This window comes from Triticum urartu, chromosome 7A (assembly GCF_056163025.1).
Source record: "Triticum urartu cultivar PI428250 chromosome 7A, HENAU_Tu73, whole genome shotgun sequence".
Classification (NCBI taxonomy): Eukaryota; Viridiplantae; Streptophyta; class Magnoliopsida; order Poales; family Poaceae; genus Triticum; species Triticum urartu.
In genome coordinates, this window is record NC_141879.1 from 626,235,418 (window position 1) to 626,307,506 (window position 72,089).

The 72,089-nt window shown below is 43.9% G+C and overlaps 1 pseudogene; it reads right to left on the minus strand.

The window, feature by feature from the left end:
• Positions 1 to 30,264: 30,264 nt before the first annotated feature.
• Positions 30,265 to 31,399, minus strand: LOC147960774 (uncharacterized; annotated as a pseudogene).
• Between the last annotated feature and the right edge of the window lie 40,690 nt (positions 31,400 to 72,089).

Sequence of the window (72,089 nt, forward strand, 5' to 3'; positions counted from 1 at the left end):
GCCCATGAGGCATGGTTCGCAAGCATCAACTGATTCATAATCAAGTGATTCCAAAAGTCTCCTCTAAGTGATCATGTGATCCAAATCAACTAAACCATGTCCGATCATCACGTGAGATGGAGTAGTTTCAATGGTGAACATCACTATGTTGATCATATCTACTATATGATTCACGCTCGACCTTTCGGTCTCCGTGTTCCGAGGCCATATCTGTTATATGCTAGGCTCGTCAAGTTTAACCTGAGTATTCCGCGTGTGCAACTGTTTTGCGCCCGTTGTATTTGAACGTAGAGCCTATCACACCCGATCATCACGTGGTGTCTCAGCATGAAGAACTTTCGCAACGGTGCATACTCAGGGAGAACACTTATACTTTGATAATTTAGTGAGGGATCATCTTATAATGCTACCGTCAATCAAAGCAAGATAAGATGCGTAAAAGATAAACATCACATGCAATCAATATAAGTGATATGATATGGCCATCATCATCTTGTGCTTGTGATCTCCATCTCCAAAACATCGTCATGATTTCCATCGTCACCGGCATGACACCATGATCTCCATCATCTTGATCTATATCAATGTGTCGTCACATGGTCGTCTCACCAACTATTGCTCTTGCAACTATTGCTATCGCATAGCGATAATTGTAAAGTAATTATTTGGCGCTTGCATCTTATGCAATAAAGAGACAACCATAAGGCTTCTACCAGTTGCCGATAACTTCAACAAAACATGATCATATTATACAACAACTTATATCTCATCACGTCTTGACCATATCACATCACAACATGCCCTGCAAAAACAAGTTAGACGTCCTCTACTTTGTTGTTGCAAGTTTTACGTGGCTGCTACGGGCTGAGCAAGAACCGTTCTTACCTACGCATCGAAAACCACAACGATAGTTTGTCAAGTTAGTGCTGTTTTAACCTTCTCAAGGACCGGGCGTAGCCACACTCGGTTCAACTAAAGTTGGAGAAACTGACACCCGCTAGTCACCTGAGTGCATAGCACGGCGGTAAAACCAGCCTCGCGTAAGCGTACGCGTAATGTCGGTCCGGGCCGCTTCATCCAACAATACCGCTGAACCAAAGTGTGACATGCTGGTAAGTAGTATGACTTATATCGCCCACAACTCACTTGTGTTCTACTCGTGCATATGACATCTACGCATAAAACCTAGGCTCGGATGTCACTGTTGGGGAACGTAGTAATTTCAAAAATTTCCTACGCACACGCAAGATCATGGTGATGCATAGCAACGAGAGAGGAGAGTGTTGTCTACATACCCTCGTAGACCGAAATCGGAAGCATTAGCACAACGCGGTTGATGTAGTCGTACGTCTTCACGGCCCGACCGATCAAGCACCGAAACTACGGCACCTCCGAGTTCTAGCACACGTTCAGCTCGATGACGATCCCCGGACTCCGATCCAGCAGAATGTCAGGGAAGAGTTCCGTCAGCACGACGGCGTGGTGACGGTCTTGATGTTCTACCGTCGCAAGGCTTCGCCTAAGCACCGCTACAATATTATCGAGGATTATGGTGGAGAGGGGCACCGCACACGGCTAAGAGATCAATGATCAATTGTTGTGTCTATGGGGTGCCCCTGCCCCCGTATATAAAGGAGCAAGGGGGGAGGCGGCCGGCCTAGGAGGAGGGCGCGCCAAGGGGGGAGTCCTACTCCCACCGGGAGTAGGACTCCTCCTTCCCTTGTTGGAGTAGGAGAGAAGGAAAGAGGGGGAGGAACAAGGAAAAGGGGGTTGCACCCCTTGTCCAATTCGGACCAGAGGGGGGGCGCGTGCCTCCTTCCTTTTGGCCTCTCTCCTCTATTCCCGTATGGCCCAATAAGGCCCATATACTCCCCGGCGAATTCCCGTAACTCTCCGGTACTCCGAAAAATACCCGAATCACTCGGAACCTTTCCGATGTCCGAATATAGTCATCCAATGTATCGATCTTTACGTCTCGACCATTTCGAGACTCCTCGTCATGTCCCCGATCTCATCCGGGACTCCGAACTCCTTCGGTACATCAAAACTCATAAACTCATAATATAACTGTCATCGAAACCTTAAGCGTGCAGACCCTACGGGTTCGAGAACAATGTAGACATGACCGAGACACGTCTCCAGTCAATAACCAATAGCGGAACCTGGATGCTCATATTGGCTCCCACATATTCTACGAAGATCTTTATCGGTCAAACCGCATAACAACATACGTTGTTCCCTTTGCCATCGGTATGTTACTTGCCCGAGATTCGATCATTGGTATCTCAATACCTAGTTCAATCTCGTTACCGGCAAGTCTCTTTACTCGTTCCGTAACACATCATCCCGCAACTAACTCATTAGTTGTAATGCTTTCAAGGCTTATAGTGATGTGCATTACGGAGTGGGCCCAGAGATACCTCTCCGACAATCGGAGTGACAAATCCTAATCTCGAAATACGCCAACCCAACAAGTACCTTCGGAGACACCTGTAGAGCACCTTTATAATCACCCAGTTACGTTGTGATGTTTGGTAGCACACAAAGTGTTCCTCCGATAAACGGGAGTTGCATAATCTCATAGTCATAGGAACATGTATAAGTCATGAAGAAAGCAATAGCAACAAACTAAACGATCAAGTGCTATGCTAACGGAATGGGTCAAGTCAATCACATCATTCTCTAATGATGTGATCCCGTTAATCAAATGACAACTCATGTCTATGGTTAGGAAACATAACCATCTTTGATCAACGAGCTAGTCAAGTAGAGGCATACTAGTGACACTCTGTTTGTCTATGTATTCACACATGTATTATGTTTCTGGTTAATACAATTCTAGCATGAATAATAAACATTTATCATGATATAAGGAAATAAATAATAACTTTATCATTGCCTCTAGGGCATATTTCCTTCAGTGAGTAGATGAATTACAAGGACTAGCACATGGTAACATAGCATTGTGACTAGAAATAGTGCTAGTTCCACATGAGGCTCACTAGATGTTACCTTAGCAATCATGGCCTCGTGAGCTAACTTTAGCACATTATGGGATACTAGAAGATCATCATGAGAGCTTGTGAGCTTTACATGATTTTCTTCCAACATCCCATAATTGCTAGATAGCAACTCAAGTTGAGCCCTTAGCTCAACATTCCCCTTCAATATGGATGCTTCACAAGAGATAGAGTTAGTAGCACAAGCATCATCATTAGCAACAAGAGGAGAAGACAACTTGGCATGCTCCTTTGAATATGAAGCTTTAAGTTAAGCATGAGACTAGGTGAGTTTGATGAGCTCACTCTTAATGACCCTTGAGCTATTTTCGAGGTGCTCAAAGTCCTCAAGGAGTTTAGCATGCGCAACTTCAAGCTCGGCATTTTTAGTTTCAAAAGCATGGGCCACCTCAAGAGCTCTATCATGAGATTCCTTCACTCTAGATAATTCTAGAGCAAAAGTCTCCTCAAGAGATTCCTTGGTGGTTTGTTCAAGTTCAAGAGCTTGAGAGAGGTCTGCAATCTCATTAGCGTAATCACGCTCATGACCTTCCATTTTATCAATGGTGACCTCATGCTCCTCAAGATGAGATTCCAACTCATCAATATATTTCTTGCCCTCAATAGCAATAGACATGATTTCCATGAAGTTGGAACGAGCAATTTTATTCTTAAGAAGAGCTTTAAAAATCATTTCCCCCTTAATTTTTAAGGAGGCAACATCATCATTCTCTTCATCATAATCAACATCATCATCACTCTTGCAATCATCAATATCATCACAAGATATATTGGGATTCAACATGGGAGATACCTTTGAAGCCTTGGCCACGAGGCAAAATGCAATAGATGATGACGTAGGATCCCTTGAAGCACCATTCAAGACCACATCTTGTTCTATGGAGTGTTGGGTTTCCACTACATTGTTAGCACAACAATTCAAGGAAATATATGCATTTTTATCATGGCAACAAGACATAGTAAGCATATCATCATGATATTTAGTCAAGCAATTTCTACATGATATGAAAGGACTATCAACACAAGCATGTGAAACATTTGGAGTGCTAGAAGTGTTGGGGAACGTAGTAATTTCAAAATTTTCCTACGCACACGCAAGATCATGGTGATGCATAGCAACGAGGGGGGAGAGTATGATCTACGTACCCTTGTAGATCGCAACGGAAGCGTTGACACAACGTAGAGGAAGTAGTCGTACATCTTCTTCCCGATCCGACCGATCCAAGCACCGTTACTCCGGCACCTCCGAGTTCTTAGCACACGTATAGGTCGATGACGCTCCCCGGGCTCCGATCCAGCAAAGCTTCGGGGATGAGTTCCGTCAGCACAACGGCGTGGTGACGATGATGATGTTCTACCGACGCAGGGCTTCGCCTAAGCACTACAACGATATGACCGAGGTGGAATATGGTGGTAGGGGGCACCGCACACGACTAAGGAACGATCACGAGGATCAACTTGTGTGTTCTAGGGTGCCCCTTGCCTTAGTATATAAAGGAGCCAGGGAGAGGGGGCGGCCGGCCAAGGTGGGCGCGCCAAGGGGGTAGGACAAGGAGTAGGACTCCTAGTTGGACAAGGAGAGAGGGGAAAGAGGTGGAAGAGAGGAAGGAAAGGGGGGGGCGCCGCCCCCCTTCCCTTGTCCTATTCGGACTAGGAAGGGGAGGGGCGCGCGGCCACCTCTTGCCTCCTTCTCTCTTCTCCCTCAAGGCCCATGTAGGCCCAATAAACCCCCGGGGGGTTCCGGTAACCCCCGGTACTCCGGAAAAATGCCGATTTCACCCGGAATGATTCCGATGTCCAAATGTAGGTTTCCAATATATCAATCTTTACGTCTCGACCATTTTGAGACTCCTCGTCATGTCCGTGATCATATCCGAGACTCCGAACAAACTTCGGTACATCAAAAATGCATAAACTCATAATAACTGTCATCGTAACTTTAAGCGTGCGGACCCTACGGTTCGAGAACAATGTAGACATGACCGAGACACATCTCCGATCAATAACCAATAGCGGGACCTGGATGCCCATATTGGCTCCTACATATTCTACGAAGATCTTTATCGGTCAGACCGCATAACAACATACGTTGTTCCCTTTGTCATCGGTATGTTACTTGCCCGAGATTCGATCGTCGGTATCCAATACCTAGTTCAATCTCGTTACCGGCAAGTCTCTTTACTCGTTCCGTAATACATCATCTCACAACTAACATATTAGTTGTAATGCTTGCAAGGCTTATGTGATGTGCATTACCGAGAGGGCCCAGAGATACCTCTCCGACAATCGGAGTGACAAATCCTAATCTCGAAATACGCCAACCAACATCTACCTTTGGAGACACCTGTAGTACTCCTTTATAATCACCCAGTTACGTTGTGACGTTTGGTAGCACCCAAAGTGTTCCTCCGGTAAACGGGAGTTGCATAATCTCATAGTCATAGGAACATGTATAAGTCATGAAGAAAGCAATAGCAACATACTAAACGATCGGGTGCTAAGCTAATGGAATGGGTCATGTCAATCAGATCATTCAACTAATGATGTGATCCCATTAATCAAATAACAACTATTTTGTCTATGGTTAGGAAACATAACCATCTTTGATTAATGAGCTAGTCAAGCAGAGGCATACTAGTGACACTCTGTTTGTCTATGTATTCACACATGTATTATGTTTCCGGTTAATACAATTCTAGCATGAATAATAAACATTTATCATGATATAAGGAAATAAATAATAACTTTATTATTGCCTCTAGGGCATATTTCCTTCAGTCTCCCACTTGCACTAGAGTCAATAATCTAGATTACACAGTAATGATTCTAACACCCATGGAGCCTTGGTGCTGATCATGTTTTGCTCGTGGAAGAGGCTTAGTCAACGGGTCTGCAACATTCAGATCCGTATGTATCTTGCAAATCTCTATGTCTCCCACCTGGACTAGATCCCGGATGGAATTGAAGCGTCTCTTGATGTGCTTGGTTCTCTTGTGAAATCTGGATTCCTTTGCTAGGGCAATTGCACCAGTATTGTCACAAAAGATTTTCATTGGACCCAATGCACTAGGTATGACACCTAGATCGGATATGAACTCCTTCATCCAGACTCCTTCATTTGCTGCTTCCGAAGCAGCTATGTATTCTGCTTCACATGTAGATCCCGCTACGACGCTTTGTTTAGAACTGCACCAACTGACAGCTCCACCGTTTAATGTAAACACGTATCCGGTTTGCGATTTAGAATCGTCCGGATCAGTGTCAAAGCTTGCATCAACGTAACCTTTTACGATGAGCTCTTTGTCACCTCCATATATGAGAAACATATCCTTAGTCCTTTTCAGGTATTTCAGGATGTTCTTGACCGCTGTCCAGTGATCCATTCCTGGATTACTTTGGTACCTCCCTGCTAAACTTATAGCAAGGCACACATCAGGTCTGGTACACAGCATTGCATACATGATAGAGCCTATGGCTGAAGCATAGGGAACATCTTTCATTTTCTCTCTATCTTCTGCAGTGGTCGGGCTTTGAGTCTTACTCAATTTGACACCTTGTAACACAGGCAAGAACCCTTTCTTTGCTTGATCCATTTTGAACTTTTTCAAAACTTTGTCAAGGTATGTGCTTTGTGAAAGTCCAATTAGGCGTCTTGATCTATCTCTATAGATCTTAATGCCTAATATATAAGCAGCTTCACCGAGGTCTTTCATTGAAAAACTCTTGTTCAAGTATCCCTTTATGCTATCCAGAAATTCTATATCATTTCCAGTTAGTAATATGTCATCTACATATAATATCAGAAATGCTACAGAGCTCCCACTCACTTTCTTGTAAATACAGGCTTCTCCAAAAGTCTGTATAAAACCAAATGCTTTGATCACACTATCAAAGCATTTATTCCAACTCCGAGAGGCTTGCACCAGTCCATAAATGGATTGCTGGAGCTTGCACACTTTGTTAGCTCCCTTTGGATCGACAAAACCTTCCGGTTGCATCATATACAACTCTTCTTCCAGAAATCCATTCAGGAATGCAGTTTTTACATCCATCTGCCAAATTTCATAATTATAAAATGCGGCAATTGCTAACATGATTCGGACAGAGTTAAGCATCGCTACGGGTGAGAAGGTCTCATCGTAGTCAATCCCTTGAACTTGCCGAAAACCTTTTGCGACAAGTCGAGCTTTGTAGACAGTAATATTACCGTCGGCATCAGTCTTCTTCTTGAAGATCCATTTATTCTCAATTGCTTGCCAATCATCGGGCAAGTCAACCAAAGTCCAGACTTTGTTCTCATACATGGATCCCATCTCAGATTTCATGGCTTCAAGCCATTTTGCGGAATCTGGGCTCACCATCGCTTCTTCATAGTTCGTAGGTTCATCATGATCTAGTAGCATGACTTCCAGAACAGGATTACCGTACCACTCTGGTGCGGATCTTACTCTGGTTGATCTACGAGGTTCAGTAGTATCTTGTTCTGAAGTTTCATGATCATTATCATTAGCTTCCTCACTAATCGGTGTAGGTCTCGCAGAAACAGGTTTCTGTGATGTACTACTTTCCAATAAGGGAGCAGGTACAGTTACCTCGTCAAGTTCTACTTTCCTCCCACTCACTTCTTTCGAGAGAAACTCCTTCTCTAGAAAGGATCCATTCTTAGCAACGAATGTCTTGCCTTCGGATCTGTGATAGAAGGTGTACCCAACAGTTTCCTTTGGGTATCCTATGAAGACACATTTCTCCGATTTAGGTTCGAGCTTATCAAGTTGAAGCTTTTTCACATAAGAATCGCAGCCCCAAACTTTAAGAAACGACAACTTTGGTTTCTTGCCAAACCATAGTTCATAAGGCGTCGTCTCAACGGATTTTGATGGTGCCCTATTTAACGTGAATGCGGCCGTCTCTAAAGCATAACCCCAAAACGATAGCGGTAAATCAGTAAGAGACATCATAGATCTCACCATATCCAGTAAAGTACGATTACGACGTTCGGACACACCATTACGCTGTGGTGTTCCGGGTGGCGTGAGTTGCGAAACTATTCCACAATTTTTCAAATGTACACCAAACTCGTAACTCAAATATTCTCCTCCACGATCAGATCATAGAAACTTTATTTTCTTGTTACGATGATTTTCCACTTCACTCTGAAATTCTTTGAACTTTTCAAATGTTTCAGACTTATGTTTCATTAAGTAGATATACCCGTATCTGCTTAAATCATCTGTGAAGGTGAGAAAATAACAATATCCGCCACGAGCCTCAATATTCATCGGACCACGTACATCTGTATGTATGATTTCCAACAAATCTGTTGCTCTCTCCATAGTACCGGAGAACGGTGTTTTAGTCATCTTGCCCATGAGGCACGGTTCGCAAGTACCAAGTGATTCATAATCAAGAGGTTCCAAAAGCCCATCAGTATGGAGTTTCTTCATGCGCTTTACACCGATATGACCTAAACGGCAGTGCCACAAATAAGTTGCACTATCATTATCAACTCTGCATCTTTTGGTTTCAACACTATGAATATGTGTATTACTACTATCGAGATTCAATAAGAATAGACCATTCCGCAAGGGTGCATGACCATAAAGATATTACTCATATAAATAGAACAACCATTATTCTCTGATTTAAATGAATAACCGTCTCGCATTAAACAAGATCCAGATATAATGTTCATGCTCAACGCTGGCACCAAATAACAATTATTTAGGTCTAATACTAATCCCGAAGGTAGATGTAGAGGTAGCATGCCGACCGCGATCACATCGACTTTGGAACCGTTTCCTACGCGCATCGTCACCTCGTCCTTTGCCAGTGTTCGCTTAATCCGTAGTCCCTGTTTCGAGTTGCAAATATTAGCAACAGAACCAGTATCAAATACCCAAGTGCTACTGCGAGCTCTAGTAAGGTACACATCAATAACATGTATATCACATATACCTTTGTTCACCTTGCCATCCTTCTTATCCGCCAAATACTTGGGGCAGTTCCGCTTCCAATGACCAGTCTGCTTGCAGTAGAAGCACTCAGTTTCAGGCTTAGGTCCAGACTTGGGTTTCTTCTCTTGAGTAGCAACTTGCTTGCCGTTCTTTTTGAAGTTCCCCTTCTTCTTCCCTTTGCCCTTTTTCTTGAAACTAGTGGTCTTGTTGACCATCAACACTTGATGCTCCTTCTTGATTTCTACCTCCGCGGCTTTCAGCATTGCGAAGAGCTCGGGAATAGTCTTATTCATCCCTTGCATATTATAGTTCATCACGAAGCTCTTGTAGCTTGGTGGCAGTGATTGGAGAATTCTGTCAATGACGCAATCATCTGGAAGATTAACTCCCAATTGAATCAAGTGATTATTATACCCAGACATTTTGAGTATATGCTCACTGACAGAACTGTTCTCCTCCATCTTGCAGCTATAGAACTTATTGGAGACTTCATATCTCTCAATCCGGGCATTTGCTTGAAATATTAACTTCAACTCCTGGAACATCTCATATGCTCCATGACGTTCAAAACGTCGTTGAAGTCCCGATTCTAAGCCGTAAAGCATGGCACACTGAACTATCGAGTAGTCATCAGCTTTGCTCTGCCAGACGTTCATAACATCTGGTGTTGCTCCAGCAGCAGGCCTGGCACCCAGCGGTGCTTCCAGGACGTAATTCTTCTGTGCAGCAATGAGGATAATCCTCAAGTTACGGACCCAGTCCGTGTAATTGCTACCATCATCTTTCAACTTTGCTTTCTCAAGGAACGCATTAAAATTCAACGGAACAACAGCACGAGCCATCTATCTACAATCAACATAAACAAGCAAGATACTATCAGGGACTAAGTTCATGATAAATTTAAGTTCAATTAATCATATTACTTAAGAACTCCCACTTAGATAGACATCCCTCTAATCCTCTAAGTGATCACGTGATCCAAATCAACTAAACCATGTTCGATCATCACGTGAGATGGAGTAGTTTCATTGGTGAACATCGCTATGTTGATCATATCTACTATATGATTCACGCTCGACCTTTCGGTCTCCGTGTTCCGAGGCCATATCTGCATATGCTAGGCTCGTCAAGTATAACCCGAGTATTCTGCGTGTGCAAAACTGGCTTGCACCCGTTGTAGATGGACGTAGAGCTTATCACACCCGATCATCACGTGGTGTCTGGGCACGACAAACTTTGGCAACGGTGCATACTCAGGGAGAACACTTCTTGATAATTTAGTGAGAGATCATCTTATAATGCTACCGTCAATCAAAGCAAGATAAGATGCATAAAAGATAAACATCACATGCAATCAATATAAGTGATACGATATGGCCATCATCATCTTGTGCCTGTGATCTCCATCTCCGAAGCACCGTCATGATCACCATCGTCACCGGCGCGACACCTTGATCTCCATCGTAGCATCGTTGTCGTCTCGCCAATCTTATGCTTCCACGACTATCGCTACCGCTTAGTGATAAAGTAAAGCATTACATCGCGATTGCATTGCATACAATAAAGCGACAACCATATGGCTCCTGCCAGTTGCCGATAACTCGGTTACAAAACATGACCATCTCATACAATAAAATTTAGCATCATGCCTTGACCATATCACATCACAACATGCCCTGCAAAAACAAGTTAGACGTCCTCTACTTTGTTGTTGCAAGTTTTACGTGGCTGCTACGGGCTTAAGTAAGAACCAATCTCACCTACGCATCAAAACCACAACGATAGTTTGTCAATTTGACTCCGTTTTAACCTTCGCAAGGACCGGGCGTAGCCATACTCGGTTCAACTAAAGTTGGAGAGACTGTCGCCCGCAAGCCACCTATGTGCAAAGCACGTCGGGAGAACCGGTCTCGCGTAAGCGTACGCGTAATGTCGGTCCGGGTCGTCTCGTCCAACAATACCGCCGAACCAAAGTATGACATGCTGGTAGGCAGTATGACTTATATCGCCCACAACTCACTTGTGTTCTACTCGTGCATATAACATCAAACCATAAAACCTAGGCTCTGATACCACTGTTGGGGAACGTAGTAATTTCAAAATTTTCCTACGCACACGCAAGATCATGGTGATGCATAGCAACGAGAGGGGAGAGTATGATCTATGTACCCTTGTAGATCGCAATGGAAGCGTTGACACAACATAGAGGAAGTAGTCGTACGTCTTCTTCCCGATCCGACCGATCCAAGCACCGTTACTCCGGCACCTCCGAGTTCTTAGCACACGTACAGCTCGATGACGCTCCCCGGGCTCCGATCCAGCAAAGCTTCGGGGATGAGTTCCGTTAGAACAACGGCGTGGTGACGATGATGATGTTCTACCTATGCAGGGCTTCGCCTAAGCACTACAACGATATGACCGAGGTGGAATATGGTGGTAGGGGGCACCGCACACGGCTAAGGAACGATCACGAGGATCAACTTGTGTGTTCTAGGGTGCCCCTTGCCTCAGTATATAAAGGAGCCAGGGAGAGGGGGCGGCCGGCCAAGGTGGGCGCGCCAAGGGGGAGTCCTACTCCCACCGGGAGTAGGACTCCTAGTTGGACAAGGAGAGAGAGGAAAGAGGTGGAAGAGAGGAAGGAAAGGGGGGCGCCGCCCCCTTCCCTTGTCCTATTCGGACTAGGAAGGGGAGGGGCGCGCGGCCACCTCTTGCCTCCTTCTCTCTTCTCCCTCAAGGCCCATGTAGGCCCAATAAACCCCCGGGGGGGTTCCGGTAACCCCCGGTACTCCGGAAAAATGCCGATTTCACCCGGAACGATTCCGATGTCCAAATATAGGTTTCCAATATATCAATCTTTACGTCTCGACCATTTCGAGACTCCTCGTCATGTCCGTGATCATATCCGGGACTCCGAACAAACTTCGGTACATCAAAAATGCATAAACTCATAATAACTGTCATCGTAACTTTAAGCGTGCGGACCCTACGGTTCGAGAACAATGTAGACATGACCGAGACACATCTCCGGTCAATAACCAATAGCGGGACCTGGATGCCCATATTGGCTCCTACATATTCTACAAAGATCTTTATCGGTCAGACCGCATAACAACATACGTTGTTCCCTTTGTCATCGGTATGTTACTTGCCCGAGATTCGATCGTCGGTATCCAATACCTAGTTCAATCTCGTTACCGGCAAGTCTCTTTACTCGTTCTGTAATACATCATCTCACAACTAACATATTAGTTGTAATGCTTGCAAGGCTTATGTGATGTGCATTACCGAGAGGGCCCAGAGATACCTCTCCGACAATCGGAGTGACAAATCCTAATCTCGAAATACGCCAACCCAACATCTACCTTTGGAGACACCTGTAGTACTCCTTTATAATCACCCAGTTACGTTGTGACGTTTGGTAGCACCCAAAGTGTTCCTCCGGTAAACGGGAGTTGCATAATCTCATAGTCATAGGAACATGTATAAGTCATGAAGAAAGCAATAGCAACATACTAAACGATCGGGTGCTAAGCTAATGGAATGGGTCATGTCAATCAGATCATTCAACTAATGATGTGATCCCATTAATCAAATAACAACTATTTTGTCTATGGTTAGGAAACATAACCATCTTTGATTAATGAGCTAGTCAAGCAGAGGCATACTAGTGACACTCTATTTGTCTATGTATTCACACATGTATTATGTTTCCGGTTAATACAATTCTAGCATGAATAATAAACATTGATCATGATATAAGGAAATAAATAATAACTTTATTATTGCCTCTAGGGCATATTTCCTTCATGAAGTGTTAAAGCTCAAAGAAGGAGCATTGCAATAAGATAGTGATGAAGGATCATCCTTAATAAGCATACTATCATCATTGCAATGACCAACACTACTCACCATATCATTACCTTGTGGAAAACCACATGTAGGTAAAGTAGAAGAAGTTGAGAAGACTATACGACCGGAGGTGGAGGGAGAAAAATTATCCCCACAAATCTTGGACACACCATATTTATCTTGAAGCTTCGTCCACAACTCATGAGCATCCCGAAATGGCATGAGTTGAAATATAACTACATTGCTCAAAGCATCAAAAAGCACCTTAGAAGCTTGAGCATTGAGATAAGATTTTTTCTCATCCTATAAAGATAATCTTTGGGGGTCCTTTGGAGGAGAAAAACCCATATCTACAATTCGCTGTAAATTTGGGTCCATGACCCTAAAGAGATTAAGCATGCGAATTACCCAAACATCAAAATTTGTGCCATCGAAACTAAGAGTGTCAGAGAATCCTAATCCCCTAGTCGACATCTTTACTCTCTAGGCGGTAAAGCCTAATAAAGAGAGACGAGGCTCTGATACCAATTGAAAGATCGTGGATGTCGCCTAGAGGGGGGTGAATAGGCGTTTTAAAATAATTACGGTTTAGGCTTGAACAAATGCGGAATAAACCTAGCGGTTAATTTGTCAAGAACAAAACCTACAAAAACTAGGCTCACCTATGTGCACCAACAACTTATGCTGAGCAAGATAAACTACTAGGTGATAGCAATATATATGACAAGAAACAATATGGCTATCACAAAGTAAAGTGCATAAGTAAAGAGCTCGGGTAAGAGATAACCGAGGCACGCGGAGACGATGATGTATTCCGAAGTTCACACCCTTGCGGATGCTAATCTCCGTTTGGAGCGGTGTGGAGGCACAATGCTCCCCAAGAAAACACTAGGGCCATCGTAATATCCTCACGCCCTCGCACAATGCAAGATGCCGTGATTCCACTAAGGGACCCTTGAGGGCGGTCACTGAACCCGTACAAATGGCAACCTTTGGGGGCGGTCACCGAACCCGTACACTTTGGCAACCCTTGGGGGTGGTCACCGGTACCCGTCAAATTGCTCGGGGAAATCTCCACAACCTAATTGGAGACCCCGACGCTTGCTCGAAGCTTTACACCACAATGATTGAGCTCCGAACACCACAAAGGTTGGGGTTACCTCCCCAACAACACCATGAAGCTTCACCACAATGGAATGTGGCTCCGAGGTGACCTCAACCGTCTAGGGCGCCCAAGCACCCAAGAGGAACAAGCTCAAGGGTAGCAAGCACCCAGAGTAATGAGCTTCTCAACTTGTAACTTCCACGTATCACCGTGGAGAACTCAAACCGATGCACCAAATGCAATGGCAAGGGCACACGGAGTGCCCAAGTCCTTCTCTCCCAAATCTCACCAAAGCAACTAATGCTAGGGAGGAAAGTGAGAGGAAGAACAATAAGGAGAACACCAAGAACTCCAAGATCTAGATCCAAGGGGTTCCCCTCACATAGATGAGAAAGTGATTGGTGGAAATGTGGATCTAGATCTCCTCTCTCTTTTCCCTCAAAAACTAGCAAGAATCCATGGAGGGATTGAGAGTTGACAAGCTCGAAGAAGGTCAACAATGGGGGAATAACACGAGCTCAAGAGATAAGGTTCATTGGGGAAGAAGACCCCCTTTTATAGGGCCTCCCGAATCCAACCGTTATGTGCTCAGCCCGCACACGAGCGGTACTACCACTTAGCATGGTCAAAACACCCCAACGAGAGAGAAAACACGAGCTGAAAATCTGCCAGAGAGGTAGTACCGCTCTGGGGAGAGGTAGTACCACTTACTGCTTATAAGAGGTTCTACCGCTCGGGTGGAGAGGTAGTACCTCTTACCGCATATAAGAGGTACTACCACTCAGGTGGAGAGGTAGTACCGCTTACCGCTTATAAGAGGTACTGCCGCTCTACTACCGCGAAACTTGACACGAAAAAGGCACATCCCAAGAAGCAGCATTACTACGCGCGGCACAGGGCCGCGGTACTGCCGCTTACAAGCGGTACTAACACTCTAGAGAGCAGTACTACCGCTTGAGGCTTTCAAGAACACAACAGAGAAAACAGAGGATGCAATAAGCCTAAACTGCCACAACTTCTGCATATGAGCTCTGAATTAAGCAAACTCAAGCTTGTTGGATAGAAGACGACGAGTAGAATCCAACAACGAGTGGTTATAGTAAGAAGAGGCAGGTGAGGTATGCCTAACAAATGGAGGAGAGAAACCTCCAACCGAGAAGAACCGACATAACCTCCAACATCGAAAACATCATAAAAGATGCGAGTGAACTCCGCTTCCGATGAACTCGAGCTTGTCATCAAGATGACCATAAGATCTAAGACTCACAAAGAGAACCAAACAAGAACCAAGAAAGATGATGCAAGGATGCAATGGTTTGAGCTCTCTACGAATGATACGTTCAAGCTACTCATTGAGAGCCCCCCTTGATAGTACGACAATCGATCCTATGACCCGGTCTCCCAACTACCATCATGAGACCGGTAAAATAGAAAACCTATCAAGGGCAAACCTTTGCCTTGCACATGGTCCACTTGAGCTAGATGATGACGATCTTGACTCCCTCAAGTTGGACCACCTTTCTTGATTGCGTTGGCTCGATGAAGACTAGTTGATTGCTCCCCATACTCCACTATGGGTGAGCCACTCTTCCGCACATCTTCACAAGTCCATTGTCACCACAATGGACGGCAAGCTTCAAGCATTTGATCTCTTCGTGATGCTTCACTTGAATTTGCACACCGCAACCTAACCCCACAAAGAACTCTCACAAAGATCATGGGTTAGTACACAAAGCGTAATTTACAATGCTTACCATACCATGGGATCGATTGATCCCTCTTGGTACATCTTCTACGCTTTGTGGGGTGACCAACTTGATTCACTCTTTGACTTAGTCTTGATCAACCTCTCACAAGACCAATCTTTAGGTAATTCCTTGAATAGCACCTTGGTCGACACAAACTCTCCTTGAAACCAACACATGTACTTCAAGAAAAGCCTATGGACAAAACCTTCAAATATAACTCAAGGCAACCATTAGTCCATAGAGATTGTCATCAATTACCAAAACCAAACATGGGGGCACCGCATGTTCTTACACTTACCTTCGTCGAGATCCCAATCTTCAAAGTTGCGTTTAATTCTCTTCAATAAATCCCATTTGAATTCAATAGTCTTCATCATAAAAGAACTAGTACAAGAAGTATCGAGTATGGAGCGATTATTAAGAGAAAGCCGAGCATAATTGTTTTGAATAATAATTTCTCTTGAGAGCTCATGATTGGGGCATGAATATAACATTGACTTAAGCCTCCCCCAAGCTTGAGAGATGCTTTCTCCTTCGCGAGGCCAAAATTATATATATAATTACAATCACGATGAACCAGATGCATAGGATAAAACTTGTGATGAAATTCCAATTTCAATCGGTTGTAGTTCCATGATCCCATATCATCACATAGCCTAAACCATATCAATGCCTTTCCCTTCAAAGATAAAGGGAAGACCTTCTTCTTGATAACATCCACGGGCATACCTGTAAGCTTAAATAATCCACAAACTTCATCCACATAGATTAGGTGCAAATCGATATGTAATGTTCCATCTCCTGTAAAAAGATTAGCTAGCAGTTTCTCTATCATACCCGAAGGGATTTCAAAGTAAACATTTTCAGTAGGTTGAGGAGCAACTCTTTGCTCTACTGGTCGGGGTGAAGATACCCCGAACAAGCCCCTCAAAGGATTATGTTCCATAGTAACAAGTGACAGTAAATTTCAGCACACTATATAATTTTTTTCTTCCCAAAGGCGCTTCACTCCCCGGCAACGGCGCCAGAAAAGAGTCTTGATGACCCACAAGTATAGGGGATCTATCGTAGTCCTTTCGATGAGTAAGAGTGTCGAACCCAACGAGGAGCAGAAGGAAATGATAAGCGGTTTTCAGTAAGGTATTCTCTGCAAGCAATGAAATTATCGGTAGCAGATAGTTTTGTGATAAGGTAATTTGTAACAGGTAACAAGTAACAAGAGTAAATAAGGTGCAGCAAGATGGCCCAGTCCTTTTTGTAGCAAAGGACAAGCCTGGACAAACTCTTATATAAAGGAAAACGCTCCCGAGGACACATGGGAATTATCGTCAAGCTAGTTTTCATCACGTTCATATGATTCGCGTTCGGTACTTTGATAATCTGATATGTGGGTGGACCGGTGCTTGGGTGCTGCCCCTCCTTGGACAAGCATCCCACTTATGATTAACCCCTCTTGCAAGCATCCGCAACTACAAAAGAAGTATTAAGGTAAACCTAACCATAGCATGAAACATATGGATCCAAATCAGCCCCTTACGAAGCAACTTATAAACTAGGGTTTAAGCTTCTGTCACTCTAGCAACCCATCATCTACTTATTACTTCCCAATGTCTTCCCCTAGGCCCAAACAATGGTGAAGTGTCATGTAGTCTACGTTCACATGACACCACTAGAGGAGAGACAACATACATCTCATCAAAATATCAAACGAATACCAAACTCACATGACTACTTATAGCAAGACTTCTCCCGTGTCCTCAGGAACAAACTTAACTAATCACAAATCATATTCATGTTCATAATCAGAGGGGTATTAATATGCATAAAGGATCTGAACATATGATCTTCCACCAAGTAAACCAACTAGCATCAACTACAAGGAGTAATCAACACTACTAGCAACCCACAGGTACCAATCTGAGGTTTTCAGATAAAGATTGGATACAAGAGATGAACTAGGGTTTGAGATGAGATGGTGCTAATAAAGATGTCGATGGAGATTGACCCCCTCCGCTGGAGAGGATTGATGGTGATGACGATGGTGATGATTTCCCCCTCCCAGAGGGATGTTTCCCCGGCAGAATAGCTCCGCCGGAGCCCTAGATTGGTTCCGCCAAGGTTCCACCTCGTGGCAGCGGAGTTTCGTCCCGTAAGCTTGCTTATGGTTTTTTTTTTCTCAGACGAAAGACTTCATATAGAAGAAGATGGGCACCGGAGGCCTGCTAGGGGGCCCACGAGACAGGGGGCGCGCCTAGGAGGGTAGGGCGCGCCCCCACCCTCGTGGCTAGGGTGTGGGCCCCCTCTGGTTAATTCTTTCGCGAGTATTTTTTATATATTCCAAAATATGCTCCAGTGAAGTTTCGGGACTTTTGGAGTTGTGCAGAATAGGTCTCTAATATTTGCTCCTTTTCCAGCCCAGAATTCCAACTGTCGGCATTCTCCCTCTTCATGTAAACTTTGTAAAATAAGAGAGAAAAGGCATAAGTATTGTGACATAATGTGTAATAACAGCCCATAATGCAATAAATATTGATATAAAAGTATGATGCAAAATGGACGTATCATGCCCCCGCGCACGCCTCGCCACCGGGCTATGGCTTCTTTTTCATAGTTGCCCCCACCTTCCATGTAAGCCTCCCTCCCATCCTAATCCTTCTTCTCCAATGCCGACAACCCATCCCACACCCTAAATTGTCAAGCCTTAGGCTTCCCTCCACCCGTGGCACTACATATGCGTCGTCCCTGACTCTGGGTCACTCCCACTTGCCGCGACGGCGCAACGCCCTCGGCCCCACCTTGGAGATACACTTCCTTCTCTCTCTGAAAATCGACCAACCCAAATTTTGATTTGAAGCAACAATTTTTCTGATTAGTTAGTTCGTGCAATTAGAAAAGTGCACCGAGCATTGTGTTCTATGAGGTGTGCAGTGGTTCCTATACATAGAAAGTGGTTGCTTAGAACCAATATACTCGCTGACTGAAATGAGTGAACAAACACAATAAAATACGTCTATATACATCTGATTCGGAAAAAAAGTTACAACATTTTATAATAGTAAACAGTGGCAATAACAGTCTTGCATCGAAAAAGGTTGCAATACGCCACATTGTTATGTATAATTTCTACCTTTTTAAATAGTGGGTAGAAAATTAGTTAGGTGACTAGGCGGCATACGCACGATAGGATTTGCTCCTTCTTTTCCAAATGAAATGTAGCTGATTTTACTATGCCCATATTGATCTAGCCTTATTGTTCCACTGAAGAATTTGTTGGTGCTAAGGAACTCTTGATTTGCCCCTAAAAAAAAGAACAGTTTGTGATACAGACAATTTTTCCCTTGTTCCAAATATACGCCAGACTTTTTTTTGCTTTTTCTTAATTGAAAAGGAGGTTGAAACTCCATTGCGTCATATTGATGCACACAACCATCTTTAGCGAATTAATGCAAAACAACGAGACCAAAGTTGGGAGTACACAATATGCAACTACGACAAATTATTATAAGAATTTAATTCCAATATCTACGACTGAGTCGTCTTCTTCTGTAGCAACATCTTCAAAAAAGGATAAACACTCTTGCCACCGTCGCCACGTCCGGCCGGAGAAAACAAATGACAATGGTTTTCATCTTGCTTATTGTGGTCAACCACTCAACGCAACACACCAGCAGTAAGACAATGATTTCAATAAGGCAATGCTACAAGTCTGTTGCCGCTGAGCCCAACCAAAAAATTTCAGAACAAGAGTTTCACCCCGAACATGAAGAAGTGCTCCGGTCACCATGGTGAGTTGATAGTTGCGCGAGCTAGTACTCCACGCCGGTCCAAAGTGACTCTAGTAGATTTTTTTTTTTTTGAAAAGAAGAATTACATCCGGCCTCTGCATCAGCATGATGCACACATCCATCGACTCTAGTAGATAGATGGAATATATTCCCACCTCGGACCATCACCATAGTCGTCGGGAGGCCAGACATGCCACGGGGCGGAACTGTCCATTTCCACCATTTGGTCCTTAAAGCCACAGCTAGAAAGATCATCTTGCTCCTAGTTTGTGGTGATGATTTGGTGATTAAACCTAATTTGATGGAATATCTTGTGCACTTTAGCGTCAGTTCCCTTTTGCGCATCAAAGCAAATAATGAAAATCAACTGGTTTAACCAACTAATCACGCAATCATCACTACAAGCCAGGAGCAAAATGGTGTGCATGGTAGCCGATGGTTTTCTAAAGAGACCCACAGAGAGCATTGTCGACTTCAAGATTGACTGATTGATGGAGGTAACCGCTGATCCGGTGATGTGAGAACTCAACTCGTTTCTTTTTCCCTTTTTTGCCTACTGGGCAGGTAGGAATAGTACCAACTGCCAACTGCGAATAGGTGGTTAAATATTGGCATCATTCCGATTTAAACCCTTGAGCTGTTCCTGATGACCGGCTAACCCAGAGGCTTGTTGTTCAAAGAATATCTACAGTGAAGTTGAGTTGCTGTCAAATGAATAGGATGGCGTGTCCGTCTATCTTCAAAGATGGTATCGAAAAATAGGAGTTAAGTTGATCGGGACATGGTGAGTTGGTATTGCTCTTGTGAATGAGACAACTTGAGAAATGAAAAATCAAATGTGGAGTAGGTAGCCCATGCGCAAACAGTGGTGGAACAGGTGCTAGGTGCTGGACCAAATCAGCACTGCAAGCGTGCTCATCTCCAAAGAAAGAAGAATATAATCCAGTGGAATAAGCAAAGAAAGACTACTACTTAAGAAAGTGCGCCCACTTTTGTAACGTTGCCAGCCGGAATGTTCCATGTCTGCATTACGTGTGTGTGCTCCCATGTTTGTTTGTGAAGCGTGTAAGAAACAACTGCTAACTAAACAAAGGATCGGAGGGGACAAAGCATAGGGTTAATGGCCGGCAGCATGACCCGGGTGGCGGATGATTATATGCACAATGGCACGCCTAGTAGCTTCAACTAACAATGCATTTGGCCTTTTGTCTCAAGTCTTGTTCGACAACATACTGGAACTTGGTCTGCAAAAAAGGTTTGGAACTATGTATTTGTGACTGAAGAGACAGTGGAAAGGTCGTTTGACCAGCGAAATTTTATAATCATGCATCCTGGTTTCGGTAGGCCCACTTTCTAAAACTTAGAAAAAATATTTGTAAGTTTTCTGAAATTCTAAAAAGAAGACGCACCTATATATTTAGTTGAAAGTTATCCACTTAAATGTTTATGAAACAATCTAGCCATTTGCAATGAATGGTCATATTATTTCACGAAAATTTAGATGTGTAAGTTTCTAATTAATACCTATGTGTTTCTTTATTTATTTATTGTAATTTGTCAAAATGTATAGCTATGTTTTTTTTTTCATTCTAAGTATTAGAAGTGGATTGTTGGTGTATCTAAGTTTCCAGAATCCGTGCACAAAGAATCCACTCCACTTTTTCCCTACGGAGAGAAAGAAGTGAAACCACCTATGGTTGGTGCCTCCATTTGCCGGCGTTGTCTCCGGTGGCTCACCTCCCCTGTCGTGTCGGCATCCGGTCGCCGGTGGGAGTGGACGCCACGGTTGCGTGTGAGGTTGGGGGGGGGGGGGGGGGGATCTTTGACGCGCTGGAGAGGTGACGCCGACTCGTCCTTGGTTTCATCTCTGATGGTGGAGCTGGGGGCGGTGAATGAAGTTTCTCTTGATCCCTCTTCGACGTAGCGATTACCATTGTCGTCTCTGGTGAATCCAATAGATTTGTTGGTCAAGTAGGGTTGGCGCGGCAATGATGATGACTTTGTGGAGGCCCGTTGTGCTTCAGGCCGACATGATGCCAACCTTAATCACCTAAAAAAACTTTCAAAATCCACTCTATACACTGTCAACCAAGGAACAAACCATATGATTAGAATCAATCTTTTTTTTCTACTTATTAAGGGGCTTGTTGTTCCCAATTTCATTTGCATGGAACCAATAAAACAGCTTAGGTTCAATATGAATAGGTCAGAAAGCCAAAAAAAGTGTTCCTTTCCCTTAGCGGCGGCTAGGGTCACATCTCACATGCAAGCAACACCTCGAACCGTGGACTTGCCTCCCCTCCACCTGCCGCTCTGGTGGCGGGCAGGAAGATTCTAGGCCTTTGCTCCGACCAGTAGTTTTAGGTCAGGCTTTTAGTCCTCTCAGGAGCGGCGTTCGGATGGATGTTGGTGCTTCTTCTTTGATTTGGTCTTCTGGACTCCGATCCTCCTCGAGTTCGCTCGTCTGGACAGATTCGACGGAGCTCCGGTGTAGATTCCTACTGTCTCCTTGAGGCGGCGGCGCTAGGTTTTCTCGTCGTGCGTGTGCGCTTCGGATCGATTCAAGGATTCAACAACGACGACTCTAGGGTGTTGATCCTTAAGGACACGTGTACAAAGACTTCTTGACTGTCATCGAAGGACAAACCGGCTTCGATAGGGAAGCGGTGGCAACGGCGTGTCGGCGGCTCGTTTTTCGGTAGTCTAGAGACCTCGATGTAAATTTTATTATGCTTTGGGTGTTTTGTACTCCCTCTGTAAACTAATATAAGAGCATTTAGATTACTACTTTAGTGATCTAAAAACTCTTATATTAGTTTACGGAGGGAGTACTTCATAATAGATCCGGATGCTTTTATTAAAAAAAAGGAATAGCGAGAAGGCCTTGATCATGAATATGTTCTGTTTTTATGGAAAATACTCCCGGGCCTCTCCACGGACAGATAATGACACAACCCGTTGATCGCCAATTTTGTGAAATCAGAATTAAAATGTTCCTACTGCCTTGGTATACACCCAATGGTTCAATTCCTGTGAGAAGGAATCTAGGTTGGCTTTGTTCCTGTTGCAGCTTTTGTTCGAATTCTGCAATGGTCCGGTCTTGGGGTCAAGCAATCAGTTCCCTTGCACCCCCATCTTTGTCATATCCTCCACCCTTTATAAGCTTTTGGTTGTGCCTTTCCTTTGATGAAAGTGAGCATCTAGTGCTTAGTTCTTTCCTTTTGGGCATTGATTGCTTCTCAAAGACAACAACAAGACAACCAGCTTTGGACCCGGCCCCTCCTTCCCTGGCATGAAAAGTTCCGTGGAACCTCCGCTGCGCTTTGGTTTGGTTCTTCCCTGCAGCCGCAGGTGATAGTGGCCGTATGCATCTTTCCGATGCAGAGGCCGGGGATGACCTCCTTTTCAAAAAAAAAACCCCCGCAGGTGATGGAAACTTCCTTCTGTTGCATTTACATGCGGCACTGCTAAGCTGGGAGTGGTTCATACCAAATGGTAAGTAAATGTTTTACCTACCAACAAAGTGATGGTTTGGTTCAACGGACAACACATAAGTTATTTCCCTGAAAGAACACGAAAGTTCTCTAGGAGAGGAGGAAGTGGCACGGTTGGAGTGGAGCGACGTGATTATGGTTGGCATGATGGATGATAATGAGCATGCATGTACCCATATGGTGACTTGTCGTCCGTTAGTATACGAGGCCAATTGGATAGTGGCGCCTTTACACAAAGCAACCACAATTCAGTTTCTTTTGTGGTAGTACGAATCAATACCTTAATTAACTGACCATCTTACTATTGTACTATTATCATTTTCCCAATGGCAAGTGGCCTCGGGAACTCATGGAGCTTGCTTGTAATCAGATGTTCCCGAACGAGAAACCTATGATTCAAAGCTGGTCCTCGCGACGATAAAATAATGCCAGCGACAACGCTGATGGCTAGCAGAGCGCGTCCGGTTTCAGGCCATGATTGCTTCGTTCGACTGATGATGGCAGGCAGGGCGACATGGATGGACAACTAGCAAAGATCGCACGAGACATGGCCTCCAATCTCGCAGCGCAGATCATGCATGCACTGTTCCCTTTTAAATCACGGCATGAACCCCTGAACTGAAGCAAACTGCCGACGCGAGAGGAACAAGCAGCGGCATCTGCGGTGGTCACCACCGATCTTTCTTTTTTCGAGAGCATGGTCACCACCGATCTAGCCGTGCTGTTATTTCTTATTGTGTGCGTGCGTGTTACTGCATGGAATCCAAACCGGAAAGAAAAGAGAAGGCGTGTGTTAGGTGCGCGCGCCTACCGCGTGCGTGCGCTGCTCCAGGCCACGCACACCGGCACACGCGACGCCGGCCGGCGAGCACGCCGTGTCGTGTCCCATCCGGGGGATGCCGTTGCCTTGGGCCTACGCAAATTGACGGCGTACTCGCCGTTCGGTACGAGCCGCAGCCGGCCACCCGATGGATCGAGCTCGTCTTTCCGCTCCGCCACCTTCCACAAGATTAGGTCCAAAGTACGCGTGTTGATGATTGGCGCCGAGCTAGCTGCTCAAGCTGTACAGTACAGCTCATGGGCTCTGGTCGCCTGCCACGCCGTTCCTGCCCGGAAAGGCAAGCAGAGCACGCGGCTGCAGGCGCGGCCATGCATGATTGGCTCCGGTCAAGAAGGTGCTAATTCTGATTTAGTCTCATTTTTGTTTTGTATCCTTTGAGGACTGCGACGCGGGTTGGCAGGAACTCGACGTGAGATCAGGTTCGGGACGTCAACGGTACTACTATGTGAAGATTAGCGACATGCAATGCGTCGTCGACCGATCATTGGTGCTGTCTGTGTAACGAGGGGCATGCGCTGGACGGATAGGGACGGGCAGACATGATCGTCGGATGCAACGTACGTACCGCGGCGCCGATGCGTGCGAGCGTGTCCGTCCAACCGCAGCCGCGGGCGGGAAGGCGCCGGCGCCGGCGCCGGCGCGGCGCTGACCCGCCACTGCCCGGCCGGTGCAACCGCAGCCTGCTGCAGATGCGTGCGAGCGTGTCCGACTGCTCTCCGTCCACGACGGCGACGGCGGAGCGGGCATGGGTACGTCGCGAGCCATTTTCTATAGCGCAGTGGCGAGCCGAACTGCGTTCTTTTTTTCTCAGACGAGCTGGCGCTTTTAGAGAGAAGATAACCCAACAGGCCGTGCAGCCCACGGGTGACGATCAACTAGACCGGGCCGTAACTGGGGAGCTCCTATTTGCCGCATTAGTCGCTTGTTCGCACAGATCGCGCCCGATTGGGCCGGCCATTGGGGTCAGCGCCAAGGGTTTGACCAATATTTGAACAATATTTTTCAAAATTATGAACAATATTTGAACTTCGGGAAAAGCTGAAAATAAAAAGGAAAAATAATATCGAAAAAGAAAAGAAAAAACAAAGAAAACGAAAAAAAATAAAGAACAGAAAAAGACAGTGAAGAAAACCTGAAAAAACCAGTAGAAGGAAATAAACCAAAAAAACTCGGTTCAGGGAGAAGGTTCCCAAAACCGGTTGGCACCCACCTGTGGTCACGCTCTAAAGCGGGCCGGCCCAGATCCTGCGCTTTGTGTGCTACACCTGTGCGTTGCCTCGACAGTTCGACGCAACGAGCACATAGGGAATTCCTCATAACTGCACGAAGTTTTGAAAAGTAGCTTGTCCTCAAGTGGTAAAAGGATGTGCTGTCAAAATCCAACAACTTTCCCGAAGACGCCAGAAAGGAAGGTACTCCCTCTGTCCCATAATATAATAAGTAATTTCCTATTTGCCGCTTGTTGCCACAAGATGCCGGCCGCTTGCCCCGGCCTCATTTCAATGTGATTTTTTTAATCCAATTTATTCTTCTACTAGATGATTTCTTCGAGTTGTTACGTTTTCTATTTTCCTTTTTATTAGTTTGGTTTTTCATTACTTATATAATATTTGAAAAAATATGAACATTTTTAAAACTCCTAAGCAATTTTTTAAGGATATGTTTCAGTTACATGATTATTTTTAAAAATCAAAATCATTTATTAAATTCATGAAATTTTGAGAATCCACAAATATTTTTTAAATGCAATAAGTTTTTAACTTGTGAATATAATTTAAAGAAAATAGAGTTTTATTTAGAGAAGACAAGTGTGTTATAAGAGTTCATGTCACTGCATTATAGGCTATGTTCATTTGAGGTTATTATTTTTAAATGGTTGTGCTATAATCGTCTCTATGACAGTGTTATAGGCTAGTTCATGTTTTTTCTCATGCCTTGTGCATGAAAGGTTAGGGTTCAAAAAAGGAAGGGCCACCTGAACTCACAAGATAAGCCTGCTATGGGTTGAAAGGTATCCATGGACTACATTAAAATGAATTTGGGTTGAATTAGCTAACCAAGCACCACATACAAGTATTTGGGTCTGCCAACGGATATGAGGAGATCAAAGAATGGGGTCTCTAAGTATTTGAACGATAAAGTATGGAAGCGAATTCAGGGACGGAAGGAGCAAATTTTGTTAGTAGGAGGAAAAAAATTCTTATTAAGTCAATGTCACAAGCTCTACCTATGCAATGGAGTGTTTCAGATCATCGAGGGGGTTATGCTAGCATATTGATTCCATGCTTCGTATTTTTTTGTGGGGTCGAAGGAAGGGAAAAGGAAGAAAACTTCAGTGATCTACGAGGATATGACCCAGTCAAAATGTTTGGGAGTACCTGGTTTCCGAAATATGTAGTTATGCAATCTTGCACTACTACCGTAACAAGGATGGAGGTTGGTACAGCAATAGAGTACTTTCAGTGAATGAATTTTAAAGGAGGTGCACCATTCTACTGGAGATTTTCTATCAGCGTCATTGGGCTCCCGTCCCTCGCAGATTTGGAGGTCTATTCTAGATGGCCAGGAAGTGCTTAGACATGAATTAATTAAAAAGGATTGGAGATGGGCAGACTATCCAAATTTGGAATGAAAATTGGTTGCCGAGGGAGAGCATATATGTAGCCCACATGTGGTGCTCAACTTGCGCCGGACCGTAACTGCAGGGAGTTTGGAGAAGTAGCAGGACCTTGAGTGCTAAAATATTGTTTTTCGATCTGTATTGGGCAGGTCAAATCTAATGTTTAGGTTGTTACCCTCGTATTAATTCCTGAAGACGTCAGGAAGGAAGCTGGTTTCCTATTTGTCGCTCGTTGCTACAAGATATCGGGCAATCACTCAACAGCTAGCTAGTTGTCTCGGCCTCATTTCGTTGTGATTTTTTCTAATATATTTTCTTCATCTAGATGTTTTCTTCTATTTTTATCTTTTAAAATTATTTACCTTTTTAAAAAATCACGATAGTTTAAAAAACCCAGATAAGTTTTAAAATTCATGAATATTTTCAGAGAACATGAATATGTTTTTTAAATTTGAGATCATTTATTAAATTCCTAGACAATTTCTAAATCACAAATATATTTTTAAATGCACGAATATTTGTTAAATCCAAGATTTTAGAGTTGTCAGTATTGTTTCTCGATTTTTGCACATTTTCTCTAAAGAAGATAAATATGTTATAAGCGTCCATGTGATTGTGTTATAGGCCTATGTTTAGTTGAAGTTTTTCTAAATATAATTTTGTTATAATGGTCTTTGTGACTGTGTTATAGGTCTAGCGCATGTAAAGATTCGATTTTGGTTCAAAAAAAGAAAGAGCCACCCGAACTCATAAGATGGGCTGAAAGAGGTACATGAAGTGCATTAAAACGTTATTGTCTTTATTTCTTCTAATGTCTACTTCTTCTATGTTTTTAGAAGAATATGAACATTTTTAGAACTCCTAAACATTTTAAAAATTTGTTATGTTTTGGAGTACATTAATATTTTAAAATAAAAATCATGTATTAAATTAATGAATTTTTGAGAATCCACAATTAATTTGTAAAATGGATGATTATCATTTAAATGCAATAAGTTTTTAATTTGTGAATATACTTTTACAAAACTGAACATTTTTTAGAGAAGACAAGTCTGTTATAAGAGTTCATGTCACTGCGTTATAGGCTATGTTCATTTGAAGTTTTTTTCCTTCAAAAAATGGCTGTGTTGTAAGCGTCTGGATGACGGTGTTATAGGCCTACTTAATGTTTTTTTTCTCACGCCTTGTGCATGCAAGGATTATATTAGAGTTTAGAAAAGGAAGGGCCACCTGAACTCATAAGATAAGCTTGGTATATGTTGAACGGTATCCATGGACTACATGAAAAGGAATTTGGGTTGAATTAGCTAACCAGCACTACATACAGGTATTTGGGTCTGCCAACGGATATGAAGAGATCAAAGAATGGGGTCTTCAAGTATTTGAAGGATAAAGTATGGAAGCGAATTCAGGGATGGATAGAGCAAAAAATTTCAGTAGGAGGAAAACAAGTTCTTATTAACTGCAGGGAGTTCGGAGAAGTAGCAGGACCTTGAGTGCTAAAATGTTGTCTTTGGATATTTGGTATTGGGCAGTTCAAATCTAATGTTTAGGCTGTTACCCTCATATTAATTCCCGAAGACGTCAAAAAGAAAGGTGGTTTCCTATTTATCACTCGTTGCTACAATATATCAGATAATCACCCAAGAGCTAGCTAGTTGGCTCTGTCTCATTTCAATGTGATTTTTTTCTGTTATATTTTCTTTTTATAGACGTTTTATTCTACTTTTTTCTTTTTAAAAATTATTTACCTTTTCGAAAAATCATGATAATTTTATAAATCCGCAGAAGTTTTTATAATTCATGATTTTTTAGAGAACATGAATATATTTTAAAATTTGAGATCTTTTATTAAATTACTGAACATTTTCTAAAATTCACAAATGTATTTGTAGATGCACTACTATTTGCTAAATGCAAGATTTTCAAGTTGTGATTTTTTTGAAATTTTGAACATTTTTCTAAAGACGATAACTATGTTATAAGCGTTCACGTGATTGTATTATAGGCCTATGTTCAGTTTAAGTTTTCTTTAAAGATGATTGTGTTATAATGGTCTTTGCGACTGTGTTATAGGCCTTGCGCATGTAATGTTTGGATTTTGGTTCAAAACATGAAAGAGCCACCTGAACTAGTAAGATGGGCTGAAAGGGGTCCATGAACTATATTAAAAGGCTGTTGTCTCTCTTCCAAATTGACCCGCGGCCTTGTAGAGATTGTAAACATTTTTCTTTATTTATATTTTCCGAGGAGTATCACAGGGACGCATATAACACAAATCGTCTTTTTTCTTACCCACAATGATTCAAGGCATGAATTGGATAACCGGGGTCTGCACGTAGGTACGCCGTACGCCACGGGTGCCGCGGGAAGAAGAGGAAAAAGCGAGGGCAGCGGCGGGGAAGAAGAGGAGACGAGAAAGGGAGGGAAGCAGAGTCAAAAAGAGTGTTCTTTTTTTGTTGCCTGCGCATATATTCTCGTGTGATCTTTTTACGGGCACAGTAGTTAGTTAATTCTAAAAATCCACTACGGACCGGAAGTGGTAGTGTGGCACTGTCCGTTATAGCGCACGAGACATCCTTGGCCTGTTGAGAGGATTGATATAAAAATGGTGCTGTGCTAACGGAGGGTTGGTACGGGTGATGCGTTGGTAACTTTTCTTTAGAGTAAAAACTGCCTGCATTGAGCGAGCAGATCCTGCTTGAGGCTCCAACGCTGTGGTACACGACAAGATGTCCATATTTTCTAGGGCGGTCAGGTGCAGAGATGTCTCAAGGTTTTCTTTAGATTAATAGTAGCAACTGAATATGTATATGAGAGCCGTTATTGCAGATGCGTTGGTGCTACACAAAATCAGTACTACTGCTTTTGCCGTTGCGAATGTGGCGTGCTTTTTCCATTTTTGACACGAACAAATTTGGCATGTCCGGAGTTTGTACATGTGTCGACTCATGATTTTTTTCTTCTCTAGCTGTTGCAGCATGTTTTTATACGTACATGCATTTTAATTGTTGATCAGTGATACCTGTAGTTTACTGACAAAACTACAGATTTCTTTTTCAATGAGGCTGAAACCCAGGCATCTGCATCATTGTCATGCATACATCTATTTTAATTGATTATTAAAGCAGAGTGAAGAATAAAGGCGCACCCACAACGTTTCTATGGTTGGCAGAAGACAGGGAGTTACACATATGAAACCGCTTGGATTGTGTGAAGGAAATATATTAGGGATGACAGAGCACACGCAGCTATGGCTGGCAAAAGACACGCAATCTCGAACATACTCACGCCTTCTCATGGAAAAGACGCAGAAACTCGAGCAAAATGAAGTACCCAATAGAGAGCGCCGCAGTGCCGCATACAAGGAGATGGATCTAGGGGTGGGGCCATGGAGGCCATGGCCCCCTCACACAATTTACAAATTCTATTTTACTAATGCAATATTTGTTCATCATACTAATTTCTGTGCATTGTAGTGTATTTTTTTCCTAGCCATTGGAATGTCGTTCATGGTTGACCCCAACATTGTCAAATCCTAGATCCGTCACTGGTTGCAAGGAGTATCAAGCAGGGGCCGGCCCAGGAATTCAAGACTGTGTATTCAAAAATTGAAAAGTTTTTTTTGAGTCCTACAGCCTTCTATTTGGCGCGTAAAATTGATTATACCAGCATATTATAGTAGTTCTAAACTATATAAAAGATACCATATAATATATTATATTCATCAAAATTGATCATAACTTGGCATTGTTCAACATGTAGAAGTAAAAAATTATTCAACATATCAAGGCAAAAACTAAGATATATAGAGGATAAAAAATAGTAAATGATAAAAAACTTACAAATTACAGGATAACTTTGTGATCCTTGATGCTCTGGAAATGAGTGATGATGTCCTCATCCTTAACTTGCAAGAAGAAATCCCTTTCGACAAATGTGACCAAGCAATCATTCAAGTATTTTTGCCCCGTCTTGCTTCTTAGCTTGTTTTTTATATAGTTCATTGATGAAAAGACTCTCTCAACATTGGCTGTTGCAACAGGAAGGACTAGCACCGATTTCAGAAGTTTGTAAACAATATCATACCAAAGATCCCACCTTGTTTTAACAAGCATCATAGACAACTCTGCTAGATTTCTCAAGTTTGTGAAGTTTTCATCATTCTTCGCATCACTAATATAGAGATTCAATTGAAAAGGAAGTTGGTGCATTTCTTCAAAGTCAAAATCATGAGGATAGAACCCAACAAGCTTAACCAAGTCATCAATATTAAAAGAATAAAATGACTTAGCTCGACTAAATGATGCCATGCATCTAAGTAGCTCCGTGTTTACCTCATCAAACCTGTTATTAAGCTCCTGAAGTTGCCTATCAATGACACCCAAAAACATATCAGCATGAAACATGTGGTAATTCATGGCATTTTTATAGAACAATCTTGCTTTTTGTATAGGCATGTACTTCCCATCCATGTCAACACATCTGAAATTGTGCTTCAAACAAAAAGAAGTGACATTCTCAAGGAATTCTTTCCATACAGCATCTTCTCTCAGAACTTGCAGTAGTACCTTTGTGAACTCAAGAAGATCAATTGCATTCACAATATCTTGATCTCTCTTTTGCAAAGTCATTTGTATCCAAATATTTCACTCATCAAGTGCAGCACGAAATCAAACTCAAATGATTTAAATACTTCCAACGTTGTCTGAGCTCCTAAAGCCTCTGCACTATTACCTTCTTTCCCAAGCTTAAAGAGAACTTTCCTGATTGAAGGATACAAAGACATAATGTGCATTACCGTTTGGATCCCCATCGTGTATCACCTAGCCTTACTAGTCCCATCTCTTGATTCAAACCTTGGCCAACTTCAATTTTACCCAGTTTCAATGCTTCAATCATATACTCAGACCGAGCAACGCGAATCATGCTGATCTTTTTACATGACATCCCAACAACATTCAACAAATATGCAAACAGCATGTATACTATATATACCTCATTCTTTGCCTAAAATAATGGGTATTCAGGCCCGCCCCTGGTACCAAGCCAATCCAAGGCTTGTCGGAGACCGACCACTCTCTGAGTAACCAACGAGACAATGGCCGACTACGTCGTCCTTTCGTTGCTCCTTCACATATGGACTCATTGACTAACTTGCATCTGATTCTTCAAAGCTGACAATCAAACTCATCGGTGGCCCTCTCTTCTCTCACAGGTGGCTCTACTTATGGCCATTTTAGTTTAGGAAGCGAAGAAGCTTAAGGATGATCGCGGGTTTGTTTTGGAAAAATAATACTCGCTCGTAAAAAGGTTCTCATAGCCTAGTGTGTTGCAACCGCTCAGAGGTACTACATCCGTCCTGATTTATTGGTCCTCTTAGTATTTTGTGTCAAATTTTGACCATGAATTTAATTAACAAAATATTAATGCATGTCATAAAAACTAGTGTCATTAGAAATTATGTTCAAATACGAATCTAATGATATAATTTTTTATGACATGCATTAACATTTTTCCAGATAAATTTAAGATCAAATTTTGGCACAAAATACAAAGTTGACCAATAAACCAAGACGGAGGTAGTAGTCACTAAATGTTGTCTGTAGCAAGGCCCTAATTCTATAGGCTGATTGTAATGGGAGTATCATAATTAGTATCATGTATGCCAACTAGGCAACTTTGATGAGGTGGCATAGGATTAAATGAAGAAAGTGAGGGTTGACTATCATATCATGATACCGTATCATAGTAAATGCTATGCTACTATGTGTCATACATATCAATAAATTAAGTCATATATGATGCTATAATATATATGATACTATGCATTACGGGGTAGCTAGTATCATATACTAATATCACATGTATAATACTAATTTATGATACTACCCATTACACCCCACTATCCTACTTCCTCCTTACCAGTTTATAAGAGCATCTCTAGCAGACCCCGTATAATGCCCCAACCCGCAAAATAACTGCCAAAATGCAGGTCCGTGCGTAAAATGTTGCCCGGTCAGATACTGTAAACACATCGGACCCGTAAAAAAATTTGAGGAACACAACAAAAAAGTCCTTCCGATCTGCAAAAATACAGTTTTCGCATCCGTTTGTGCGGTACCCCGTATCGAGAGAAAGCAGTTGGCTCCCGCGTTCGCCGCCCACCGTCCGCCGTCCGCGCAGCCTCAGACGCCGCAACGCCCGTCCCCGGCCGCCGGCCGCCCGTCCCACCCCCTCGACAGCCGGCCGCCGGCCACCCGTCCCAGCCCTCCGACCGCCGGCCGCCCACGCGCCTGCCCGAGCCGTTGCGCCACCCATCCCCGTACTAGCTCGAATCGATTGAGCTAGTTCTAGCTAGCTAGGTCCGCCCGTTCAGAATCCATTGAGCTAGCTAAGCTAGCTAGCATCCCCTCAAAATCCATTGAGCTAGCTAGCTTCAGCTAGCTACGACGACGGCGGCTTCGTATTTGCCTGTTTGGTTTGATCTACGTCGACGGTGAAGGGAGGAGTCCGGCCGTCCCGCACTGCCCCGGTCGCCCTGGCCTCCGCCCCGCGTCTTCCTCGGCCTCCTGTCCGCCGGGCGGCCGCCCTGGCCTACGGTTGATTTCAATTTGGTGTGAGGAAGAAGATGGTCAAGAAAAAAAAATGGACTTGATGTGGGCCTGTTTGGTATATTCAGAGAATATTCTTTTTATGGGTTGATTATACGGGTTATGTTCGGCCGCAGCTAAAATCGATCTGCAAAACCGTTTTTCCGCGAACTGCAAATGCATTTTGCGGGTCGGCGGAATGCGGGGTCTGCTAGAGATGCTCTAAGGGCATCTCCCATGTTGTAAGATAGTTGTTGGTAGATTTTGCCATATAGAATTTTTGATGATGTGTCATATAATAAATGAGGAAAGAGAGAAAGGTTATATGTACATGAACCAACACTCTTTGCACAAGCTCCAATGTAGAATGAGAGAGCACCTTATTTATTATTTTACATCATATTAGGCAAACTACATACAACCCATTAAAGTTGTTGTATGTTAAGGTGTCGGTTGATGACATGACATATTTACCAACAAGCTAACATACAAACTGTTGGAGATGCCCTAAAGCTCATATCTGGAATCCCACCAACCAAGGTAAATATCTATTGGCTGAGATGAATTGAGCTTATGTGAAAAGTGCCCAATTAGCATACTAGTATTAAATCTCAGCCTGTTCAATTGCCAATGCAATAAACTACAGCACCCCAAGCCCGTATGCGTCTCACTCTCTCTCTTATCCAGATGGCGCATGCACTGGTCAGTCTTCGTTTTTTCTATCTCGTTTTAATGTCCAGTTTGCTGCATGCACGCAGCTGATGGAAGAAAGGAGCAACGACTTAGCTCTGTGATTAATTTTTCTTTTGAAAATAGTACCTGGGAATTAAATGCAACGCAACAACCGAAAAGACCTCAGCGCTTTAACCAAGCTACTCTCAAAACAAGCCTTATAAAACGGAAATATGAAGATTTTGAGTTGAGCCTTATAAACTGGTAAGGAGGGAGTATTTATCTTAACATGCACATATGACACCTCACCACATATGCCATCTCATCAATTTTGTTTCCTCTTTCTTAATTGCATGCTCCACCCAGCTAGCATACTTAATGCACATGCAACCATGCATGCATGGAAAAATGTCAACCTCAATACACAACAATGCATGAAAAAATATTGTACACAACAATACACATATTTATGCTCCATACAACCATTCTCATTAGAATATATTGCAATCAATTCCCGCCGCAACGCGTGGGATATCATCTAGTTTCATAGATTATTTTGTAACTGAAAACCGTGAAAAATCGGACCACATGTGAAAATCGGTTTTGCTTTAAAATGATTCGGAGAAACTGAAAACCGTGAGTGTTTTCTTAATGGTATGCGCTCTTTTTTTTCTTGCTTGCCACAGAAGGGAAGTGCTATGGTTCGAATTCGATCGAAGTGGATGAAAAGCATCAAAGCGAGCGGGCGCGGCTCTAAGTAACCGCGTCGACCTATATGAAAATTCAGGCCACATCCGGTTGATTGGAAATCCACTGGAATCTCCTTGGAATATTGGTCTTGTGGGTGCAGCATAAAGAACGCCTAGCTTTCATGCTTTAGCAAAACACGAGTGGGTTATCCTCCGAGATTTGTCACTGCACTGAGCATTTCTTGCAGTGGAGGGAACAGCTCCGGAGTATGTGCCAACATTTCATTCCCGTTGCTTTCGGTGTGTACGGTTGGGCGCGCGTTACATAAAATATACAATTTCGAACGGACATTTTCTTTTCATGTTGGACACGTATATACCGTTTCCACGAAGAATATATATATATATATATCTGCGGAGAATCCCAGAGAACAAACCGCCGTGCTGCTGCCTGCTGTGAGGCACATCTGATTCCCGTTACTGAACTGCACTTCTGCTGCATGGAATGACCAGTATGTGCTATGCACGAAGCAAAGCAGAGCAATTATGCCGCAGGTTGCTCTGGAATACAAGTTTTGCTGGAATATGCTTGTTCCAACCGACCAAGTAATGCTCATTTTTTCTTCTTCTTCTTCGGTTTGGGCTCCAGCTGATGGGACGCAGCAAGTCTTTTGCACAAAATACTGCAATCTTATCGTAGAGTGTTGTCAAGTCGAGTAGAAGTAAGTGCCAAGGCGAATGATTAAAGAGAACACACACAGATCAATTCGTGTAGAGCATGAGGAGTGTCAGTAGGACAATGGGACGCTTTAACGGTAACTGCTTTGGAAAAAGCTTGACAGTTACTACAAGTGTAAAGTGCCTTCTTCCAGAACCAAAAAAGAGAAGATAGTTTCAGAGAAAAACGATCCGGTCCGGTCGTAGTGGACGCACGGTGGAGGGCGCAATTATATATCTCGCGGATATATACGCGCTGAGAAAGCGCGACAGTAATCACCACTGACGTAACTTGGACGGCAAAAGGCCCAGTAAGCCATGATTAGCAACGGCCCGCCGGGGAGCAGAGCAGACTATAAATCTCATTTGCCCTTTCGAGAAAACAGACTTACATGTCGGCAGTTCATCGATCCCATGTCCAAGGAAATTGCCCTGCGTCTGACTATATTCCGTTGCGATCCATGAAGCGATCGATGCTGGGCGTACCTATGTACGTACTACCTCTTTGGTATTCTACCCTGCATCAAAGAATAGACCTCAACACTTTCGAATAAGAAAGTTCAAATGCATTGTATTTTGGATATTGTGGAGGTAACTGACGACGAATTCGTCTCTTGCCTCACCGATCTGAACACGGAGTTTCCGAAGCTACAAGAGTGCTGGGTTAAACGGTGCCATTAAGTTTCAACTGCTAAATTACTTTGTACGAATGCACATCTCAGCCGTCGGGTAGCTAATTACCATTTCAAAGTCTATATCCGTGGTTCAAAAAATGGAATTGCTATTCTTGATTCAGACAAGACACGATTTGTTTACGAAACACTTTACACTCTTCATTTTATAGGCAAACCTATCATTGGCATCCAACTGTTATAAAAGAACGAGGCATAGGGCTGTGGATGGTTCATCGAAAAAGATAAGCCGCAGCCAGGACAATCGTACTAGTTGCTATCCTTGAAAAGACAAATAGCCAGGGGTCAACGAAGAGACGGGACGCTATTGACCCTTGAATAAATAAGAATTGAGAAGTATAAAATATGCACTTTGAGTTTTGTTTTAAGAACACTTGGCCTTACCCCTTCATTTTGAGTCATGTCTAGGTAGAATCGGCAAGATTGAACCGAGGCCCGCCCGGGCACCGCAACCGGTTTCGGCTCTAGTTTTCCTAGAGGGGGTGAAACCCACCCCAGGTAGAGACACCCAGTCTAAGAGAAACGAAGACTGATGGGATAATCCACCACGGAATGCTACATCAAAGAATAGATGTAATGAATCTAAACAAGAAAAACAAAGTAGAAGTGAAAAGTTTTTCTAATATATTTATATATCTCTTTGCTCAGTCTCTCCTTTAATGTCCCTAGTCCTCCAGAAGTGGGTTCTGGTCGGTTTTGCTGTCGTCCGCCGGGTGGCCTTTTCTCTGCCAGTCTTTCAAGTTCTCACCCTCGCAGAAAAGAAGGGAAAGTCTTATTACTAGCTAGCTTTTATATCTCACGAATAGGGAGTTAAGGAGTGTAACTATAACCTATTTGTCACAAAGTTCAATACTCTCTAGAGGCGAGTCGAAAGTTGTTAGCGCTGCATGCGCAAGGTTCCCGTTCACTTCGTATTATTTCCGGGCTGGCCAAGCCGACCGAACAGAGAAAACACCCGATCCGATAGTGAAAGAGCATCCGCTCCCGAAATGTGAGTTAAGCTTTAAAAAAAGAGCTACAAGTGGAACAACTTCTTCTATTCCTTGTTGGCCTCCAGCTCCTTCTGTCCCTCAATCCTCTTCCATTGTCTTCCTCGGTTCCAGCTTCACTGATGTAGGTAGAGCTGGGCGAGAAAGGGTCCCCTCTTGCCTATTAGTAAGTGGGCCTTTGATTCCACCGAGGTCTTACGCCCCTTGTTTAAGTCAGAATGAGTCTCCGAGACATTGGCTTCTGCCAATAGTGAACTATTAAGTTTCGTCCGACTTTGAGGAACAATTCGGCAACCCCGCTCTTCCCTTTCCCTCTTCCACATCTATTATTGAAACTTGATTTGGTTGAGTTTGAAGCAAGGATCCGCTCTGCTCTCCCGCGACCTCCACTCTAATCAAAAGACTAAAGGCTCCTACGGAAGATGAAAAAGGCGAGGACCGAAATGAGAAAGGAAGGAGTTTGGCAAGACACGTAGGTTACACCTTCGGAAGCAACTCTCCATGTTTAGCGATATTCTCGCTGGTGCTTTTTTTGCGAGGAAATTGCTCTACTTTTTCCAGCGATGAGTGGTCGATCCCTCGGGAGTGACATTCGTTACTTTGGATTTTGTTCACACGATGATCTTCTCTTTTTCCAAGAGTACTACCCTGTGAAATATTTGTAGCTGGGGAACTAATACAAGTTTCCCTAACTACAAATATTTCGATACAGAGAAAGTACATACTTGCGCACGCATAGAATCGCGCAGTCCCAGCATTCATGCGCGCATTCCTCCTCGTGGACATGCGTGACGCCTAGCTAAAATCCTAGCCGCGGCGCACGTATATAATCCTACGTGGTATAAGTGCGCACCGCGTGAAACTCTTAACGAACCAAGGCCATCAATGGTGGGCGTGTCCCGGCATTCAGGCCAGGACGTCGATCATGAGGCGGCGCGCCCGGCCGATCCCATCGTGTTTCCCAGTGATGAATGATCGACATGACCCCCGGCCTCCGCCTGTACATATTGACCGGAGATGGAGGCACGCACGCACGCACGTACGGCCGTCTCATGCGCCGGATTCCGGTGGAGCTAGCGCGCCCGCGGTTTCCGTTTCGACCGGCATGGGTCGAGGCGCACGCACGTAGGACGTGCAATTAACTCGATCTAATCTGGAGTAGCATATCGTGACGGACGCATAACATGGCCTGGAGGCTAGCTGGAGCAGAGGAGGAGAGGCAAGGGAAGTCACCGTCCGGTCGTTGAAACGCGCCGTGTCGTTGTTTTCGCGCCCATGCATGTCGACGGCCATCACGTCGTTTTTGCCGCGGATTCATTCCATCGCACCCGGCCGGCCCGCCCGTGGGTGCCCTGCTGCCTTGTGTGTGTCGTGGTGGACGGATGTGCCTAGCCTATCCGTCTTACTCTGATGTTTTGCATCTTGGAACGATCTTATTCTTATTCTTTCCAGTAGGCTAAGCATTAGTGCATCTGTAATCTATGTGTGAATGTTGAATGTTATCCGCTCTAAATAAAGTTGATCAATGATCATCATGAAAGCATTCGTCGGATACGTAAGTGCAAATCCCGCAATGCGCCGAGCAGCGCCCGCCGCCCGCCCGTGAGCTTTAGGCCCAACTCATTCGCGCCATGCGCTGTACGCTCACAGCCTGGCTACTACGCCCGTGCGCAAGTCGACGGAGCGGTCGACCAGCTCAATGAATGCCTTTTGAAGAAAGCTCAATGGTGATTCTGAGGAGTGAAGAAATGACCTCTGATCGCAAAGAACAAGTGTCGTCGTAGACGCGATCATACCGCTCACGACGGGACTAGTTAATCCACGTCATGGCATGCCGCGTGTCCGTCCGCCTGGCCTTGGGTCGACGCTGGCTATCTGCCACCTTTGTCCGCTTGCTTTGAGCGAGTGTACGTAGTACGCTCGGCACACGGGCGCGCGCGCGCACTGACACGGCGAGCGGCGACGCATCATAGGCGGCCAAACGACATGCCTCCGAAGGCCGGGGGTTGGCTTTGGCTGCGCCTATCCGGCTATCCATCCATGTGCGTCTTTCGTCCGCTTTCTATCTCAATCATTCTGTCCTCATCTTGGATTCGTGTACGGCACTTCTCCCGCATGGCTGCGGCTGCCCTACATGATATGCTTGTACTAGTAATAGCAGTACAAGACACATCCGGGTCCTCCTCTTTGTATCGCTTTGCGGGTGTCACTCTCTCTGGTTGCCTGAAACATTATATATCTTTTTCGAGGGAAATTATAATACTCTTGCCTGAACATTCTGAACAACAGAGAAATCTAAGCTTGCGTGTGGTTCATTACAGTTTCATATACACATGCGCCAGTGCACCACCACGCCGCTAACGCCTAACTATCTTCAAGGATAAGCAAAGGCAGAGACTGCCTTTAGGGGTGTCTCCCGCGTCGAGCGGCGCACATCAAAACTACAAAACACACGACTACCGACGAGAGTGCTCCATAGGCATATGGACCAGAAAAGCACTTTCGACGGACGCAGGTCGATCCACATATACGTCTTGAATTCCTGATGGGATGGGTGCGTTTTGATTTCGTTTCCGCGCCGAATGCCATGCTGGAAATCGTTGGACATGCGAGCGAGCCTACAAATGCCTGGATGGGGCTGGGGTTGCTCACAAGGCGTGCCATGGAACCACGGACAGGCGTCGAGCTACACACGAGAATGTGTAGTGCACCGGACAGCGACGGCCTAACTGCAGCTACAGCGGTAACAGCCTACAGGCGACGCCGATGCGTTGCATCCTTGGTGGATTCATGCTGTGTGGTACGTGATGCACCCGCTGCTAGCTAGCTGGGTTCTGTTTGGTTTGCTGCGTGCACAGTACGCACTGTGCATGCCCAAGCGGGCACGCTCTCGTTCGTTCACAGGTGAAGGTACATAGAGCAGTGAGCAAACAACTACTCCTACGTAGTACCTCTGCCAACACATGGATGGACTGTGCACAAGCACAAACGTCTGTGCGGCTGCAAGATCAACGACTCGTCGGTCGTCACGAGCCGGCTAATGCTCTGACATGAGTACACCGGAGTACGTTAGATCTCACGATAGATACAGGCAAAAGAAAAGATCTGACGATGCCTGCAACTGCAAGTGTATACCCCGTGCTAGCGAGATGGGCTCTCCGATCCGAGCGATTCCGTGGCGAACATGCGCTCGTGCCCGTGAGCGCAGGGCGCGCGCGTGTCCAGCCAACATTTTTTCTGCGCACGAAGGATTGCTCCCGGCCGGACGGGGCTAAATTTCGTGTTTTGACCTTTTCCTGATATCTATTCAAGATCTAACTCTAGTCTGATAAAATCTCGAGATCTGACCCTTTTGCTACGGCCAAGGTCTCTGACGGTAAAGTTGCATGCCCTATCGTAAAATTCTTCTAAATGTTGAACACAGTACGTGCTCGTGCCTACCGTCAAGCACCTTGACGGTAGGGGTGTACAGGCTACCGCCGGTATGTTTGGCGGTAAGGATGTTTCCTACCGCCAAGATCCCTGGCGGTAGGCTGTTACACCCTATCGCCATGGACCCTGACGTTAGCAAGATGATCAGATCTTGAAATTTCTTTAAACTACGATCAGATCTTGAATATATTTTAGAAAAGGGTTAAAACATAAAATTTTGCCGCCGGACAGACTCCCAGAACGACCGGGGGGTTCCGAGGCGCGCCCTGCTCCCGCGTAAATGAAGGGATTGGTCATGTCTGGGCCATGGCGCGCTCCGCGGCTCGGCGGCAGTCGGCACCCAGCGCCCATGGACCGGCGTGCGCATGTCTCCCTCTGCCTGCTCAAACCAATCTGGGTCTTGGAATGTTCCGCGCTTGCCAACCAGGTCTGCACAAACTTTTATTTTTCCATGATGAGAATGAGAGATGAGGGGAGGACATATTTAACCTGGTCATCACAGACTTTGAGTTGTTAGCTAAATGGTGGTTGTGTGAGAAGAAACATCTGCACCTAAATGTGATTTCTTCAGCAGTCCTGTGGGGGCTGTGAAATTGTAGGAATGCTCTAGTTTTTAATCGTTGCTCTTGGATCTTCATGAAATAGGTGTTTGGTCGAGTCCTGCGGTACCTAAAGGACTGGACGAAACCGTTTGAGGATCTCCAAGGAGGAAAAATGCAGGCCTTCCAGGAAGCTTTGTGGAAGAAGCTAAAAATCCTCTGGAGCTGGAACTGGGGTGACGAGCTGCAAGTTCAGGCTGGAATCCTTGTCGTGGACTGAAGCTATCCGTGGAGCTGCACACGGCGGGAAAAGCACCCTGGAATACCAGCAAAAGAACCCGCGCGAGGCTGGTGCCATACATGTGGTCTTCGCTGGATGAAAGTTCTTCCTCCCCTGCAGCATCCTGCCGTCTCTCCTTTCGTGAGGATGGAAATGAAAAGAGTGTTGCTGGCCTTGTAATGAAGTAATGTAATGATATGAGGTGTGGAACTAGCTCATAGGGCTGCGACTTAGTAGCTAGATGTTGTACGCCTTCCACTAGTTGGGGGGGGGGGGGGGGGGGGGGGTGCTTTTCTGTTTTTTGTTCCTGCTTTGTGGAACTTGTTTGGCTTCTGTTTCTTAATGAAATTTGGAGCCGGGGGGAGGCCCCTGATTTTCAAAAAAAAAGAGAGATGAGGTCTGCAGAAGCCAGTGCGGCGCGATTGCTTCAGGCATGACAAAGTTGGCGGCTCGGATCAGCTCGGTGGCATGTGACCTTTCGCGTCGCATGTTCTCGCCTTTCACTGAGGACAAACGGTCTTCCTAAAACTTGGTCGATTAGGACATAACCAAGTTTCACCTGACTGCATAGCCATAGGATCTTTCTGCAGAGATTCATGTTGGGCCGAGCATCACTCAACGGCCTTCGCATCATGTCGTTTCACTGCTTGCAGCACCTCATCCCACTAGCCGCAGCGTCTACCGTTGTTGGTTGTAGCATCATCTCACATTGGGTACATCATCTGTCTTCTCTCGCAACATGTCATCCCACCATTGCAGCGTCCGTTTTAGTTGTTTACATCATGTAATCCCACTTGTCACAGCGCCCGTCATGGTTGCTTGCAGCGTCTACCATCATCGTTTGCAACATGTCATCGTGTTGGTTGTACTGTCAAGCCGTGCCGCTCGTAACAACACAATTATGCTGACATCACTAGGAGTCTCGGCCGACTGAGTTCTAGACAGACCCAAGAAGAAAACGTCTTTCTATCGTCACATAGAACGCCTAAACGGCAAGACGTTCACCTTCTAGACACGACATAATGTTGAATTTTCTAAAAAAATCAGCAGATGTTTGTTTTCCAATTTTTGATGATCTAAAGCAGGGCACAACATACCTTGATTCGGAAAATGGGCTGGTCGGGTATGTACGTCATCGGGCAGCACAATTACGAGATGAAAATATTGGATCAGGTACATGTCTACAAACGTCCCCTTCCTACAATCTCAGAAGAGCGCTGCTATACACATGACATATGCAGCCGAACTTTGGACGATCCTATTGATCCAACCGTGCATGCATGGCACAAGGTGGAGCGCATCCGCCGGATCAAGCATCGTCCACTCATCGTGCAATGAGCATCGCTGCACAGTAGTTCCGATCTCAGAAGGCATAACACCGTAAGGCAGGAGCTATATCTTGCTCACAGCGAGATGGTAGCTCGTCTCCTCTATGGCGTGTGCCTAGCGGGCCACCCAGTGTTGTACCTTTCTGGAGCAGTTTTGGGAAAAATTATATGGAATGGTTCAGATCGGTTCTAGAAACTTTCATGCATTTTTCTTCTTCGCCGTTTCTATTTGTTTTTCTACTGGTTCTTCGGGTTCTTGTTTCATTTTTCTTCTCTTTCTAAGTACATGTCAACTTTTTTAATATATGTAGTATGATATTTGTATACACAACATTTTCTACGAACACGTACATGTAAAACTATTTTTTAGATACACACTAACATTTTTCCGGAATGATACAAAACATATTTTAAAATGACATGATTTTTTTTGTAAATGTCACGAACAATCTTTTGAAACATGTGAATAATTTTCTAAAATGTCACGACATTTTCTTGAATTTTATGAAACATTTTTTCAAATTATACGATTTTTACATTCTAAAGCATTTCAAAAAACACCACAAACATTTTTTAAATGCGTGAACATATTTTAAATATCGCTATTTTTTTGAATGCTTCACTCAATTTGTAAAAATTGTGCAAACAAATTTTTACACCACACTAACATTTTGGAAACTTTAGGTGAAGTTTTTCTTTTGAATATGTATGTTTACAAGTTTTTGAAATGTAAACAAGAGTAAAAAAGAAAAATAGAACAAACAAAAGAAACAAAACTAACGATATGAATAGAGGTTGGAGGCAACACTACAATGTTGATAGAGGCAAGCTTTCCATACACCTCACAGTAGGCGAGACACAGATGCTCCCTAACTATAGAACCCACGGGTAACAGTACCCTGTCGGGATGACCCACCACGATCAGAATGAAATCCCCGTGAGGGCTATGTATCGCTTGTTTTGAGACATAGCTTTGCCTCCGGCGCTTCAGTAACAGGATGGCCGAACACTGCTGCTTCCTGCAGCAGTTTTCGAAAAGTTCTATGGTCCGGTTCATATGGGTTTTTGAATTTTTCACATTTTTATGCTTCTAATTGTTTTCTGTATTGACAAAAAAGTGTTTACTAAATATATGTCTATTTTTAATACACATTGTACATTTTTCATACATGCGAAACTTTCTTCGATACACATAATTTTTTTTCTAAATACATGATGATCATTCTTTAAATAATATACATATGGTAAACATTTTACAAATACACGTAAACATTTTTTTGAATGGAATGAAACAATTTTTGTAAACTAGCAAACATGTCTTTTCCATTGTATAAACAAATTTTTGAAACGAATGAACACTTTTTTAAACGGCATAAACTCTTTTTCTGAATGCATGAACATTTAGTAAGTGTCCCAGTCATTTTCTTAATTGTATAGAACAATTTTCGAAATTGCGTCACAAAATTTTGAGTGTACCTTAATATTTTTTTAAATGCTTGGTGAGAACTTTTTAATAAATTATGGAAAGTAATTAATTTTATATAAATATTTATGAAATATAGAAATAATAAAAGTGAAAAATATGCGTGGACAAGAAGATGCAGCTTATGACGCACATCTCGTGATATTGTGCCTGACCCAGTCGATGTCGCTCTACGCGAGATATAGACACACTTGTGGCAGGGCTATCTATCGCCTACTGCAACGCTATCTTCCATCTTGTCTTAAGGAATTTTACATCGAGAGTTTACGAGGCAGGAACGATTTTCTTCCAGCAGGAGCGATTTTCTCATTTTTTTGGGTATGTTATTGTGTTCATTTTTCATTTTTTTTGTGTTAGTTTTCAACTGTTTTCTATGTCGGTTTTTAACGGGCTGCTTTTGGGTTTTCATTTTCTGTCTTTCTTTATCGATTTTCTCCAGCTTTTTTTCATTTTAGTTTTTCTTTGTCTTTTCCAGTTTTTCTTGTTTTTCAACACATGTCTGCTTTTTTCACATTCATTGTATTGTTTTTGCATCAATTTTTTGTATACACGTTTACATTTTTCAAATACATGATTAATGTTTTTAAAATTATTCTTTTTCAGGTTTAATTATTCCCATACATATTTAATATTTTTCGTGGACATCTAAAACATTTTTCAAATACATGGTTAACATTTTCTAATACATGTTTTGAACATTTTTTAATACAGTTAAACATTTTTCAATAACCGTCTAAACATTTTTGTTGATTGATAAAAAAAATTAAGCTACACGAACATTATTTCCTGCATCGCATAAACATTTTCCAGTAATGTCGACAACATAATTCGAAACGTGTGATCATTTAAAAATAAATGCAACGTACAGATTTTTGAAATTAGACGAACATTTTGTTAAATTGTATGAACTTTTTTTCTTTGAATGTCATGTACTCGATTAGGTTTGAGCTTCATCATAAAAGAAAGTGCCACTTGTAACTTGTAAAACGGGCCTGTTATGGCTTGAAAGAGATCTATGTACTCAATTAAAGTCTTGCATTGATCGACGGCCTTGTAGAGATTGGGAATGACCAAATAAAAGGAGGTCCTATCCTACGTCCTATGCCACGGATTGTGCTAAAAACAATAAAGATTGAAAAATTGAAAAACGGTATAAGCGTTGTTTCCTCAACGCTAGGCGCTAATCACGGCCGCTAGTATGGAATAAAAAGAAAGGCCAACGATGCCTTGCGTACAATAATACTACACGTACAGGATATTCGTACAAAGCTTTACAGGATGACAACGTGGCCTAATCTAATTGCTCCCTCCCTAATTTTTAAGGTGGGGCCGTCCTCCTTAATCAAATTCCAACCAATCACAGCCAACGAGCCTGTAAATCCTCCGTACACCGCCCGTACGTCTAGCATTGCTCCCTTGCGTAGCTTGTGTGAGAAAGAAAAAAAAGGGAAGCGCTCGAGGCATCAGGGCATGGCCATCGCTTCAGGGTGGATCGCTGCCCCGCTGATATATGTCGGATGAGCAACCCATGTGGATGAGAAAAGTAAAAAGACATCACTTGCAGACCCAAACGGCCTCTTGCAGAGGAACCGGCTTCCTCGCTGAAAAAATCAAGAAGGAAGGAGGAAATGGAGGAGAAAGAACTATATTTACTTTGATCAGACGCAAATAGTAGCTATGGAGATGGGTGGACGACTAGGAGATGCTGCTTGTGTTGGATGGAAAATATTCATACGGTGATCTCACTAACATTTTTCTTAGGTGGTGACTGAGACCACAGATATGTGATGCCTACATAGCTCATGCCCTTGGTTGGCAACGATGCCAGCCCAGACGCCAGGAATTTATCGATAAACCGACAATCTACTAGGAAATAAGTCATAGCGCCATGTGTTGTATATGCCCTTATATTTCCTATTTTGGGGTGCTGCTAGACTGTTCAAAAAACCAGCAGATTTAGGATCAGAAAAAAAGTCTGTCTTTTTCTTGTTAGGTTTGACAGAATTCTTGAAATAAAAAATGCTCATAGATTGTCTCTTACAAAACCATGGATTGAAAAAGTGTTCAAGTTTTTTAAATATTCATGAGTTCTAAAAATATAGACGAATTCTAAAGAGTTCAGAAATTATTTTTTTGCATAAATTTCAAATATATTCAGAACTTAAAAATCAATCTTTTAGAAAATCATGATAAAAAACAGGAAAAACTGAAGAAGAGATAAAGAACAAAAAATGCAATTGAAAACATGAAAAAAAGAAACAAAAAAGAATAGTAAAATAAATTAAAACAGAAAATCCATAAGAATAAAGCTGAGCGCGAAACGGTGAAAAAGCAGATAATACTGGGCCACAATGAGAAAATCCAGAAGAAAACCAGACTGATGAAACAAAAATTGCTCCAAACTTAGTCGAGGCTAAACCTTTCTTCCATTCTTGTGACATCAGATTGCCTTGAGGCTGTGACAAATATCAGAAATGTTGCCCCTTGTCGCTATTATGGTTCTCTGGGAGATTGATCATGGTCGAGCTTGCTTCACGAAGGTCGATTCCGAACATGAGAAGAGATGCCACAGTGCGAGGCACATATGTTGGCAAAAGCTTCATCAACTCTTGCTATTGGGCTTCAGTGGGTTCTAACCTCGCTTCAGTGGCGCGTGGAAAGGGGACCCCCACGCATACTTCGGCGCCTATGAACTCGCTGAGATTTGGCTCGTTTGAGCCCGCCTCGGCACCTCCTAGACTGTGGAGTGAGCGGGTGGAGTGTGATGATTTGCTTGAACAGTCGCTTCCCCCGCTTGATTTTGAGGTTCTTGATACTTCTGTTGGTGGATGCTCCGATGTTTCTGGTGCAGTGGTGTCCTCTGCGGAGAGTGCTTCTTTTTCTGTGGCTCCCGAGACGGTGCTCGGGCATGTCGAGGTAGGGGAGGCTATTGGGCAGGTGGCCCCTGGTTCTCCGCCACTCGCCTTCGGTGTGATGCTTTGCTGGAACCGCGGAGCTTGGTGCTGTCCTGTGCGGCGGAGGCCGTGCTGGCCGGTGCGGCTGAGGTCGGGCCGTGCGTCGGGGTTGGTGCCGGATCGGGAGGGAGGCGTGGGCAGGTGACCTCAGCCCCTACCTTCCCCTTGGCGCCCCGGGAGGGGGCGGCCCCTACTACGACATCGGGATCTGGGTCGGCCTGCCTGGGCGCGCAGGGTCCCGGGAAGGTGGCGGCTGGAGGATCTTCGCCGTCGGCACGGGGCAACACCACGGTCGTTTCGGCTCAGTCTAGCCCTTTTGGGGGTACGACAGGTGGCCTTACCCCGAACGGAGTCACGCGGGACGATATCATCGCTTTTGGAGGGATACCGGATCCTGTGTCGGCAGGTCGACGGATGAGCTGTCGCCTCCAGGATCAGCCGGATGTTGATGACATGCAGCTGCGGTGCGCCATGCGGGCGGCCAAGCTTCGTGATATTGAGGTCACTACAGATATGTCAGTCAACACCTCCAATTCTATTCTGCATTTTTCTAGCGATGATATTATTCATAATGCAACCAGTTGGGTGTTTCACTAGGTAGTAATGATAGTGAAATCTCAAAATCCGTTAATGATATCCTGGATCTTGAAGCAGAGCGTGCCTTAGAAATGATTCGGAACTTAGCGGCTGTTAAACCCATGAATAATTTGGAGAATAGATGCGTTGGGAGTTCGGGTCCTTGATAGCTTTTGTGCGGATCTTGCACCCTCTCTTCCTAACACTGAGGAAAATGACTATTCTATCTCACCGAGGGATTTCACTATTACTGATTCTCATGTGGCTAGATCCACTGAGCTTGGTTATGAGGACCGAGTTGAGGATCAAAACAAGTCTAAACGCAAATGGAAGCAAAAGATTTATCCAGTTTCGGCTGTGCGTAGAAGTGCTAGGATCCGGACCACTAAAAAATTTAATGCTGAAATATGAAAGGAATTTTTTGGAATAGCAGCGGTCTTAAGGACTTGGCTAAGAGAAGGTTTCTAGCTGATGCTCCGATAGAACACAAGTTGAATTTTATCGCCCTTTCTGAGACTGGTAGGGAAAACTTTACTCCACAATTTCTTAGTACTCTATCAGGAGGTGTTGACTTTGATTGGCACTGTCTGCCTCCAAGAGGGAGATCCGGTGGGATTTTACTTGGGTTAAGTGCGATTCTTTGGAAGTCCGGAATGTGGTTATGGGTGATTTTGTGGTTAAGTTTCAGGTCAGATCGAAGGCCGATGGATTTAATTGGGCTTTGGTGGCGGTATATGGTGCCACGCAGCCTAAACTCAAACCAGACTTTTTGGCGGATTTAGTCAGTATTTGTGGTAGTGAGCAGCTCCTAATTCTGGCTGGGGGTGATTTTAATATTATCCATAGACGGGATGAAAAAAACAATGATAACTTTGACGGCAGATGGTCGTTTATGTTTAATACTATCATCGGAAACTTGGATCTTAGAGAGATAGAGTTGTCCGGTAGAAAATTCACTTGGACCAATTCATTACCAACCCCGACGTTTGAGAAACTGAATCGTGTCCTCGCTAGCGTCGAACGGGAAAGGATTCGGGAGAAAGGTCGAATGTTGAGAGATGACAAAACAAGAAAAGGCAGCTAAGGAAGTTCTTACGTGGATGGGCCAAACATTTAAATGGAATATATAAGGTTGAAAAGGATAGACTCCTTGTACTTATTCAATCCCTAGACTTCAAATCCTCCATTCTAGGAGTTGGAAACTAAAAGGGAAACACTTCATATCTGATAGGAATCAATCGGCAGACCACTAGCGATCCGTCCACACCTGATTGATCCCACGGTTGAGGTATCACATGTAATCCCTCCATGCTGTTGCTAATCACCCGTATTTCATGCCTCCACAATTGCATAACCCCCTGATCCCTCACTCATTGCATCTCTTTCGGACCTCCGTTTGGTGCCCACGCCGGACCTCCCTCCGAGCTCACCGTCAACCACGCTGCCGCTGTCATCTCTAACTGCAACGCCGAGATTTTGTCCCCCGCGCACTGTGCTTCTTCCCACCTCGCGCCGGAGATGCAATCCATGCCCAACGCTGCAAAACACCACAACACCCAGATTCGATCCCATCTACCGACACTACTCATCGCCGCCGCCCCCAAGAGACCACTTTTCTTTTTTGCGAGCTATTTTGTAGCCGTGCCCCCAATCTCCACCGTGATTGTTGCCTTACCAGGTTGCCCGAAGATTTGAACTAGTGCCGGAGTACCACCCATCGTTTCAAGAACCAGTTGTGGCATCTGAGCCTTTTCTCTCCTCTTCGAAGTCCCCCCTCCAAATAAAAGGTATTTTGTGAATAGCGCGCCGTTCCATCATCTGTCTCCATGCACAAATTATTATCAATTTGATGTTTCCATTATCCATGCTTCATAGGCATCATATATGTGTGTTCGCACACGAACACGTCACTGTGTACCCTTGACGCCGGGGGTGATGCACCGCAGCTCACGTCGAAGGAAACTCGCCGAAAGCGCGGTACACAAGACAATCTGGTGGACGCTTTAAAAAGTGTGTTCGCACACGAACACGCCACCATGTACCTACAACACCGAGGGTGATGCACCGCAACTCACGTCGAAGGAGACCCGTCCGGAAACGCGGTACGCAAGCAATCCGATTGGTGCTTTTGAGGACCCGAAACCCCACACGCCCAGGAGGGACCCCGTCAGGGCTTGCGGCGGCTATGGGCTGCCCTAGGTCGACCTGATCGCCCCTAGGGCCTCGAGGTTCGCCGCCCTGCAAACGAAGAACAAGGAAGAAGAAGAACAAGGGAGAGAGATAAAGGTAAAAGTAAAAAGATGATATATTGATAGATCGATTGTGTGTTGTTCAATCGGCCATCACCCCTTACATATATATGAGGCGGCTGGACTTCCCGTACAAGAAAAGGACTCAAATCATGTCCAAATCATCAAAAGTTACCCTAACTCGGACTACGAGGGCCGGAACTTCCGGTCTGGCCCGGAACTTCCGGTCTGAAATTATACCAAGTAGCCCTCTTGCACTGAATCTGCAAGCCGCATACTACTTCGGATGACGATGGTCCAAAAAGCAAAGTTGTAGATCTTGCAATGGAGAAAAACTCTTCGGTTGATCACTTTTTCATCCGAGGTCATCTTGATATCGAAATCGGCCCCGCAAATCTGCAAACAATGTTAAAATTCCAGTTTTCGAGGCACACCGCGTGCAAACTTTCGGTTTAGCCCAGAACCTCCCCGGAAGTTTTGCTCGGAACTTCCGGGGCAAACTTATGCAGCATACTGTTTTGGCTCTAATTTTTGCATACGAAGTCCGATTTAGACGATTTTTATATCGAAATCGATCGCCTCGACGAGACGAAGACAATCCGTGTAGAAACATTTTTCATATGAGGCCATCTTGGGGGCGTAATCAGCCGAATAGTGTTTTGAATACAAAATCTGAGTACTTCAAACACAACTTCAGCCTTAGAGATGAGACCGGATGGCTATGGCCCAAATATGAAAGTTTCTCCTTTTGACGATACGGAACTTTCTCACTTTGAGCACTTCTCCATTTGAGGCCATCTTAATTAAGTTCTTGGCCGTGTCAAAATCTGGTGTCAACACATGCCCCCCTATTTTTCGGCAAACTTGTGTGCCGAAAAATAACTTGCACGATGATTTTTCTAAGGATGATGTCAACACTCCATCAGGAATTTTGCATGTTCTTAGGACGATAAGTATATATCAGTCATTGCTTGTTTGAACCTCTTGATGCAAACTTGGGTGGAAACTTCTCAGCTTCTATAACAATCCGGTGATAAGGTTCCATAGACCAAAACCATCATCCGAACCATATTGTTCTCCCTTTCGCTAGAATTTTGCAGATAATCAAGAGTGAACTTCCTTCAATCCTTACTTCGTCTGCATAAAAGTTTTATTAGTGGCCGAGATGGTGAGCTCCAATTCGGCCTTACCTATGTTGGCAAGAATATGCATCGGCTATTGAAAGATGTGCAATACACCATGACCAACATGGTAGCCAAATTCTTGCTATGCCAACTCTCTCCAATTGTCATGTCTAGATATATGAAGAATCTTAAAACAACACATGGTAAATTTTACATCTAGACATACCTCAAGATAAACTAAAAGTGATTCGTCAAAACATTGATAACCATTGGATATTTGTTGCACTACTAATAATGAATCACCAAAAGCCTCAATATGTATAGCACCTATAGCAAGGAAAAGCTCCAATCCGAATAACAATGCATATTCGGCTTTGATCATTTGTGCAAAAAATATTCTAAGTGGCATACGGCTTCACAAAATTGCACCATAAGGAGATATATAAACAACACCAACACCTTGGCCATTGTGAATTCAACCATCAAAACATAATCTCCATAGTACTAGAGAGACTAAGACAATATCAATGAACATGTACTTTGTTTTGGTCTCCAATTGAACTAAGGACGATGTTAGGATACTACATCGGCCATGCTTTGACATATTCTTAGGGCGATAGATAAATATCGGCCATTACCATGAGGTCCATGTAGAATTCACCCACCAAAGTATGTATAGCCGAAATAAACAAATGAAATAGCAATAAAATATTTCGGCCCCTTTGTATTAGCAACAAAAATGTAACTAACCAAATGTATAGTGATTTGGTAATACTCTGACATGATATAGAAAATTATGTTGCATCCATGGATCAAAATAAATCCATGGAGGGTAATTGATCATACCTATGGATGAATTCCATGGCAACGGCATGAATGGTATGGTTGAAGAATATGGATGATGTGCTAACCGAAGATTTTGATGTTGTGATGCACACCTTCGGCTTAATTGTTTGTTGCTTCCATCATTCTCTTTCTTCACTTTTATTGTACTTGTTGCAATAGAATCATACAAATCATTTTTGTTATGATTGGTCTTCTTGGGAACCCATGCCATGTTCTTCTTTCTCAGCTCGTGTAGTAAGATTTTGTAATTCCATCTTTTGCCAACACGACAAGCCGAGTGGGCATGTCGGCTGTGATTTTGTTTCAACCAATGGCAACTCGTTTTGGACCTTGTGCACCCTCAACCTATTTTCTTTAGATTTGGCACTCTAATTTTTATCAATTGATTGCTTTACTTCTTTGCCTTTTGTAGCCAATGTCAACACTTTAATTGGCTCTTTATCCTTTAAGATCAAATCTGAATTGGCACTCTTGCGACCATCTTTTTTAACTCGATATACTTGTTTGACCACCACTTTCTTCTTTCTTGAGCTCTGGACCGATTCCTTATGATTGAAACGGTCTTTAACATGTGATTGTTCAAATGTTGATCTTCTCGGAGCTGCATAATATTGGTGAGATGGTTTAAAATAAGATGGAGAATGTGCCCTTGTATCATACCGGTCCCATGATGGATATGAATCTACACGAGCATAGGGAGGAATCCACGACATTGGCATTGGCGGCCCAAAATAAGGATATGAATATGTTGCATGAAAATTTTGACTTTTCCAATACCGATCCTCATATGTGCGCCTTGGGGGTGATCTTGATGCTTTTGCATTAGTTGGCTGATAAGCACTTTTCTCTTCACTCTTCTTTTGATATTTATCTAATAATTGTGCAAAAGTGACCTTGGATTTTTTGCACTTGCGCTTATTGCGGCCTTTGTTTCCTTTGGTTGTGCTTGCACCGATCTCTGAATTTGCTTGCTGCCCCCTAGTCCTTGGCGTCTCCATTGTAGCTTCGACGGAATTTTCGCCCTCAAGATTATGTTCATTATGCTCTTCAACAACTTCTTTATTTGAAAGCTTGATCCCATCACCTGCAGTTTTTACCTTCTCTTTGAATGGATCGGCTTGAAGTAGCCGATGCAAAAACTTTCTGCCATCGGGACCAATCGGAATAGACTGGTCATCTCTTGGTGTCTCAACAAATTTCAATCGTCCTTTATCAATGGCGGATTTAACTATTTGATGAAACATGTTGCAATCCTCAAAATTATGCTTGGACGAATCATGCAACTTACAATACATTCGTCCCTGGACAGATGGCTCAACATGGTGATCAAGAATTCTAATATAATTATTTCTCAACAACAAATTAAATATTTGATCACACATGCTTGAATTGAAGGTAAACCTTTTATTCTCTAGACGATCTTGTTGTGAGAACGGCTTTGGTGTTAAGCAAACGAATGGTTCAGATTTTGCATCACCCCATTCGGCTATGCATTGTGTTTTGCACTCTATCTCCGATGTCTTTGGATAAGAAACTATACTGGCATCGGTTTTCTCAGAGGATTTTAACCTTGGCTTTAAATTTCTGAAACGAAAATAGTTAGAACATACATGTCTCAGTTGAGACCAAGTGTAAGCCAAGTAAGAAATAAGAAAAGCTACCCAATTAGATATGAGCTTTGGATAAAGCAATGGGGAAAGCCTTGGCTACAATAATTTCTCGCAATCGGTCTTTCTGAATGGTGCAATGTGTTGACCTATATGCTTTGTGACAATCTGATTGCTAACAAATAAATTACCCGTCTTCATTGGTTTCTCAATATTTCTTATGAAGATTTTCCTAATATATGCATCAACAACTAAGTCATGACCAAATATGAAAACAGGCAAATTAATTGCTAGACATACCTCTTCAAATATGTTGGGAGAGCATGATGGTGGTGTGACTTGAAGAATATCTTGCTCCGCCTTCGGATAGCTCCCCAACGCCTTGTCATCATCTTTCTCTTGATTTTGTGCATCATTAGTTTGAAGATCTTCGTCCACCAAACTTTCTTCGGCTACCTGTTCTTGTTCTTGAAGCTCATCAATTTCTATGGCACGAAACTCATAGCGCAGGAAGTAGGTTCCATTAACTTCAGAAAAATCAAGTATGGTTGTCTTGCTATACTTCCCATGCCCTTTCTCAATAATGTTTGCCTCTTTGGATTTGATGATTTCGGAATATATACTACTTGATTCGGCTTTTTCAACCGAAGCACTTTTAGTTTTCGAATCATCATTCTTTTCACCGGTTATATTAATTGGCAACACTTCTTTTCTTTGAGCTAATTCCCTATCAATTCTCTCTTGGCGAAGTACTTTCACCCTATCGCGCAAAGCTTTAACTCCCCTCTCAATCTTAGCCCGCTCTAGATTAGTTTGCCCCCCAATGCTTTTAGAATCTTTCGGCAATGAAGTGTTAGTGTTGCCGAAATTTTGCAATTGTGTAGGGGGTGTATAATATGATGCGGTACTAGGTGGAGGTGTATGCACTGCTGTATAACCATATGCTCTTTCGCCAATTCTATCAATGCATGTAGTTTCATCTTCTTGCAAAACTCTAGCCTTTATTGCAGCATAATCAGGAAACAACCCCTTTTCATATTGTTCAAGGCAAAGAGCACTAATTCTCTTGTTTTGTGCCAAGTGTTGGGTAACGTTGCAGAAAACAAAAATTTTCCTACGGTTTCACCAAGATCCATCTATGAGTTCATCTAGCAACGAGTGATCGGATTGCATCTACATACCTTTGTAGATCATGCGCGGAAGCGTTCAAAGAACGGGGATGAGGAAGTCGTACTCGACGTGATCCAAATCACCAGAGATCCTAGCGCCGAACGGACGACACCTCCGCGTTCAACACATGTATGGTCAGCGTGACGTCTCCTCCTTCTTGATCCAGCAAGGGGAAAGGAGAGGTTGATGAAGATCCAGCAGCACGACGGCGTGGTGGTAGATGCAGCAGTCACCGCAGCAGGGCTTCGCCATTCTCTACGGAGGAGGAGGTCTTGGAGGGGAGAGGGAGGCGCCAGGGGCATGGGTGCGGCTGCCCTCCCTCCCCCCTCTATATATAGGGTCCCCAGGGGGGGCGCCGGCCCTGGAGATCCAATCTCCCAAGGGGGCGGCGGCCTAAGGGGGTGGAGTGCCCCCAAGGCAAGTGGGGCGCCCCCACCCTAGGGTTCCCAACCCTAGCCGCAGGGGGAAGGACCAAGGGGGGGGGGCGCACCAGCCCACTAGGGGCTGGTTCCCCTCCCACTTCAGCCCATGGGGCCCTCCGGGATAGGTGGCCCCACCCGGTGGACCCCCGGGACCCTTCCGGTGGTCCCGGTACAATACCGGCGACCCCGAAACTTGTCCCGATGGCCGAAATAGCACTTCCTATATATAATTTTTTACCTCCGGACCATCCCGGAACTCCTCGTGACGTCTAGGATCTCATACGGGACTCCGAACAACTTTCGGATTACTGCATATACATATCTCTACAACCCTAGCGTCACCGAACCTTAAGTGTGTAGACCCTACGGGTTCGGGAGACATGTAGACATGATCGAGATGGCTCTCCGGTCAATAACCAACAGCGGGATCTGGATACCCATGTTGGCTCCCACATGCTCCTCGATGATCTCATCGGATGAACCACGATGTCGAGGATTCAAGCAACCCCGTATACAATTCCCTTTGTCAATCGGTACGTTACTTGCCCGAGATTCGATCGTCGGTATCCCAATACCTCGTTCAATCTCATTACCGGTAAGTCACTTTACTCGTATCGTAATGCATGATCTCGTGACCAGACACTTGGTCACTTTGAGCTCATTGTGATGATGCATTACCGAGTGGGCCCAGAGATACCTCTCCGTCATACGGAGTGACAAATCCCAGTCTTGATCCGTGTCAACCCAATAGACACTTTCGGAGATACCCGTAGTATACCTTTATAGTCACCCAGTTACGTTGTGACGTTTGGTACACCCAGAGCACTCCTACGGTATCCGGGAGTTACACGATCTCATGGTCTAAGGAAAAGATACTTGACATTGGAAAAACTCTAGCAAACAAACTATACGATCTTGTGCTATGTTTAGGATTGGGTCTTGTCCATCACATCATTCTCCTAATGATGTGATCCCGTTATCAATGACATCCCCATGTCCATAGCCAGGAAACCATGACTATCTGTTGATCAACGAGCTAGTCAACTAGAGGCTCACTAGGGACACATTGTGGTCTATGTATTCACACATGTATTACGATTTCTGGATAATACAATTATAGCATGAATAATAGACAATTATCATGAACAAGGAAATATAATAATCATTTTATTATTGACTCTAGGGCATATTTCCAACAGTCTCCCACTTGCACTAGAGTCAATCATCTAGTTACATTGTGATGAATCGAACACCCATGGAATTCTGGTGTTGATCATGTTTTGCTCTAGGGAGAGGTTTAGTCAACGGATCTGCTACATTCAGGTCCGTATGTACTTTACAAATCTCTATGTCTCCATTTTGAACACTTTCACGAATGGAATTGAAGCGACGCTTGATATGCCTGGTCTTCCTGTGAAACCTGGGCTCCTTGGCAAGGGCAATAGCTCCAGTGTTGTCACAGAAGAGAGTCATCGGGCCCGACGCATTGGGTATGACTCCTAGGTCGGTAATGAACTCCTTCACCCAGACTGCTTCGTGTGCTGCCTCCGAGACTGCCATGTACTCCGCTCCACATGTAGATCCCACCACAACGCTTTGCTTGCAACTGCACCAGCTTACTGCCCCACCATTCAAAATATACATGTATCCAGTTTGTGACTTAGAGTCATCCAGATCTGTGTCGAAGCTAGCGTCGACGTAACCCTTTACGACAAGCTCTTCGTCACCTCCATAAACGAGAAACATTTCCTTAGTCCTTTTCAGGTACTTCAGGATATTCTTGACCGCTGTCCAGTGTTCTTTGCCAGGATTACTTTGGTACCTACCTACCAAACTTACGGCAAGGTTTACATCAGGTCTGAAACACAGCATGGCATACATAATAGAACCTATGGCTGAGGCATAGGGGATGACACTCATCTCTTCTATATCTTCTGCCGTGGTCGGACATTGAGCTGAGCTCAATTTCATACCTTGCAACACAGGCAAGAACCCCTTCTTAGACTGATCCATATTGAACTTCTTCAATATCTTATCAAGGTATGTTCTTTGCGAAAGACCTATGAGGCGTCTTGATCTACCTCTATAGATCTTGATGCCTAATATATAAGCAGCTTCTCCAAGGTCCTTCGTTGAAAAACTCTTATTCAAGTAGGCCTTAATGCTGTCCAAAAGTTCTATATCATTTCCCATCAAAAGTATGTCATCTACATATAATATGAGAAATGCTACAGAGCTCCCACTCACTTTCTTGTAAACGCAGTCTTCTCCATAAGTCTGCATAAACCCAAACGCTTTGATCATCTCATCAAAGCGAATGTTCCAACTCCGAGATGCTTGCACCAACCCATAAATCGAGCGTTGGAGCTTGCACACCTTGTCAGCATTCTTAGGATCGACAAAACCTTCCGGCTGCATCATATACAGTTCTTCCTTAAGATAACCGTTAAGGAATGCCGTTTTGACGTCCATTTGCCATATCTCATAATCATAGTATGCGACAATTGCTAACATGATTCGGACGGACTTCAGCTTTGCCACGGGAGAGAATGTCTCATCGTAGTCAACCCCTTGAACTTGTCGATAACCCTTAGCGACAAGCCTAGCTTTATAGATGGTCACATTACCATCCGCGTCTATCTTCTTCTTAAAGATCCATTTATTTTCTATGGCTCGCCGATCATCAGGCAAGTCAGTCAAAGTCCATACTTCGTTTTCATACATGGATCCTATCTCGGATTTCATGGCTTCCAGCCATTTGTCGGAATCCGGGCCCGCCATCGCTTCTTCATAGTTCGAAGGTTCACCGTTGTCTAACAACATGATTTCCAAGACAGGGTTGCCGTACCACTCTGGTGTGGAACGTGTCCTTGTGGACCTACGAAGTTCAGTAGCAACTTGATCTGAAGTTTCATGATCATCATCATTAACTTCCTCTCTAGTCGGTGCAGGCACCTCAGGAATATTTTCTTGAGCTGCGCTACTTACCGGTTCAAGAGGTAATACTTCATCAAGTTCCACTTTCCTCCCACTTATTTCTTTTGAGAGAAACTCTTTCTCTAGAAAGGATCCATTCTTGGCAACAAAGATCTTGCCTTCGGATCTGAGGTAGAAGGTATACCCAATAGTTTCTTTAGGGTATCCTATGAAGACGCATTTTTCCGACTTGGGTTCGAGCTTTTCAAGTTGAAGTTTCTTGACATAAGCATCGCATCCCCAAACTTTTAGAAACGACAGCTTAGGCTTCTTCCCAAACCATAATTCATACGGTGTCGTCTCAACGGATTTCGACGGAGCCCTATTTAAAGTGAATGCGGCAGTCTCTAAAGCATAGCCCCAAAATGATAGCGGTAAATCGGTAAGAGACATCATAGATCGCACCATATCCAATAGAGTGCAATTACGACGTTCGGACACACCATTACGCTGGCAGGCGGCGTGAGTTGTGAAACTATTCCACATTTTCTTAAGTGTGTACCAAATTCGTGACTCAAGTATTCTCCTCCACGATCTGATCGCAAAAACTTGATTTTTCTGTCACGTTGATTCTCAACCTCACTCTGAAATTCCTTGAACTTTTCAAAGGTTTCAGACTTGTGTTTCATTAAGTAGACATACCCATATCTACTCAAGTCATCAGTGAGGGTGAGAACATAACGATAGCCACCACGAGCCTCAACACTCATTGGACCGCACACATCAGTATGTATGATTTCCAATAGGTTGGTTGCTCGCTCCATTGTTCCTGAGAACGGAGTCTTGGTCATCTTACCCATGAGGCATGGTTCGCATGTGTCAAATGATTCGTAATCAAGAGACTCTAAAAGTCCATCTGCATGGAGCTTCTTCATGCGTTTGACACCTATGTGACCAAGGCGGCAGTGCCACAAGTATGTGGGACTATCATTATCAACCTTACATCTTTTGGTATTCACACTATGAATATGTGTAGCATTACGCTCGAGATTCATTAAGAATAAACCATTCATCATCGGAGCATGACCATAAAACATATCTCTCATATAAATAGAACAACCATTATTCTCGGATTTAAATGAGTAGCCATCTCGTATTAAACGAGATCCTGATACAATGTTCATGCTCAAACTTGGCACTAAATAACAATTATTGAGTTTCAAAACTAATCCCGTAGGTAAATGCAGAGGTAGCGTGCCGACGGCGATCACATCGACCTTGGAACCATTCCCGACGCGCATCGTCACCTCGTCCTTCGCCAGTCTCCGTTTATTCCGCAGCTCTTGTTTTGAGTTACAAATGTGAGCAACTGCACCGTTATCAAATACCCAGGAGCTACTACGAGTGCTGGTAAGGTACACATCAATTACATGTATATCACATATACCTTCCGTTTTGTCGGCCTTCTTGTCCGCTAAGTATTTGGGGCAGTTCCGCTTCCAGTGACCACTTCCCTTGCAATAAAAACACTCAGTCTCGGGCTTGGGTCCATTCTTTGGCTTCTTCCCGGCAGCTTGCTTACCGGGCGCGGCAACTCCCTTGCCGTCCTTCTTGAAGTTCTTCTTACCCTTGCCTTTCTTGAACTTAGTGGTTTTATTCACCATCAACACTTGATGTTCCTTTTTGACTTCTACCTCTGCTGATTTCAGCATTGCAAATACTTCAGGAATGGTCTTTTCCATCCCCTGCATATTGAAGTTCATCACAAAGCTCTTGTAGCTCGGTGGAAGCGACTGAAGGATTCTGTCAATGACCGCGTCATCCGGGAGATTAACTCCCAGCTGAGTTAAGCCGTTATGTAATCCAGACATAGTGAGTATGTGCTCACTGACAGAACTATTTTCCTCCATCTTACAGCCGAAGAACTTGTCGGAGACTTCATATCTCTCGACCCGGGCATGAGCTTGGAAAACCATTTTCAGCTCTTCGAACATCTCATATGCTCCGTGTCGCTCAAAACGCTTTTGGAGCCCCGGTTCTAAGCTGTAAAGCATGCCGCACTGAATGAGGGAGTAATCATCAGCACGTGTCTGCCAAGCGTTCATAACGTCTTGGTTATGTGGGACGGGTGCGTCACCTAGCGGTGCTTGTAGGACATAATCTTTCTTGGCAGCTATGAGGATGATCCTCAGGTTCCGGACCCAGTCCGTATAGTTGCTGCCATCGTCTTTCAGCTTGGTTTTCTCTAGGAACGCGTTGAAGTTGAGGACAACGTGGGCCATTTGATCCACAAGACATATTGTAAAGATTTTAGACTAAGTTCATGATAATTAAGTTCATCTAATCAAATTATATAATGAACTCCCACTCAGATAGACATCCCTCCAGTCATCTAAGTATAACATGATCCGAGTTAACTAGGCCGTGTCCGATCATCACGTGAGACGGACTAGTCAACATCGGTGAACATCTTCATGTTGATCGTATCTTCTATACGACTCATGCTCGGCCTTTCGGTCTTCTGTGTTCCAAGGCCATGTCTGTACATGCTAGGCTCGTCAAGTCAACCTAAGTGTTTGCATGTGTAAATCTGTCTTACACCCGTTGTATGTGAACGTTGGAATCTATCACACCCGATCATCACGTGGTGCTTTGAAACAACGAACTGTCGCAACGGTGCACAGTTAGGGGAAACACTTTCTTGAAATTATTATGAGGGATCATCTTATTTACTACCGTCGTTCTAAGTAAACAAGATGCAAAAACATGATAAACATCACATGCAATCAAATAATAATAGTGACATGATATGGCCAATATCACATAGCTCCTTTGATCTCCATCTTGGGGCTCCATGATCATCTTGTCACCGGCATGACACCATGATCTCCATCATCGTGTCTCCATGAAGTTGCTCGCCAACTATTACTTCTACTACTATGGCTAACAGGTTTAGCAATAAAGTAAAGTAATTTACATGGCATTTCTCAATGACACGCAGGTCATACAAAAAATAAAGACAACTCCTATGGCTCCTGCCGGTTGTCATACTCATCGACATGCAAGTCGTGATTCCTATTACAAGAACATGATGTCATACATCACATATATATCATTCATCACAACTTTGGCCATATCACATCACAAAGCACTTGCTGCAAAAACAAGTTAGACGTCCTCTAATTGTTGTTGCAAGTTTTACGTGGCTGCAATAGGGTTCTAGCAAGAACGTTTTCTTACCTAGGTAAAAGCCACAACGTGATTTGTCAACCTCTATTTACCCTTCATAAGGACCCTTTTCATCGAATCTGCTCCAACTAAAGTGGGAGAGACAGACACCCGCTAGCCACCTTATGCAACTAGTGCATGTCAGTCGGTGGAACCAGTCTCACGTAAGCGTACGTGTAAGGTCGGTCCGGGCCGCTTCATCCCACAATACTGCTGAAGCAAAATAAGACTAGTAGCGGCAAGAAAGTTGACAACATCTACGCCGACAACAAATTGTGTTCTACTCGTGCAAAGAGAACTACGCATAGACCTAGCTCATGATGCCACTGTTGGGTAACGTTGCAGAAAACAAAAATTTTCCTACGGTTTCACCAAGATCCATCTATGAGTTTATCTAGCAACGAGTGATCGGATTGCATCTACATACCTTTGTAGATCATGCGCGGAAGCGTTCAAATAACGGGGATGAGGAAGTCGTACTCGACGTGATCCAAATCACCGGAGATCCTAGCGCCGAACGGACGGCACCTCCGCGTTCAACACACGTACGGTCAGCGTGACGTCTCCTCCTTCTTGATCCAGCAAGGGGAAAGGAGAGGTTGATGAAGATCCAGCAGCACGACGACGTGGTGGTGGATGCAGCAGTCACCGCAGCAGGGCTTCGCCGTTCTCTACGGAGGAGGAGGAGGTCTTGGAGGGGAGAGGGAGGCGCCAGGGGCATGGGTGCGGCTGCCCTCCCTCCCCTCCTCTATATATAGGGTCCCCAGGGGGGGGGCGCCGGCCCTGGAGATCCAATCTCCCAAGGGGGCGGCGGCCTAGGGGGGTGGAGTGCCCCCCAAGGCAAGTGGGGCGCCCCCCACCCTAGGGTTCCCAACCCTAGGCGCAGGGGGAAGGACCAAGGGGGGGGCGCACCAGCCCACTAGGGGCTGGTTCCCCTCCCACTTCAGCCCATGGGGCCCTTCGGGATAGGTGGCCCCACCCGGTGGTCCCGGTACAATACCGGTGACCCCGAAACTTGTCCCGATGGCCGAAATAGCACTTCCTATATATAATTCTTTACCTCCGGACCATCCCGGAACTCCTCGTGACGTCCGGGATCTCATCCGGGACTCCGAACAACTTTTGGGTTACTGCATATACATATCTCTACAACCCTAGCGTCACCGAACCTTAAGTGTGTAGACCCTACGGGTTCGGGAGACATGTAGACATGACCGAGATGGCTCTCCGGTCAATAACCAACAGCGCGATCTGGATACCCATGTTGGCTCCCACATGCTCCTCGATGATCTCATCGGATGAACCACGATATCGAGGATTCAAGCAACCCCGTATACAATTCCCTTTGTCAATCGGTACGTTACTTGCCCGAGATTCGATCGTCGGTATCCCAATACCTCGTTCAATCTCATTACCGGTAAGTCACTTTACTCGTACCGTAATGCATGATCTCGTGACCAGACACTTGGTCACTTTGAGCTCATTGTGATGATGCATTACCGAGTGGGCCCAGAGATACCTCTCCGTCATACGGAGTGACAAATCCCAGTCTTGATCCGTGTCAATCCAACAGACACTTTCGGAGATACCCGTAGTATACCTTTATAGTCACCCAGTTACGTTGTGACGTTTGGTACACCCAGAGCACTCCTACGGTATCCGGGAGTTACACGATCTCATGGTCTAAGGAAAAGATACTTGACATTGGAAAAACTCTAGCAAACGAACTATACGATCTTGTGCTATGTTTAGGATTGGGTCTTGTCCATCACATCATTCTCCTAATGATGTGATCCCGTTATCAATGACATCCCCATGTCCATAGCCAGGAAACCATGACTATCTGTTGATCAACGAGCTAGTCAACTAGAGGCTCACTAGGGACACATTGTGGTCTATGTATTCACACATGTATTACGATTTCTGGATAATACAATTATAGCATGAATAATAGACAATTATCATGAACAAGGAAATATAATAATCATTTTATTATTGCCTCTAGGGCATATTTCCAACACCAAGCTCTTTTTTAACGCAGCCACAACCGCTTCTGGAAGGGATTGCTTCACAATACTTTCAGATTCTTTCGGCAATGATTTGTGAGTGTTGCCGAAATTCTCGAATTGTGTAGAGTATGCATTATATGCTATAGTATTTGATGACGGTACATGTGTTCCTGTAAAATTTTCACTTATTCGGCTATGACCATGAAGATGCGGCACCGAATTATGAACATCTACAGTTGCATACGGTGCTGACAACTTACTAACATGAGGTGTAGCATATGATGGTTGAGAGTAACTGGCCGGATAGCTAGTAGTAGCATGGCCAATTCTCCCATCCATCGACAAGGTTGGATTCACATATTGCAAATTAGTTGCCGATGAATAAAAAGGTGAAACACTTTCTTGTATGCTATTGGAAATTTTAACATGAAGTGTTTCAAATTGATTAACCAAACCCATCATGTTGTTCATCGGCATATGGATTTATGGGGTTGCCGATGCATGAGAGTTTGGATACATATATATGTTGTATGTTGCTAAAATCATAAGAATTTGAAGCATGAAGATTGCTTTGCATCGGCCCTTGCGCATAATTAGATGCATGATTGATAAAACTAGGGCTAGCCGATACATTATGCGCATTAGGTGATCCAGCAACAATATAAGGATTATTTGCATCTACAAAGGGGAATTGGGTATTCATATTACCTTTGTAGATTGCAGCAACTTGATGACGATCTCTTCTTAGCAAGAACGGGCCGGAGACTATTCAAAGCTTCGTCCCCAGCAGAGTCACCAAAAACTGTGTTCGCACACGAACACGTCACCGTGTACCCTCGACGCCGGGGGTGATGCACCGCAGCTCACGTAGAAGGAGACCCGCCGGAAGGGCAGTACGCAAGACAATCTGGCGGATGCTTTAAAAAGTGTGTTCGCACACGAACACGTCACCGTGTACATCCAACGCCAAGGGTGATGCACCGCAGCTCACGTCGAAGGAGACCCGTCCGGAAGCGCGGTACGCAAGCAATCCGGCGGGTGCTTTTGAGGATCCGAAACCCCACACGCCCGGGAGGGACCCCGTCAGGGCTTGCGGCTATGGGCTGCCCTAGGTCGACCTGATCGCCCCTAGGGCCTCGAGGTTCGCCGCCCTACAAAAGAAGAACGAACGAAGAACGAGGAAGAAGAAGAACAAGGGAGAGAAATAAAGGTAAAGGTAAAAAGATGATATATTGATAGATCGATTGTGTGTTGTTCAATCGGCCGTCACCCCTTACATATATATGAGGCGGCTGGACTTCCCGTACAAGAAAAGGACTCAAATCACGTCCAAATCATCAAAAGTTATCCTAACTCGGACTACGAGGGCCGGAACTTCCGGCCTGGCCCGGAACTTCCGGGCTGAAATTATATCAAGTAGCCCTCTTGCACTGAATCTGCAGGCCACATACTACTTCGGATGACAATGGTCCTAAAAGCAAAGTTGTAGATCTTGCAATGGAGAAAAACTCTTCAGTTGATCACTTTTTCATCTGAGGTCATCTTGATGTCGAAATGGGCCCCGCAAATCTGCAAACAATGTTAAAATTCCAGTTTTCGGGGCGCATCGCGTGCAAACTTTCGGTTTAGCCCGGAACCTCCCCGGAAGTTTTGCCCGGAACTTCCGGGGCAAACTTATGCAGCACACTGTTTTGACTCTAACTTTTGAATACGAAGTCCGATTTAGACGTTTTTTATATCGAAATCGATCGCCTCGACGAGTCGAAGACAATCCGTGTAGAAACATTTCTCATATGAGGCCATCTTGGGGGCGTAATCAGCCGAATAGTGTTCTGAATACAAAATCTAAGTACTTCAAACACAACTTCGGCCTTAGAGATGAGACCGGATGGCTATGGCGCAAATATGAAAGTTTCTCCTTTTGATGATACGGAACTTTCTCACTTTGAGCACTTATCCATTTGAGGCCATCTTAATTAAGTTCTTGGCCGTGTCAAAATCTGGTGTCAACAATGTGCTTCGAAAGATCATAAATGTGCTTTGACGTTCCAGTTCATTTGCATCAATGGATGAAATTGGTTTGTAGATTACAAAATGATCGAGGCACACACATGTTGGCAACATTCGTTGCTCGGTTCCTGTTACAATATTCTATCCTTCCGCTAGGTATGCGTTATGTTGAGATAACAAGTAATTGATGGTTCCTAATGTCCAATCTTCCTAACTTTATTGTATGTTTCCACCAGTCAAGATAGTTTGCGGCAATAGAAACATACCTATACTTTTTGTTATCCTTTCTCTTACATTGTCAAGACCATTGTTCACATTTAAACATTGTCATCATGCTTCCTATATTCATATATTTGATGATATATGCTTCAAGCGGATGTGTGTTAGCTTTGGAGCCCATGGGCACCACCGGAGACATGTATGGAGGTGACCGACGCATGCACCTAGATGTGTGATGACACTTGGATCGGCCCTACAATCAAGATGACCACACATGAATGGAAGCAAGTCTACAATCTATAGGAAGCATATGATATTAACTGAGGATGCAGTGTATGAACGAATGAAGCAGCAAGCAAACTTATGTTATATTGTAGACAAATTATTTTTTACCTTGGAAAGACTTTTACTTGATGGAAGCAATTTTTTTGGCGGTAGTAAGCAAAGTTCTTCTTGTGTTTGGAAATAAATCCTTAAATGTAAATTTTTGGTACATGGAAGCAAAGTGCTTGGACATACTTTGTTGTTTCATCCAAACAAATTTTGATTGCAATAGAAGCAAATTATCTCATCGGTGGAAGCAAGCTTTTGTTGCATGAAAAAAATGTTAGTGACATGCAAACTTAACTACATCAAAGCAAACAATCTCGTCGGTAGAAGCAAAATTTCGTTGCATTGAAACGAAATAAAATGTTATGCAGAATGCATTTTTATTTACGTTGAAGCAAATCATCCGATCGTCCGAAGAAAAATATTGCTGCACTAGAAACAAAATAAATGGTACATGGAATCCGTTTTATTACATTAGAATCTAAAAAAACTTGATAATATTTCCAGAAGAAATGGGTATAGTTTTTGCAAAGCAAAATATAGTTTTGCCGCGTAGAAAATAAACAAAGGAAGCAAATTATTCTATCGATGGAAACATAGTTTTTTGAGGGACCAACAGGAAATATTTTTTGTTTTGCTGGAAGCAAATCCATTTTAAATAAATTCCCCTACCTAGTTATCCTTTTTGCAAAGCAAAATACGAAGTAGGTAGCGGTAGATCACACGTGATTGACGGAAGCAGAGATCCATGCATGTCGCTAACTACCCAGGACCACGATTACCTCACTCCACGACGGATGCAGAAACAGTTATCACAAATTACTCAATTAATGAAGCAAATCTCACGGGCTTAACAATTGTACATCGGACGTCCACCATGCTTCCGATCAACGGCTGAGGACTAGTCTGATAGGAGCCAAACATCACTAGTCTGATGCCTAGTGCTGTCCTAACTAAAATGGAGGTGGAGATGCGACTGAAAGAACTTCTTCGAGAGGAATTGAAGTGGGCATTGCGTGCGAAAGTCCGTAAGATCATCCAAGGAGATGATAACACTCAATTTTTCCATATGATTGCGAATGGCAAACATCGAAAGAAGAGAATTTTTCAGCTCGAGCAAGATGAGGGGACTATTTTAGGGCAGGAAAACTTAAAATTATATATCACGAACTACTATAAGCAGCTGTTTGGGCCTCCAGAGGATAATTTCGTATCCTTAGATGAGTCCGGGATAAAGGATGTGCCTCAGCTTGCTGCGGATGAGAATGATATTTTGACCGCCCCGTTTTCGGGGAAAGAGGTGTTTGAGGCTATATCACAAATGAAGAATAATAAAGCTCCAGGCCCGGATGGTTTTCCGGCGGAGTTTTATAAGAAGTGCTGGCACATTATTAAGGGGGACTTGATCCCGTTGTTCCATGATTTATTCTGTGGACAGTTACAATTCTCTCACTGGAACAATTACTTTGCTTCCTAAGAAAACAGAGGCCGTGCGGATTGAGCAGTTCAGGCCAATTCGTCTTCTTAATGTCAGCTTTAAAATTTTCACTAAGGTAGGGACTAATAGGCTTACGCAGATTGCGCATACTGTGGTGCAGCCTTCCCAAACCGCTTTCATGCCGGACAGAAACATTCTAGAAGGGGTTGTAGTTATGCATGAAACGCTCCATGAGATCCACACGAAAAAATTAGATGAGGTGGTTTTAAAAGTGGATTTTGAAAAAGCGTACGATAAAGTAAAATGGCCATTCCTTGAGCAGGAATTGCGCATGAAGGGATTTGATCAGGCCTGGAGAAATCAGGTTGATTCTTTCACGCAAAAAGGGAGTGTTGGAATCAAAGCGAATGACGCCATAGGTCATTACTTTCAGACACACAAAGGTCTGAGGCAAGGTGACCCGTTGTCACCAATTCTTTTCAACATAGTGGTCGACATGTTGACAATCCTAATAGGAAGGGCTAAGGATGACGGCCAAGTAGGTGGCCTAGTTCCACATTTAGTGGATGGCGGAGTGTCGATCCTTTATTACGCTGATGATACTATCATCTTCATGGAGCATGATTTGGCAAAAGCAAGAAACACGAAGCTTGTGTTATGCCTGTTCGAACAATTATCGGGGTTAAAGGTTAACTTCCATAAAAGTGAATTGTTCTGCTTTGGAAGAGTTAAAGATGAACAAGATGCTTACAAACAATTGTTCGGCTGCGAATTGGGATCTTTACCCTTCACGTATTTGGGTATACCAATTCACCATCACAAGCTTATTATCAAAGAATGGAAATGCATTGAGGATCGATTTGAAAAGAAACTAAGCTGCTGCAAGGGCAAGCTTATGTCATACGGAGGCCGATTAATTCTCATTAATTCAGTTCTTACGAGTATGCTTATGTTTCTCTTGTCCTTTTTTGAGGTACCAGTTGGAGTCCGGAAAAGGCTAGACTTCTATTGATCGTGCTTCTTATGGCAGAGTGATGAATTAAAACGAAAATATAGACTCACTAAATGGGATATCATTTGCAGACCGAAAGACCAAGGGGGTCTCAGCATTGAAAACTTAGAGGTGAAGAACAGATATTTACTCAGCAAGTGGTTGTTTAAGCTATCTGCAGAGACGGATGCCACGTGGGCCCAAATCCTGCGGAATAAGTACCTTAATTCCAAAACATTATCCAAGGTGATGGTGAGGCCGACTGATTTGCCTTTTTGGAAAGGACTGATGAGAGTGAAATTAGCCTTTTTCAACAGGACAAAATTTGTAGTTGGAAATGGTACTACCACAAGGTTCCGGGAGGACACATGGCTAGGGGAGATGCCCCTTGCACTCCAATATCCATCTCTCTATAATATTGTGCAGCGAAGAGAAGCTTACGTTGCAACAATATTACAATCCAATCCCCTGAATATCCAATTCAGGAGGACTCTAGCGGGAAATCGTTGGGAAGCTTGGCTCCACCTAGTGCGAAGATTGATGGAGGTCCACCTTTCTCAACAACCCGATCGGTTGAGCTGGAAACTAACAAAGAATGGAGAGTTTTCGGTTAAATCCATGTATTTGGATGTTATCAACTCTAGTGCTATTCCTCATTCGAAACATGTGTGGAATGTCAAAGTGCCTTTAAAAATCAAAGTGTTTATGTGGTTTGTACATAAGCAAGTCATTCTAACTAAGGACAATTTGGCAAAATGCAATTGGACATGATCTACAAGATGTAGTTTCTGTGATAAGAACGAATCCATCAAACACCTCTTTCTCGACTGTCCCTTGGCAAAAAATTTGTGGCGGACAGTGCACCTAGCATTTAATATTACTCCTCCGAATACCATCAACACGTTATTTGGGACGTGGTTAGATGAGTTAGATTCCAAAACTGCGAGACATATCCGTGTAGGAGTATGTGCTTTATTATGGGCAGTCTGGAACTGCAGAAACGATTTGGTTTTTAACAGAACAACAAAAATTCATTTCTTGCAGGTTATCTTCTGGGCCACTACACTCATCCGTATGTGGCCGCTACTCACTCCGACGGAGGTCAGGGAGCGTTTGGTTACTGGATCTATTCGATGGGAGACAGTAGCTCGTGATATCTTCAACCGGTTTGGATGGCGGTCATGTAATAGGATAAGTGTTTAGTTTCCTATCTTGTATTTTTGCCTGCCGGTTGTGGCTATCCTGTCATGTTGTTTTTGCTCTTTGTGAGCTTCTTTACTTTTGAGACCTGAAGACTTTTGCTGAACATTTTGCTTTTTATTAATAATTTGGTTGTATGCATCGTTCTGATGCAGAGGCTGGGGCCTGACCCCTTTTCGGAAAAAAGAAAAAAAAACTCTTGCTATTGGGCGTCATGTATGACTTCGTGATACGTCTCCAATGTATCTATAATTTTTGATTGTTCTATGCTATTATATTATCAACCTTGGATGTTTTATATGCATTTATATGCTATTTTATATGATTTTTGGGACTAACCTATTAACCTAGAGCCCAGTGCCAGTTTCTGTTTTTTCCTTGTTTTAGAGTATCGCAGAGAAGGAAAATCAAACGGAGTCCAATTGACCTGAAACTTCACGGAACTTATTTTTGGAAGGAAAGCTGCTTTCCCGGGAGACTTGGAGTCCACGTAAGGGAAGCAGCGAGGAAGCCACGAGGCAAGGGGGCGCACCCACCCCCCCGGGCGTGCCCTCCACCCTCGTGGCTCCCCTGACGTACTTCTTCCTCCTATATATCTCCATATACCCTAAAATGATCGGGGAGCACAATAGATCGGGAGTTCCGCCGCCAGAAGCCTCCGTAGCCACCGAAAACCAATCTAGACCCGTTCCGGCACCCTGCCGGAGGGGGCAATCCCCCTCCGGTGGCCATCTTCATCATCCCGGTGCTCTCCATGACGAGGAGGGAGTAGTTTTCCCTCGGGGCTGAGGGTATGTACCCGTAGCTATGTGTTTGATCGCTCTCTCTCTCTCTCTCTCGTGTTCTTGATTTGGCACGATCTTGATGTATCGCAAGCTTTGCTATTATAGTTGGATCTTATGTTTCTCCTCCCCTTCTACTCTCTTGTAATGGATTGTTTCCCCTTTAAAGTTATCTTATCAGATTGAGTCTTTAAAGATTTGAGAACACTTGATGTATGTCTTACCGTGCGTATCTGTGGTGACAATGGGATATCATGTGATTTACTTGATGTATGTTTTGGTGACCAACTTGCGGGTTCCGCCCATGAACCTATGCATAGGGGTTGGCACACGTTTTCGTCATGATTCTCCGGTAGAAACTTTGGGGCACTCTTTGAGGTTCTATGTGTTGGTTGAATAGATGAATCTGAGATTGTGTGATGCATATCGTATAATCATACCCACGGATACTTGAGGTGACATTGGAGTATCTAGGTGACATTAGGGTTTTGGTTGATTTGTGTCTTAAGGTGTTATTCTAGTACGAACTCTAGGGCTGTTTGTGACACTTATAGGAAAAGCCCAATGGATTGATTGGAAAGAATAACTTTGAGGTGGTTTCGTACCCTACCATAATCTCTTTGTTCGTTCTCCGCTATTAATGACTTTGGAGTGACTCTTTGTTGCATGTTGAGGGATAGTTATATGATCCAATTATGTTATTATTGTTGAAAGGACTTGCACTAGTGAAAGTATGAACCCTAGGCCTTGTTTCAACACATTGCAATACCGTTTACGCTCACTTTTATCATTTGTTACCTTGCTGTTTTTATATTTTCAGATTACAAAAACTATTATCTACTATCCATATACCACTTGTATCACCATCTCTTCGCCGAACTAGTGCACATATACAATTTACCATTGTATTGGGTGTGTTGGGGACACAAGAGACTCTTTGTTATTTGGTTGCAGGGTTGTTTGAGAGAGACCATCTTCATCCTACGCCTCCTACGGATTGATAAACCTTAGGTCATCCACTTGAGGGAAATTTGCTACTGTCCTACAAACCTCTGCACATGGAGGCCCAACAACGTCTACAAGAAGAAGGTTGTGTAGTAGACATCACTTGGTTCTATTCCGAACATTATTTGTATCTCTCTGTAGAATAAATAAAGCCTGACATCCCTAAAAGAACTGAGTCGAACCAACACATCGACAAGGTACGCGAGGAGACTACTATTCTTTGCTATACCTGAACTGCAATTAGAAGAAGACACCCATCACTGAAAGGAAAAAAACAAGACACTGGAATGTCACGGTCGATGGCTACATGGGATCCCTCTGGGAAGAGGTAGTTGCCCATCGATATTCGGTAAGTTCCAGTCTAGGTCCTTTTGGCAAGGAGAGGTGGACAAGCACAAGTACCATATGGTTAAATGGGCGGACATTAGTATGCCAAAAGACGAGGGGGGGGGGTCATTTTACAAGACACTTGAATTCATGCCTTATGACCAAATAAATTTGGAGAATGGTTAGTGGGGAGGGCGGTCTTGGACTTGACCTTATCAAGGCAAAATATCTACAAGGTTAACCATTTGCCACCTATCCTGTGGGTCAAAGGGTCTCATTTCTGGCCGGCAACCAAGGCTGTCAAACCTTGCTTCCGGTTAGGGTGTACTACATGTTAGTAGGGGATAGTGCAGACATCCTTTTTTGGCTCGACTAGTGGTTGGGCGACCAATCTATCCAAGACTGATACTCGACATTGCTTTCTATCTCTAGCCAATGGTGGATCCTCATTGCGACGACCAATGGGAATGATGTTGGGAGCCTCTCATTCAGCCTCTCACTGGAGCCTCCCGGTTTAGAGGAGTGGAAGGTCCTTACCAAGGAGCTTGGGAATGTGGCCTTGTCTAATGAATGAGATTCGGTCTCTTGGGCTGTTGAGCCTTCGGGTAGTTTCTCCACAAAGTCCTTGTATGGCGGGATTGCGGCGGGTCAGGGGCAAGGAACTCAGGAGTTGTGGAAGTTTTGATTGCCCCCACATGTTAGGATTTTCCTTTGGCAACTGATTCGAGGTAGCCTGCCGGTCGGAGACCACTTTATGAAGCTTAATGATCCAAGTGATGGTTGTTTCCCCTTATATGAGGGTGATGAAGACATCAACCATATCTTATTCTCTTGCATCTAAGCAAATTGTCTTTGG